This window comes from Vipera berus (assembly GCF_964194415.1).
Source record: "Vipera berus genome assembly, chromosome: 1".
Taxonomy (NCBI): domain Eukaryota; kingdom Metazoa; phylum Chordata; class Lepidosauria; order Squamata; family Viperidae; genus Vipera; species Vipera berus.
The window spans coordinates 146750784-146822872 of record NC_138202.1 but is presented as its reverse complement, the minus strand read 5'-3'; the positions used below and the strand labels follow the sequence as shown (position 1 = coordinate 146822872).

The window sequence follows — 72089 nt, the reverse complement described above, 5'->3', positions numbered from 1 at the left end:
GGGGGCGAGTTATTACCCCCCGTAGATAAGGCTCGCAATCTGGGTGTCCTCTTAGATTCACAACTCTCCTTAGAAGATCATATAGGAGCTGTGACTAGAGGAGCCTTCGCCCAGGTTTGTCTGGTGCGCCAGTTGCGACCCTATCTGGACCTGGATGCCTTGCGTACAGTCACCCATGCACTTGTGACCTCTCGTCTAGACTACTGCAATGCTCTTTACATGGGGCTGCCCTTGAGAACCACTCGGAAGCTTCAGCTGGTACAGAGTGCAGCTGCACGAGTTCTTTTGGGGGTCTCCCGATACTCCCATATTACACCTCTGCTCCGTGAGCTGCACTGGCTTCCAGTTGCCTTCCGAGTGAAATTCAAGGTGCTGGCGATGACATACAAAGCCCTACATGGCATGGGTCCGGATTACCTACGGGAGCACCTACTGCCGGCGTCAACGTCCCTCCGTCCTGTACGTTCCCACAGAGAGGGCCTCCTCAGGGTATCACCGGTCAGAGAATGTCGGCTGGTAACCCCCAGGGGGAGAGCATTCTCGGTGGGTGCACCAATCCTTTGGAACCACTTACCAGCTGAACTCCGGATGGCCCCCGACCTTCGCTCCTTCCGGCGTGATCTAAAAACTTATCTATTCGAACAAGCCGGCCTGGCCTGATGGATTTGGGTTTTAAAATTATTTAACTAATGTATTCTTATTTTATTGCCCTGTACACGGCCCTGAGTCCTTCAGGAGAAGGGCAGTATATAAATCAAATAAATAAATAAATAAATAAATAAATAAATAAATAAATAAATAAATAAATAAATAAATAAATAAATAAATAAATAAATAAATAAATTTCTGCTCAGTACTTAGTCCTCACTGAACCATATTGAATTTTTTTTCCCAGTGGGGTGAATGCATGTGCCTTCTATACAATAATGAGACAGTTCCTTTTACAACATGCAACATATGATACTATGTCATCACTTCCTGGTTTCTGAAGGATTCTGAGAGGGAAGTAGCTGACTAGCGGCTGTGAAAGAACTATGGCTCATTTTTTCCTAAATCTCCTCCTCTTTGCAATCCAATTGGTTTTAAAGAACTATTGCCTGGTTACCAACCTTCCCTTTTGAGGAAAGGTTACTGAGATAGTTGTGGAAGGTCAGCTATGGAACATCATGGAAGAAACTGATAATCTGGACCTTTTTCAGACAGAAAAAGGGCACAGGATGGAGAAAACGTTGCTCAGTCTAGTAAATATTGGAGACCCGGATGGTGGGACCATATACTTCTTGGTCCTATTAGATATTTTAATAGCCTCCAGAACCATCAAACATGTTATCCTTTTAAACTGCCTGAAAGAGTGCAAAGTTCAAGGCACTGCTCTGTGGTAGTTTTGCTGCTTCTTTAGTAAGAGATTCCCGTTCCTGTTTGTAAGGTAGGAAAGGCTGGATCAGTAGCTGCTCTCTTGTATAATGCCTCAGAGTTTAGTCTTTTCCATCCCTCTCTACTATTTATCATTTACATGAAGCTGTTGGGATCATCCATCAATTCTGGGTAATCATCAATATGTTAATAATACCCGACTTTATATTACTTTATGTTAACCAACTGTGCCAGTTGGAGATAATGTATCTCAGGTGAACAGGTGGAGACTATTGGCAAGGGATCTTCACTCATATTCAGCCTATTGTGGTCCTACCTCCATACTGTTGAAAGATAAATTTGCTGTGAAAGAACCAGATTGTATTATTCCTGTTCACAGCCCAAATCTCCATAGGCTTGCAAAGGAAATCTGTTCGTATCTCAGATCAATTCTGAAAAGTGATGGCTCTGCCTCTTCAATTTCTAAATACCAGTTTAGCAACTTATTAGATCTGAATTGCAGATGTGCAACAGTTTCCCATCTGCAGATCAACACCAGATTAAAAGGAAGTCAGAAGATCTTTGTAAGGGAAGATGTTCCAGAATCTTGGTACCCTGACTGAAAAAAAGTTTACTTCTTATGCTACTTAAACTTACTAGCTTACTTTGTAAAGACAAACAGTTCAAAAAGGATTTAGTGTATTTAGAAGGTTTTTTTTAATCTGTATGATTTTACCTGAATCTTAAAGTTGTAACTTTTGTTGGCAGTTTGTAGAGGTGAATTTCAGCATTTAGATTATGAAGTGTAATTTGCATTCAAAAGTTAGGATTTGATGTGATTTTTTGGGAAGAGATGTGTCTGCCAGAAATAGTTAAATACTAAACTAAAATTGCTCCTAGCTGGACTCTCCGATGTTCACCTTTGGAGACTGTTAGAATTTATAACCACTTCAGGGAAAGACAGTCAATCATGTTTTTATAATGATGGAATATATCTCTACTGTTGTAGCTATTGTGAAAGGCTATTGCCCTTTCCACAATTTTAAATCTCCAGCATTGACACTAATAAGAAACAATCCCAAATACTTTTGATATATTTTAAATCCCCAAAGGTTTTGTTTGGCATCCTTCAGTACGATTAAATATTTCAGGACATCTTTTTCAGAGCAAGCGATGTATGAATCCACCATCAGCATTAGGCAAGAGATACTGTACATTAGAGTTACCTTTTCACATAAATAATGTGAAGCAAAACCACTGAGGGTTCATTTCCGCCAACAGCATTGCTACTGGTCTATTTCTTTCCCTCTATGCTACACAGATTCCCTTTGAATTACTTTTTTGGGGCTATTCTTCAGAAGGCTTAAATCAGAATTGCTCATATGAAGTAGGAATGTGCAATTCTATTTTGGGAACAAGAGCCACACCTGATCTTGGCTGCAATTCAGCAAGTGAATGAGACTGAGATCAAGACCAAGAAACAAGTCCAAAAGGAACAAATTAACTTCAAATGTTTATATTAACATAACAATTAGTATTTGGAGAATTCCGGGAAGGTTCATTATGTCTAATATTTAAAACCACGAGGACAATGACAATTTATATACTTACAAAATCTACATTTGTTTTAAAAAAAAAGGTCTGTGGGATCATCTAAGATCAGGCCATAAACCCCAAAGAGAATTTGCTTACTTTAAAAAGAAATCAATTACCAAGCAAATACTGTGATATTTTGAATCTGTTATATGCCTCTACAAAAAGAGAATCTTGGATTTCATATTTGGTGTAATATAGTCAAAAGCTGATTTATTTATTTTATTTTATTTATTTTAATTCCATTTATATCCCGCCCTTCTCCAAAGACTCAGGGCGGCTTACAAACTTAGCAGTAGCCTTCATTCTATGTATATGCCTGCTTATTAGGGCTTTCACACACACACCACAAGCAGCATTATTACAAAGTCAGCTTAATTGCCCCCAACAATCTGGGTCCTCATTTTACCTACCTTGGAAGGATGGAAGGCTGAGTCAACCTTGAGCCTGGTGGGATGCGAACCTGCACTAATTGCAGGCAGCTGGTGTTACTTAAGGAGGCATTAGCCCACTGCTCCACCAAGGCTCATGCCCATCATATGATGCCCATCATATTTCAGCATTTCCATTTTTAAAGTGCCATTATATTAATATAGTTTTGAAAGCATCAGACTTTTGGCCTTTGCAATTAAAAAAAACCCCAACCCTGTCAATATTACATACTTAAGCACAAATAGACAGGTATCATCCTTTTAACCCAATGCAGACAGCAGGCACATACCGCTACGGGACTTAAGGAAATTTTATTAAATAAAATTTTAAAAAATCAGTAGCTATTATACATGTGATCCTTTGAAGCAAAGACAGACAATTCAAGAATGAAATTTCAGACTTGGAGTTTTATGTCATGCAACCTGGCACCAGACAGAAATTTCTCCAAAACAAGGCACGTAAATCATTCATAATACCCTTCCGAAAGAAAGAAAATAACAATCAGTCTTAATTACTGAACCTAACAATAGCAAAACACCTGATCAACTCATTTAAAGCGCCACCAGAGCTTCTGTTGTATTACCCGTTTCCCAACAGGTCTTTTGAAATGCCGTAGGGCACGGATAGAAGATGAGATCACTTAACGGGGAATTTACATTCTGTCAAACCTGTTCTAAAACACAGCTTTGCGATGGAATTGCATTCTTTCTCTGGTTCTAAGAATAGATTTCTCCGGTAATGTGGTTCAAATAAATTGCTACATATCTCAATCTTATTATTTGCCTTGGGACGAAATTACGTTAACACAATTAACAGTTTTTCTCCTGTGGCAGATGGTTGTGAGGGTGGAGAGAGATTTTCTTCAAGGCCACAGAAATAAAGGGAAAAAAAGACACTAATACCACATCCCATTCAGCATTATGATTTCACATTAGTGGAGCATTTCATAATGCTCCTTGAACTACAATATTTGAAGGCTGCTGAGTGTCCTTCAGTTAGGTTATCTCTGCCTTAAAAACGCTGAAGGTGGAAAACTACACATTTTTAATTATGATAAAACTGTTGTAATTTTGCAGGCTCCGTGATTTCTAGGAAATCTATCATCTTGTCTATATCAACACTGAAATTGAGAGTCAAGATCAAGCATCTCTCAGTGCCCAAAGAATGCAAAACTGATGATTAGGCATTCCTAGAAGAACACATCTGTTCCAAAGTTTTAAAAATTGGCTTAGCAAAGTTTGCTTCGGTACAAAGCTTTTGAACTGGCTTTATACTGAAGCAGGGGCAAGATCAGACAATCTGATTTTGTATAGTCTAGGTTCAATTCACTGCTTAAAAACTTAGTGGTAATTATTTTTATCAGTTTAAATTTAAGAGTTTGAAATTGTAGAATGAGAGAGAAAATTGAAATTTAAATAGGATATTTTCATTATTTTTCCTATTATTATTATTATTATCCGCCCAGTACGCTCCCACAGAGAGGGCCTCCTCAGGGTGCCACCGGTCAAAGAATGCCGACTGGTGGCCCCCAGGGGGAGGGCGTTCTCTGTGGGTGCACCGGATTTATGGAACCATCTTCCGGTCGAGCTCCGGATGGCGCCCGATCTCCGCTCCTTCCGGCGCGATCTTAAAACCCATCTCTTTAAACAAGCTGGCCTGGCCTGATGGGACGAGGTGGGATTTTTATAAATGAACTTCAATTTTAATCTGTATTAATTTATTATGGGCATTGTTTAATCACGTTTTAATAATTTTTAATTTTTGTATCTAGTTTTTATGTATTGCCCTGTTCACCGCCCTGAGTCCTCCGGGAGAAGGGCGGTATATAAATTAAATAAATAAATAAATAAATTATTATTATTATTATTATTATTATTATTATTATTATTATTATTATTATTATTATTATTATTATTATTATTATCTTTTTATCTTGCCTTTTTTGCTTTTGTTTTATTTTTTATTTTTATTTGTTTAAGGTCGATGCCTATCTTTTCAGCCTTTATTCATAAATAATTCATATTTTTTGTTATATTTCTGTTTTTAATTCTATCATGTAAAGTGTGCTAGAGTTACTTTGTTACTTGAAGGGACTTGCAAATTTATAGAAAAATAAACAAACAAAAAGATAAATAAAATAGAACAGTTGCCAACATTACGCAACTATGTCTTCTACAGGGATGCACTAGAGATTTTTTTTTTTTTAGTAATTCTGCTTTCAGATTTCTGCCCTCTTTTACATAATATGATCCCAATATATTGGAAAGAATAAAACAAAAATGAAGCACGGGGGAAAAGAAACCCCCACCCCAAAGCAAGAATTAAAACACGATAGCACACACAAATTACATAGACACATTATATATAATAAGTAACACCAGCTGCCTGCAATTAGTGCAGGTTCGCATCCCACCAGGCTCAAGGTTGACTCAGCCTTCCATCCTTCCGAGGTAGGTAAAATGAGGACCCAGATTGTTGGGGGCAATTAAGCTGACTTTGTAATAATGCCGCTTGGGGGGTGTATGAAAGCCCTAATAAGCAGGCATATACATAGAATGAAGGCTACTGCTAAGCTTGTAAGCCGCCCTGAGTCTTCGGAGAAGGGTGGGATATAAATGGAATTAAAATAAAATAAATAAAAATAAATAATATATCCATAAATAAGCATACCTCATACATTTGGATATTTCAACCCAAATATGGAGAGAGAGAGAGATGAATGTATAGGGATCAAAAGAAGAAATACAAATATTTTAAAATTCCATATTATAACTTTTATCCAGACTGACATTTGTACGGAAAATTATTATATATTTAAAACCGTGGAGAAATCTTTTCAGATATTTATGAGGCTGATGAACCAATGCTGTAGTTCCTTATAAGCAGTTTCCAAAGTTCTTCTCACGCATAAGTGTTTGAGCACCCAGGACTAAATAACAGGGCGAATTAAACATGTAGCACAAAGCTGTCCTTTCATTTTGATTTCTCTTTTACAATAGGCTACATGCTTCAGGGCTTGCATTTCTCATCCTCCAGATACTTGCCATATTTGGATGAGATATCCAAATAAAATTTAGTCCGTGCTCTCATTATAACTATGTGCCTTGGCTGTTCATTGCTAAACAGATCATATGTAAAATAACTCTGTTTGCAATGAAAACAAAAAAAAGGTAGGCCTGACTTCCACATTATCAAGGCTACATATCAACCTAATAGGTTCAGTCCATTTTAAATCACAAATTAAAACTATATTAGTAGCTAGTTGGTTATGTGAACCACCAAAGTCTACATCATTTATTCCAGTGAGTGAGAATAAGCATCCACTGCTTCCATGTTGTTTGTCTTAAAAACATCATTATGAAGTCAGCCAGACTCAAGAAAAAACCTTATAATTTTTTATCATAATGTATGAATCGTACAGAGATAAACACTTACAGATGGATGGAGATATGAGGAGAGACAGAAAAAGGGTATATACCTCAAATTTTTTTCAAGTGCTAGTCATCTGTAACTGTATCTAATGTCAATAAAAAAAATGGAATTAAGCTCAGATTTATTTAGTTTTGTTTCCAGACGAGTGGGAGATGAGGGTTTTTTTTGGTTTTTTTTAAAAAAAAAACATTTTATCAAGAGTGTTTCTAATTTATAGAAATAGCCATTAGAATTTCCCCCAATTATCAGATGATTCCAAGGCTTGTAGAGAAGCTGTTTTAAATATTCAGTAATTGGCAAAAGCACATGTTTGTCATCAAGGATATTTTTTAAAATTCCATCAACAGAGCAGGTAGTTAAATGAGAAGTTAAAGTATGATTCATTTTAGAAGTATCAGGATAGCACATAGTACACAAAGTGGTGATTAATTGCTTCTTTGTTGTTGTACTGTCTCATGCATCATTTCTGAAGACAACATAAACAACATAAACCCACCCCCCTCCCACCTCGAACAATCCTATTTATGATGACTTCTACTGTTAGTATGAAATGTCTTCATGGTTCAAAACCCATTCCTGTTCTTGTAAGGTTTTATGCACTTTGACAGGAATTCAAAGGCCCTTGTGACTTGAAGCTTGATTCAGAAGGTCAAGCATGGGTCTGCCAGTTCTGTTTTTGTTTTTGTTTTAAATACACAGTAAACCAAATTATGGTATCTAGGTGGAGGTCTGTGAGTCAGGAAACAGAATTCAAAGCAAATGTAGCACTGAGTCAAGAAGATATGGCCAGCAAATTTTGCAAAATCTTAAATTGCTCCAGCAGCTTTAACAAAAGCAACGAATGGATGGATTTCCTCCCCACAGATTATATGACAGCTCACGTCCAAACTTTGTTTATATCTCTCCAGATGGTTTAGAAGACCATTCTTGTTTTCTGCAGAACATGTAACACAGAGCAGTAGAACTCTTGATACCAGTTGCGAAGAATGAGTTGAAGAGAGCTATCTTGTCTTTCCTTTTGGCCTTCCTAGACAACTGGTGGCCTTGGTAGGACAGAAGACTAAAGAACCTAATCGCTAATCTGATCTAGCAGGCCTTTTCTTACATATTTATCCTTCTAGGATTTTTAGCTTTCTTGTAGCTGGGTATGAATTCCAACAATGCTAGTACACTGATAAGTTATATTAGTTGACTTATTTGTTTGTTTGATTATTTGATGTTATTTTATTTTATTATATGATTGATTACTCTCCCATCTTTATTTTGTACAACTCAAGGCAATTGCACAATGCTTCCTCCTGCTATTTTCCCCACAATAAAACTCTGCTAAATTGATCAGGGAATGACTGGCTCAAAATCACCCAGTCAATTTCTGTGCCTAAGGGATTTATGAATTCCAAAGTTTTAGACCAGCACTTTAACTCTTACGCCAGAGTAGATCTCTGTAATGATGATGATCATGATGGTAATGACAACAACGAGGATGATGATGATGATTTAGTACAGTGTAACCACCCATTCCAAGGATTTTGGATGGCCTACAGCATAACAAATATATAATTAACATAGTTGAAACATAATAGGGAAATATAACAGCCATTGCAGTCAAAACAACAGGACAGCCCCCCCCCCGTACCCTCAACCTCTCAGACCCAACTGCCAACACATCATCTCCAGGCCTGGGAACAGAGCCAGATCCTAACACCTTCTGCAACCCTAGGAGAGTGGGCACCATTTGTATCTTTGGGCAGATGCTGTTCAGAGCCAACATTCACTTTATTTCTCTTCCTTAGAAATTTCCTAGAAGAGATTGGTAAACATGTGTGGTTTATGAGAATTAGTACCAAACTTCACATTACAGAATTTCATAGCACTGATTCTTTGTTTTATCCATATTTCTTGACCTTAATATATAAGCATGTAGCTGTTTCTTAAGCCAACTTCAAAAATTCCAGTCCAGATTGCAGTGAGTTTATAACAGAACAGGGCTGGTCTCAGTCCAGATTTGGACTGATTGGTCTTTCCTCTACTTCTTGTTGTCATGGCCCCATCAGACCCTGATTTGGAGAAGGAGGTGGAGGAGGAGGAACTGGGACCATTGGTGGGGATGCCGCATCTCCCTTGGACTGTTTGGAGAGGCCAGGGGCTCAGGCATTGGGGGAAGTGGTCGATGGGACAGAGAGCTGTCTGCCCTCACAGACACTGGGGAGGATCAGCTGCTGACAGGCAGTGGTGCTGATCCTTTCCGATGAGGAACAGCTGCCTCCCCCACTCAATCCAAGGGCATGGAGAGCAGAGCATAAGCAAGCTCAGAGAAGGGCAGTGAGGCTACTTGGGAGGTCAACCCCCTCCTCACAAGGAACACCTGGAATGGATTAACTAAAGGAGAAGTCGTGGGGAGTTAGTCTTTGGCTTAAACTCCCCCGACTTTTTGCCTTTTGCCTTGCCTTGCCTTGAGAACAGCATTCTGCCTTTTGCCTTGCCTTGAGAACTGACTTTTGCCTTATGCCTTGCCTTGCCTTGCCTTGAGGACTATCATTTGCCTTTTGCCTTGCCTTGCCTTGAGAACTGCTTTTTGCCTTGTGCCTTGACTTTGTTCTGAGGACTGCCTTTTGCTTTGTGCCTTGACTTTGTTTTGTGAACTACAGTTGGCCTCGTGGACTTGCTTAGCCGGGTGGACTGCACTTGAGACCTTGGACGTTGCCCTGGGTAGCGTGTTCCTATTCTGCGGACTTGTTATATAAGGGCTGTTGTTTGGGAGACTGAGGGGTGGCTGCTTTCAGAGTAGGGTGGAGTGGAGCCTTTACCAGTCATTGGAAGGCTGTTTGTTGGAATATTTACTTAGGGCAATAAAGGACTCTCTGGAAGCCTGTCTTGCCTTGACGACCTAAGTCACAACACTTGTCCTTCCCATCTGCAGAAAGAAGGCAGGGCTCACTGGCCAGCTGGACAACTCTACCAGTGCCTGCTCTTTCCTTTCAGGATTTATTCCCTTCTCACTATCCCCTGTACCTCTTATTGGCTTTCCCAGAGGCCTGCACACAAGACATACCTGCCTTCAAAAAAAAAAATTATTAATTAAGGAAATTTATTTGGCCACTCAACTCATTCATGGTGACTCCGGGCGGCTTACAGTAATAAAATCCCAATATATAACCCAAGAACCCTAATTCCCCAGCGATAACAATCAAGCCAATCACTTTATGGGCTCCATATCACCTTGGGAACCTCAGGCCTGTTGGCAGAACCAGAGCCTTTCAAAGAGTGCCAAAGTGGGGACAAATCTTATTTCTGTAGGGACGATTTTCCACAGGGAGGGAATCACCATGAAGAAGGCCCTGTTTCTTAGTCCCACTCCTTAGGAGAGGGGACTCTTAACATACTCTGTCTCCCCACTCTGGTGAATCAGGTACATATAACTGGGGAAAAACGGTTCTCAAATAATATTCCATCCTTTGCACTCTATCTCCTTTGACACTAAATCAGACTTTGGGGTGGTGTTTTTTTTTTGCCTTACGGTACCATCATCATTTTGATACTATAATTAAAACAATAGGGGAAAGTATTCTCTTTCACTCTTACTTCCTTTCTAGCTTCAGGGAAACTTGTGCAAGGAAGAACTGATAGGTCAGCTTTATAGAAACAACACAGCAATGCTTCTAGCTTGCAACTTAAATATCTTTTCAAAAAAATAAATGAAAAGAAGGGAAAGAAAGCTTTGCAGTACTATGAGCAGGGAATGGAAAGCAAAGAAAGCATATTTCATCCAACCTGGCCTGGGCAGAAAGTAAAAGGGTGTCCACAGGGAAATGTGAGCATTGAACAGAACATGAGCTTGTAACATTAAGGATCATCCATTGACATTTTTTTTACATTCGTATTGGAGGCACTAAGATGCTTCCAGGTTGAAAGGATTAGCTGGTGACTTCACCAGCCAGTGTCAACTAGGAGATGCCCAACTGGGGGCTCCTTTCATGTCCCTGGCAGGAGCTGGAGCAAAGAATGGGAGCTCACCCTGCCCATGGCAGTACTTGGGTCTCAAACGCAAGCTTGCTGCTTGTCAAGTCAGCATCCTAACCATGTGAGCCACCATTCTCCTTGAAGGTTGACATATGGGGCCATCCCTGGATCAATTCAATATTATTATTTTTTAAAAGAGCAACTGAGGGTCAGCAGAAACAACCTATTGGAGGGCAGGGCTGGGCCAGGCACTGCAGCCAATCAGAGCTGGGCGGCTCCTGAAGTGGATGAAGCTCTGAAACCATCTGCTCTCAAGGACCTCAGAAGGCTTTGAATCAAAGCTGGGAAACGGAGGTGCAGGGGGCATTTGCAGAGGGCCGAGAGTGGGAGGAGGAAGATGTCACCGGTTCTTGCACTCAGGGAGCAATGAGTGGCCTGTACAGTATCACTTTAGTTTAAGAAACTAATTATGCGCCATCAAGTCATTGTTGAACCTTAGCAACCAAAGAGACAGATTAGGTTTTCCAATGAAGTACCATTATAACTGGTTATTTATTTAATTCATTTGTCAAATTTATTTGCTCCCTATCTCACCATGGGGCTACTCTAGGCTATCCTGTCTGTCTGTCTGTCTGTCTGTCTGTCTGTCTGTCTGTCTGTCTGTCTATCTATCTATCTATCTATCTATCTATCTATCTATCTATCTATCTATCCATCCATCCATCCATCCATCCATCTATCTATCCATCCTAGGTTATTCTCCTTTCTGCTAGTCATCCTCTTCCTCCTTCTTTTCCAGGTTTCAAGACTTCTTTAAGGAGCAACATCTTCCCATAATGTGTCTGAAGTAAGATAGTTTGAGCCTGGTTATTTGTGCCTCAAGTGAGGTTGAGTGAACCCAGGTACCTCTGAATTGATTTGTTTAATTATCCATTGGTTAGCTTTCTTGGTGATGGGCCAAAAGCATAATGTGGCTCTGCCCTTATAAAGCTCTACTATGTTTTAACACATGTCTGCAGATCAGCATTTACGCCATACAAACACATACAGTACATATGAAGGATCTGTAGAATGCATGTAATTGGATCAAACCTAAGCACCGCACAGACAGTATGAATGAATAAATGGAAATGTACAGAGTTACTCAACCACAAAACTATGTTCCGTACTTTCTAGTTGACTGCTATTAGAAAATGGGCAGAATGATGTCATAAGACTCTGTTGCAAAAATATTGTGATCTGTCAGCTATATGATTCAGCTTTAATGTATTAGTATAAGATATTCTAAATCAAACCCTCTATGTCAACAGCCTTGTATCGTCATATAATACATTTTCAACAAGGTATTTTAAAAAGTTGTCCCATGATTTTCTAATTAGCAAATGCAATCAAACTTCATCAACAGAAGCATAGTTTCTAAATCACAGAACATAATTCTGGTTTAGTTTAGTTTAGTCATCCACCCCACACACACACCTCCTTAGGTTCATAAAAGGACAGTAAAGAGAATTCAGGGACCAAAACCAGTCAAGAGAGACTGAGAGAATTGAGATTGTCTATCCCTTAAAGACCAAATGTCTTCAAAAGCTGAAAAGACACCCTACAACAGATAGCAAAGAACATTAACTCCTTCATTGCATGCAGATGATGGACATGCAATAATGGGCATGCAATAATGAATAAACATGAGAGGAAGACAGTTTACTGTTAAATATTAGGAAAAAGCTTCCTGAGAATGAGAGTAATTTAACAATGGAGCCAGCTTCCCGCAAAAGGTGGTGAGCTCTCCTCATTTGTGGATGCATTGTATTAATGCACAGAACAGGAGATTGATTTCATATCTTAAATCAGAGGTGGGGAACTATGGCCCCTTTATGACTTGTGGACTTCAACTCCCAGAATTCCTGGATCAGCCAAGCTGAGTTGAAATCCACAGTTCATAAAAGGGTCACAGTTCCTCACCTCTGCCTTAAGCGCTCCCCTTCAACTCTATTATTTTATTAAATCTATTGACATACGATACCCTCAAATGATCTTTTATAGCAGGGGTGTCAAACTGCCGGCCCATGGGCCGGTTGCATCATAGGGAGGCCGTGCCCACCCCAGCTCCGACAATGCAAAAAATGTTGTGATACATCGCAACACGTCACGTGACGTGGCGAGTTTGACTCCTATGTTTTGTAGAATCAAGGCATCACTTCCTGACAGAATCATACTGTAACAAATCCTCCTCCTAGCCCTTCGAAGTATTACTTTCCTGGGTTCGTAAAGAAGGGGGAAATCAAGCCATGGGTAACACTAGAATCTCAAAAAGACAACAAATCAAGAATCATCATGTTTGCTCAGCAGGAGGATCTGTTTCTCTTTTTTGACAGTCAAAACAAAACAAAACCAAAACCCAAGCTCCTTCTAAAGCTCCATGGCAAGGGGCATTGTGTGTTGGTATATATTAACTTGAAGGTCAGGCAGGCAATCTTCTTGTAACCAAGTGCTGCATTGATTTTTTAGCTACCAAGGTCACAGGAGATATGGTGCTGAGTGCCATTGCTGGAGGATGGCAGGACTGGAATTTTAAAAGCCTTTTTATTTCTTTGGTAAAATAGAAGCATTATGTTTTGGGATATTTAATGCATTTGCCTGTTTATTTTCCTTTCAGAAAGCAGGGATGGATGGTGCTGGGGAAGGTTCAGTGCAATACATTGGTTGATGACCCCGGGGAGCCTGTGGTAGTGTGCATGCTCTGAATTTCATGCTCCTACTTTAAGTCAGCCCCAGTGAGTTCAGTTAGGTTTCTCCCTGAAATATCCCTACCAATAAATATAGCCATTTCTGAAACAGTCTGATTTTATCCATTGATTGTAACTGGGTTTATCCCCAAGAAACTGTACTTCAGAATTCTTGCAGTATGATGCCTTGAAAGCTTCAGCTTAAACTCTGTATCTGCTAGGTCTGTGACTTCCAAGTCTACTCCACCCCAGGAATGTCCACGGGGAGTGACCAAACAAGCCAAGATGGTAGGCACAACTGAGCAATCAAACCCCTATCCACTTTCACACCAATATGACTCATGAAAGAGGGCCAGGACTTTAAATTAATGGTCATGCTAACAATTTTGACTACTTTGATCCCTTATAAACAAACCAATCCATCCTTTAACAAACTGAGATTAAGAGTACCTAGCCAAACATTCAGCTTACTTACTGAAAGACTGACTTCAAAATTAAGTTCTTCAAAAAAAACAACTTTATTTCTATTTCACCATCTTTAATGCGGTTTAACTCCCATGGAAGTTTGCCATAGTGCTGCTTTTCCTCCATTTCTAAGCTTTTTTTCTGTTTTGTGCAAAACAAAAAATTCCAAATGTTGGCTCATTTGACTTGTAAACTTAGAATAAATCCCATTTGATTTTTAATAGCTCCTTCAGGTCTTAAAAAAAGCTTAGATACATTTCAGTAGTTGTGCAACACACCATCTCAGGTATATTTTGAGGAATTGGTAGGTAGTTGGCAGAGCACACCATCCTATGAATCCTGTTCACAGGGAAATTCATATCAAAGCTTAAAAGAAAATTCAGGTTTACACTTCCTTATTGGTTATTTACGTAAGGCTTATGGTCCCCATGGTTACCTAAAAGGAGATACACTCTCTCACCTAGGCAGTATAGAGACGAAAAGCACATTTGAAAAGCAATCTAAAACATAATCTCATCCTACACTACTCTTATGCATTTAATGATGCATCATTAAATACGCTAGTTTGCAAAGTACTATTTTAAATTGTAGAAATATACAATGTTTGATTTGGGGAAGGCATTACACCTTTGTCAAAATGTTGAAGAGAGAGAGAGAGAGAGAGAGACAGACAGACAGATAAAGAGAAAGAGAAAAAGAGGGAGAGAGAGAAAAAAGAGGGAGACAAGGAGAGGGAAAGGAAGTGCAAGATGGAAGGAGAGAAAGAGAAAGAGAGATGAGGAGGGAGAGAGGGAGAGGGAAGGAGAAAGCAAAAAAGAGAAGGAAAAAGAGGGAGGAAGAAAGGGAGAGAGAGAGAGAAAGAGAGAGAAAGAGGAAGAGAGAAAGAAAAGGGGGGAGGGAGAGGGGGAAGGAGGGAGAGAGAAAGAGGGCAAGGGAGAGAAAAAGAGAAAGAGAAGGAGAGGGAAACAGTGTTCGAGTGATCTATAATAAACTATCAGCAGTACAAATACCTACATTTGATTTGGTAAATGTGGCAAATATATAAACGGGGAATTGAGAGCTTCAATCCAGAGAAAAAGCAAGCTACATAAATTAATTACTCACCTTGTTAAAAGAAAGTGGGGGTGCCTTTAGGGAAAATGGATTCAGCAATAAAGCCCAGCCTTTTTTGGGTAAGACCTGACTTTCCCTCATAAGGCTAGGCCAGAGGTAGGCAACCTTGGCTCTTTTATGACTCATGGACTTCAACTCCCAGAATTCCTGAGCCAGCTAGGCTATTGACATTCCAGCTCACAGCCAAAGACGAGGGATGCTGGGAGTTCAGCAAAATGTAGAGAATCCCAGATTCTCCATCTCTGGAATTGGCTTTCGATCAGACAACTTCCTAGTTAATTCAAGGCAGGCTTGGTCCGGTTTGTGCAGCTTGCATGCTAATATTTGCATTCAGAGATGTTGAGGTGGAATAATCGGGACCAATTGCAAAACAATCGTGCCAAGTTTCTCCATGTGTTATAACATGAGCAACATTGAGGTTGGCATGCTTTAAAGTCAGTGCCTCCCAGATAGTCTCTCAATATAACAAATGAAGCCGATCTAGAAAGGTATTTCCCTTATAACGCCAGAGACGGGTTTTAGTCATGGGGTTCAGCCTGGCAGAATGATTCAAACAAGAATATGGAGTTCCTTGTCACAGGGAGATCATAATTGGCTTGGGAACTAGGCCCTTGCAGGGTGCATGATAGGCTTTCATTCCAAAATGATTAATTGCAAGGTCATGTCCGGAATTCCTTCAGACAAGCCAGACAAAAGGAGAAAGTAGTGACAAGGTCCATGATAGAACACAACAGTGAATGTGGGAGGAAGTAACATTCCTTCCTGTGCCACAGGGTGATATCGCAAAGCACTTCAGCTTGAAAGGCTTTCTTCCTATTCTTTATGAATTAATTCTTCTCTCTCTCTCTCTCTCTCTCTCTCTCTCTCTCTCTCTCTCTCTCTCTCTCTCTCTCTCTCTCTCTCTCTCTCTCTCTCTCTCTCTTTCCAAATTCTATATCTGATACCTAATCAATGTCAAAAGGCCATACTCCAAAAGGCCTTTGTCACAATGCATCAACTACTTCTGCATGCTAGAGAACTAGAATAGGCCTGCCTGTGCATTGCACCCCCAACTCCTGTGAAGCTCCTGTGAAGTTTATTATTATGCTCAATTGCACAATCATTCAGATGTTTAGACTGGATTTTGCATTTTTATCCATCTATCGAGTCCTTCTCAAAGACCTGGAATAGGTAGATGTTGTTTGCTGGTTTAAAGTTCTCGTCTCAGGATGTAAGTTGTTCCAAGTAAAGCTGCCTTTTGCAATTGACTGATTTTGTTAATGCCGATGATGTTCAAGTGATGCTCCATTTGTTTTGGGATTGCACCCAAGGCACCTATGACTATTGGTTCTATCTTTGTTTTCGCTTGCCACATTCAGCTTCTATTTGCAGGTCCTTATGTTTTGTGATTTTCTCCAGTCCTTTCTCTTCTCTTCTGCTGTCTCCAGGAACTGCAACAATCCAGACTTCTTTATCTTTTCTTATCAACATTTGTTAAGTCTAGTAAGTTATCTGGCATACTTCCTTGCTTGAATTCTAAAGTGCCAGAGGATTTTAGCTTCTTCATTTTCTATTATGACATTTTTAATCCCGTGTTATTTTGTTTATAACTCAAGGCTGGGGGCATGCCTTGTATTCCTGCCTGCACAAGAACAACCTTGTAAGGTGGGTTGGATTGAGAAAGAACAACTGGGTCAAAGTCACCCAGGCAGTGTTGTGATTCAGCGTCAGCCTGTGGTTTCGGCAGCTGAATCGGACAATTCTGAGGAGGAGGAGGAGGAGGAGCGGTTTGGAGAGCCTTTGGTTGCAGATGCATTGCAGAGCTCTCAGCCAGGCCCCTCCCATCTTGTTCCTCCTCAGACCCAGCTGTGTGAGCCTGAAAGATTAGATGAAGACGATCCACAGCTGGCTTTGTTCAAGGACGCTCGAAGCAGGAGGCAGACAAGCAAAAGTGAACAAAGAAAAGCAATGAGGCACCTCGGGAGGAGGCAAAGAGAAGCCATGCCCTGAGACTGTTGTTTAAAAGGGGAATGTGTGGGAGGTGCTGGTTGCTGAAGGCAACCATTTGCAGAGCTTCTGATATAGTCTCGGTCTGTATTTGTTTTACTCTGTTTTGAACTGTTTCGTTTAGTTTTTGTAAATAAATTTGGTTGGCTTAATTCCAGCCTCTTGAATATAACAAAGGGGTTGTCCCTGACATTTCTGCAGGGCCGGTTGTAGGCTGGAACAGAACAGGCGGCTTTCATGCTCAAGAAACTTATAGAACTTAAGAGTTTCCTGCTTTCCAGTCCTACACCGTCACTGCTGCACCAAACTGGCACTCATAATGGGCAAAAATTAAACCCAGAACACAGCAAAGAATCTTCCTTAAATAATGATTCAGGGAGACATTTGTAAGCCATTGACCTTGCTCAAAGCAGAAGTTCCAAGGGTGAAATCCTGAAACACATGCTGGATACATCCCCTCTATTTCTCTTTGGCAAGGGCTCTAATGTTGTTCTGTGCAGTTATCTCTGAATGTAAACCTCGTGAGGAGTTCTTTTAAAGTAAGCTCCATCAAACACATATAAGCCATGGGCTCAAACCTGGGTGAAGAACAGTAAGGTGGAGAAAGGCCAGCGTAGAGGGAACGTGACCTCTTTCTCAACTTCTCCCTTCCAGTCGCCTCTAAAGTGGGAAAGGCCATGCGTATATTGGTGTGGGATTAGTTTGAAGCACAAGGCTTCGAGTTCAGAAACTGATATGTGGTATCAAACTTTGCTGATTAATACAGTATATTGTGCATTATTTTGTTGTTTTACTTTCTGGAAGTACTTGTGATTTTTGTTGTAGCATTTTCACTAAAAGAAGTCAAAAACGGGCTTTGCTCTCTAATGAACTCTCATTTTTTTTTGTTTCCTGTAGCTGAGCATTAACATAAACTGAAGCAAGTAGAAATAAAAGGCCATCAGGTCCCATGCAAAGCTTCGGCCTGAAGCATCGTGTTTGCTGTAGGGACTTGCTTTTAGAAATCTCCGATCTTCAGGAATCACATCCAGTGGGGAACTGAGAAAAACAGATTGGTAGATCATAAAATAGGCTGAACAATAGGCTTGCAGAATAAGGGCACAGGATCTCAGAAGTATCTTTTCTAGCCTTGTTAGTATCAAAGGAGCAACCTGCTTCCACCCATGGCCACCTACCAATAGTGTGTTTAGTTTCTAGGGGATGCGAAACTGAAGTGAAATTTTCAAATTGAAGAGACCTTGTTAATCTATAGCTCAATTGTATGTATGTATGTATTATCTATGTGTTTACACACACACACACACACACACACACACTGCTAAGCTCAGAGAGTGTCTCCAACAGATCCCAGGAACAACATCAGAGTTCTCTGTCCAGAAGAATGCAGTGCTAGGAAGAACTAGGACCTTGTTCAGAAGCTTCAAGCTCCCAGATCTCTTGTAGAGGACCCAAGATTGAGGCAGTCACAGAGCACCCATAGGGGTGAGAAGGGAATTTTTTTATATATACCACTGATATATAAAAACAGTCATTAGTCATCTGAGTTAATTATAAAATTCATAATGCAGTATTTTCTTTATATATAGCTCATGTGAACTGCCCACATAATGGCAAATGAATATGATAGAGAATCTGAACAAAGTTATTGGTTTTTGTTTTATAAACATTTTGCAGGGCCAAACCCTTAGTGCTTGTAAGCAGTGGCATCTGCAGGAAGGGTCAAAACTGGCATGATGGCCCTTACAGCATCATGATCCGGGCCCAGCTTCTTCTCTACATGCGTTGACATCAGATCCATGTTCAAAAGGGTAGGGCTGTGATTGGGAAGCTCTGCCTGCCATCTTGTCTGTTTTGACATCACCCCTTCTAGACATCACTGCTTATACAACAGTTTAAATTTTTGTGGATTAATATCTTAGATGTTGTTATGCATTTTTGCCTAGTTACGCCTTTACACATTAATTTCGTGGTAATCATAAATATTACAATAAGATATTATCATTAGCTTCATGCAGAGACATATGGAATCCAAAAAAGGAAATCATTTGTCCAATAACTTGCAAAATTCTTCACGTTTAGATGGACAATTCATTGCAGATGCTATGATGCTGCAATGAAGAAGCTAAGTATCAAAGCTTATGTAGTTTTTTCCAAGATGCCAATGGATTCTTAGCAAGTTCTCCACCTGATCCACTATTTTAACTTGCACAAAGTCCTATCTCTGATATCTGATTTAGATAAGCTCTTGTTTTAATTCCACCATAACACGCTCACCTTTTTCCTAGCACAACTGATATTCACTATAATGTTCAAAAGGTAGGTCATTAAGAGAAAGGGACAATAATTCAAATTAGTTGCATTTTTTTTCTTTTCATTTTGGAACCCCGAAATACAAAGGGATCTGTTTCCCACTGCAATCTGTTACCTAATTAGTTAATTATTTGTAGGGTGTAGGTCATCAGAAAAGGAAAATACAAGTCAAATTATTTTCCTTTTTTATATAAGGTAAAGGTAAAGGTAAAGGTTCCCCCGCACATGCGTGCTAGTCGTTTCCGACTCTAGGGGCCGGTGCTCATCTCCGTTTCAAAGCCGAAGAGCCAGCGCTTGTCCGAGGACGTCTCCGTGGTCATGTGGCCGGCATGACTGGACGCCAAAGGCGCACGGAACGCTGTTACCTTCCCACCGTAGTGGTCCCTATTTTTCTACTTGCATTTTTACATGCTTTCGAACTGCTAGGTTGGCAGAAGCTGGGACGAGTAGCAGGCGCTCACTCTGCTACGCGGCACTCGGGATTCGACCCGCCAAACTGCCGACCTTCTGATCGACAAGCTCAGCGTCTTAACCCACTGAGCCACCGCGTCCTTTTTTTATATAACTCCCAGTTATACTGTATATATAAAATATTTGCTGCCTGATGAAGCTGATGGCATCCTTGGTTAACCAGCTGTGATCATATTCAGACAGCGTGCCATCTACAACTCTTCCTTTTCCCCACCTTCTTTAAAATCCAATTTTGAAACTGATGATGTGGGACAGAAGCTGGCATAGGAAATGCCACCTCCTTTTTCTTACTTCCTTTTGAAGAGCTGGATTGCTATGACAACCACTTGAGTCTGAAGGCTTTACAACATAAATACATTTATCTTAAAGAGTTTCCTGGGAGGATGCTTAAGATAATGCAAAAAAAATCATTTTTATTATATAACATCTTTGTTCAAGGTCTTGATTTCAATCAGAAAGATTTAATCAAGGGCTCCCAATGAGTAAGAAATAAGTCCCAGAAGTAAGACGAGGGCTACAAGAGACAAGGTTTAGATCTAGGTGAAAATTTATAAAATACAACGGAGAAGAACCAAAAGTTCAAGATTCCCTTGTCTAGACTTGCCTAGGAAATCATGACAGGATGTATCTAGGATCTGGCTGTGTACAAAATGCTAGGGATGTTCTCTCCAGCTAAACTCGTTCAGGAATTTCTGAATTCCTTATCTTCTCTTATCAATTGCAGGACCATCCATATTCTCTAAATTGGTGCTATGACATTATTTTTTATTACTGGTAGTGACTGGGCTGGCTCTCCTGCCCTTCTCAGCAACTCACCTGACTATTCCTCTAGGCAGGCATCTCAAGCAGAAATAGTTGGGTTTTGGCACCTCCACAACCAGTATTTCCCACCACCACCCCACCACCACCTCCACTTCTTTCTCCTAAATAGAAAAAGCTTTTAAAAAAAATCAAGCCAGAAGGGGCCGATGAGCTGGTCACCAGTAGGCTTTTTCAACTCAACCTCCAATTTAAGCTGGATTTTTGTGGAAAGCAGGATTTTCCAGGCAGTAAAATTGGCACAAGGTACATCTGTTTCAAGGGCCATCTATTCTCTAAAGAAGCAAGGAGAAATTAACTAAGAACTGCCCTAAGCTTAATTTCTTTTCTGTCTCTGCTAGTTAAAGCTTAATGGTCTCTGATATTTTAGAGTTCTGTGTACGTGTTGGGGAAAAAAGTGTGGTTTTATGCAAGTTAGAACCTCTTTACAACTGGATTTCTCTAGATTCTAGGACTTTACTTTGAGTTTACCCAGAAACTTAATTGTAGTTTTCTTAGTTTTCTAACAGAAATCTTTTTATGCCACAATCTGTGCTCTGAACAGTCCTGTAGTTTTTCACCTTTGCTACTGAATGATTGATTTATGGCTATTGAAAGGAAGATAAAGGAATTTTGTGCATTCTCCTTTTTAATGGTAATCTTATTTTTTTGGTCATGAGACTGATCTTCCTCCAAAAGTAAAGTCAACTTCAGAGTCAAATAACTTTAAATCAATTCAATAATTTTACTTCAAACTATATGCATATAAATTATGATAAAAGCTTGATTTCATTGTGATCCTCCTGTATAACAACTGTCAAGGTCATCTCCCACAACAATGTAATAGCCAATATTATTCTATAAAATATAGGTAATTTATATACTTAAACAAGAATATAGTCTCTCTCCGGCTACAATGTGGGTCATATTCTTCATTGTCCCAAAGGGATTTGTAGAGGGGCCCGAAATGCTTCTCAAAGTTGCGCAATAATTTTAACAGTAATTGACAAAAGAAGAAATGAAATAGAAATTGTATATGGACTTCACTAAAAATAATCCCTTGAACTTTGGAATATTGCATTGCGCTTAGGATCGTTCTATTATTTCTGCAACATTTTGAATATACCATCATAATTTTGTACTTCATCCCATTCATCTTCTTTTTTTAGCAGATACTACTTAAGATAAGCATTTTAATTATTTTTCCTCCAGCAATTCTTGGTAGATTGTTCCATTACCTTTATAAATGCATCATTTTTTTAAAAAAAACAAAACTGCAAATTTCCACTGAATGAAAATTAGGCTTGTGACGCCTGCAGAATACCACAGTATTTTTTCTTATTAACTAGCAACAGTTCCTTCATTATTTAGCTTAAACCATAAAGACAGAAAAAGTCTAATAATAAAGAAATGAAGTATTTTTCTTTAAAATAATTGTTTCCATGTGAATGCTTTTGCAAGTGTACAGGATGAATACAGGAAGATTGACTATACTGATTTTGGATGCAAACTTAGAGGTAGTTAATCTTTTACTACCAGCATTGTATCGATGCGTAGAATTTCCAAGGAAAATTTTGCAGGAGCCATGTAAATTTGGGCATGTCATGGGTACTAAGCCTTACAATTATTGTCCAAAGAAGCAATCATCATTATTCATCCAAGTAAGCATGACCCTTAAGGAGAACTACCTACAGGTAGCTTTAGACTTATGGAATCAGTCCATAAGTTCCACATTTCTGAACACCCACCAAATTTGCTTAACAACTGCAATAATTTGCTTAACAAACACGACAAAAATAGTTGTAAAATTAAGCATGACTCACTTAATTTGCTTTGCTTAACAAGAAAAATTCAGGTGCCAATTGCCAGGTCATAAGTCAAGGACTACCTGTATTATTGGATTGAGTGCTGAGATCAAGACTTCACACAGTATTAGGGCCAAAATAGGCCCTGTGTCCTTCTGAGGACAACATCAAATTGTGGTGTGTTGCAACTGATGAAAATTAACAAGAAACATAGGACAACTGTTGGCTGAGCGCCATAGTACATTTAACCTAGTTAAAAAGCAAACAATTCTTTCTAAGTTTTGCCTGCCCAGAAAAATCTCAATTGGGTCTGCTGCTTTACATCATCATCCCTACCCACTTTATATTTTAGCTCTCCCAAATATTAAATCAGCTCCCAGCTGCCAGCTGTCTGCTCCTCTCAGGTGTAGAGGAATGAATCTGAGTTGTGACTTTATTTAAAAGGAAGGAAGTTTCTGAAAAATTCTACAAACCCTTTGCATTCTCTGGAATTCTCCAACAGTGCCTCATGTGAGAATTTCTCAAGGATGACCTTTGGTGAACGTTTCATTACTTTTTCCAAACACTCTGAAGATAAACATGCTTCTCTCTGAATGTGCCTTTGTTTCTTCCAGAAGTGTTCTGTATCATCAATCGACTCAGAAGGGAAGGAGCAGACAGGGAAGGATTACTGTTGATGCACATCTAAGAGCAGATGACCAGGAATAGGAAAGGCTCTGCTTAGGGCAACTGACATTAAGAACCCCGCCTATTGTGTAGTGGGTCCGACGCAAGAGAGACAACAGCCGGTGTGTGAGTTCAGCTCTTTATTGGAAGGGGAAGTGAACTGGGGAATGAGGGCTACCTGGCCTCCTTATATACCTGGCCAGGTAAGCTAACAGCCAATGGGGTTGGCCCTAGGTTTCCCGCCGAAACTGTCCAGGCCAACGCCCCCTGGTGGCTGTTGCTATGCAGGTGCCTGCATACATAACACCGCCCCTCTCCATTTCAATCCTTCAGATCCCTTGAATTTCCTCAAAAAAATCCAGGCCCATTTTCCCTCCTTTTAGAGGGGTTTTATAGGATAACACAGAACATTTGGGGAGGAAGAAAACAAAGACCAGTTTTAGGAAGCTAAGAGGATCTAGAACCAGGTTTTTTTTTCTCATAGAATGCTCAGAACGGAGTTCCGGCACCTTTTCTTCTGATGGATTTTTTCAACTTTTCACAAGCTGTGCTACTCCCTCTATTGGCTTTCGAAAGCCAGTAAGAATTGCTGCAGAGCGCGCCAAAAGACCCGGCCGGCAAACATTGCACATACAAGTTGTCTGCAACAAAGGCCAGTTGGCAGGAACTTTGCAAACCTCCCTGCTGCCCAACTACACCATCTCCTAGTTGTAAGAGAGGACCAGGAGTGGGAGGTGGGGAGCAGCACTTAATTCTGCCCTGCGGAAAAAGCGGAGTCCATGTTCACTTCTGCCTCGTGCTCACCCATGTCAGCCAGGCTCTTTATGCTGCGCTGCAGCATAGAGAGCTTGGCACTGAAGCACGGAAAACATGTGCACACCTGCCTCGTGCTCACCTCGTGTCAGCCAGGTTGACCACAAGTCAGAAGGAGAAAAGGCAGTGGCAAAGAAACCCCCTCCTCAAATAACTTGCATTTGTCAAGTCCACCCTGCCCTCTGCAAGACCCTTAGCCTAATGGGGAGGCGAGGCCTGGTGGACATGATTTCCCTCTCCACCTCTTTTTAACGGTAGTCCTGAAGATACCTGGAGACAGGAGCGGCAATGCCACGGTGCTGTGGGAACCACGGGGCCTGCTCTACATGGCGGGGCTGCGCGGGGCAGGCAACGGGGCAGAGGCGGCGCGGCTGTGGGCACTGGGTACACAGTCGACACACCTGGGGTGCAGTGGGTGGCTGACCTTCCTTGGGCCGGGCCAGCTGGTGGCCTACCCGGTGTTGGACCTGTGCCGCTGCCTCCTTGCCCTGTGTGCCTACGTGGCCACCCTGGAGTGCCTGGCCCACGATGCCTGCCACGGCCTCGGCCTGCCCACCGCCCTCGCCCTCCCGCTGCCCCGCACTGTTGTCTGGCTCGGTGACTGCAAGCTCTGCGCCATCGGTGTGCACTGCGGGAGACACATCACCTTGCACGGATTGGCCCTGAACTGCTGCACTGACTTAACCTGGTTTGACCACATCGTCCCGTGTGGCCTGGAGGGGCTGGGGGTGACCTCCCTCAGTCAGGAACTGTGTCTCATGGCTACTATTTTAGTGGTTATCTGGATTCTTGTATATTTTGTATGTCTATCTGAAGTGGTAATCTTAAGCATTTTTTGATAAATTACTTAAGGATATACATCTATATTTTTTCATATTTATCTAATATTACTTTTGCATATATTTTTTTCAATCCATTTTCTTTCTGTCATTCCCCAAGAATAAGAAATGTAAATTGTAAGGTCCTCATAGCACAGTTCTATATCACTGTTAAAATACACTGGCCAATTATGGACATATTCATCCATATTCATAAATAGATTGAATTTTAACACCTACACTTGTTGTCTTGTGTATATAATTTGAACATAGCCAGGCCATATTTTATCAGCAGTTGTAAAGAAATAGAAACAAAATGTTTAACTTATGTTTTAATAACAATTTCTTTGCAATTCATTATCTTGTCAGTAACATGACTCCATCAATTAAACATATGTTGAAGGCAGGATATGCACTTGTATTAGACATCTATTATTTCCCACTGCTAGTCCTTCCAAAAGGAACTCAATATATGTCATAGTATATATGCAAAAGTTGTCTCCTCCTCTATTAAATATTAGAGTGCAACACATTATTTTCCAAGTATACAAAAAATAATAATATTTCATCTTTACTATACCCACCTGCAGTATATAAACATGGGGGAGCTATCCCACAATTTTTCACCCCTATGGTAGCCTACTATGCTGTCTTCATGATAAATTTGGTAAAACAGAACTTAGTGTTCTAAGTTCATCATGAACTAAGTCTGATGAAAATGACTATTTGGGAAGGGATGAATTAATAGCATGCATTTTGGGTTATAGGAGCATCTCATTCACTTGAACCAATGTGATCATATCTTTAAAATGGTATGTACAAGCCATCAATAATGTGGTTGCTAATATAGGTAGGTCTGGCCTATGAGCTGTTTGTATTTAAGGAGATGCTCACAAGAAATTCTAGTTTATTTGGTGAATGCCTGAAAGATGCATTACTTCCTCTAAGCCAGACATGTCAAACACAAGGCCCGGGGGCCGGATCCGGACCTCAAAGTGGTTTCATGTGGCCCATGAAGCCATCCTGGAAACAGTGAGGGAACGGCCCCCACTGCCCTGGCCCTGGCCCAAAGACCCTCCTCCTGCCAGAGACCCTCAGATCTGTCCCACTCCTGCCCAGGCCCCCCTTGATGCGAACGATGTAGAGCTGGCCATGCCCACCCAGTAGGCCATATGCACTCTAGCCACGCCCACCCAGTAGGCCACGCCCACCCTGGCCACACCCATCAGGCCCCTTGAGGGCAACCGCAATGCTGATGCGGCCCTCAATGAAATTGAGTTTGACACCCCTGCTCTAAGCCAAAAACAGATGAAAAAACTAAAGGCAATTATGAATTAAACGGCTCAAATCTCAAAGATTTGCTGGATGAGAATTGGACAAAACTTTGGAATTTACTATGAACATTTGCCTTAAATACAATAAATTGAATTTATGTTAAGAATTGAATATACATTTTTTTAAATTACATAAATAAATATATAAATAAAATTATAATAAATAAAAGTTTAACAAGATGAGATTTCCAGCACCTTTTTTAAAAAAGAAAAAAGCACTGTCTAGAACTACTTCTTGCCAAAGTCTTATAATGATTCAATTTCTAAAGTTTGATATGTTATTTCTTTATGTCATGAATGGCTCCATTCAGGACTCCATTCAGTTATTGGGTGGAAGTGGGAGATAGAGCCAGAACGGAAGTGTTCAAAATCATTCATTTATCAATAGCTTCCCTTTTCCGACATACTTTTCCTTTTTCACAAATGAAGGAGAATATACCTGTCCCAGGAATATGTTGCAGGATGCAATCTGGGTCAGTCACTGGGACCAGAGCTTTTAGTCTTCTGAGTTTTTGGACTCATGCTGGAGACCATCTTCCTGGTTGTTCCCCCCTCCCCTTCAGAGACTTTTCCTCCTTCCTTCTCCATTTGCTTGTTTATTTAGGGTAGAGATTTGCTGTTCTTGCCAGAAATCTTAACTACCCTTTTGGCAGAGGGAGCTTTAAATGAGTCGTGTTAAAATAATATGCATATCAGAGGGGCTTTAGGAGAGCAGCCTGTGAACCCCAACTTTATGCTCAGCTTCTCTAAAGTGAGCCCCAACAATTGTGAATATTCTTCTGGTTTTCTGCCCGGGCCTTCTGTCAAGATCAACAGATGTATGTTGCAATAGACATGGAAATATACTGTTTCACCGTTGACAGAGTGACCATTGCACCAATGTGTACAAATTGAGATAACTAGACAATGCACACTGTCTTCAAAAAATAGGTCCATTTCTAGTGTCCCTAGAAACCATACCATGGCTTAGCTTTCCAGTTACAGACTGTACAAGTGATGACACCATATACAAACTCAAGAGGCAATCAAAGGCACATTCTCCTGCCTCTGCCACACAGCAAACACACCTTGTTATCACATATTATCAAGATGGTTGCTGTGTAGCAGCTGTAAACCTGCTACATCTTTCTGGTATCCTTCTGGGTTGTTTCCTGCAGGCCCTGATGAAGAACCAAAAGCTTCCCTGATGTTACTGAGTTAAAATCATGATTCATGAGGAGCTGCTGTCCACCAATATCATTGTGTGCTTCCCCAGCATGATTCAGGCAGAGGGACTTCAGCAATGAGATTGTCCATACTAAAATTTGATGCTGTACACACATATGGGTGTATATGAATATGCAAAATGAAATGTGTAAAGGAAAATATTCGCCTATTTATGACTGCAAAAAATACACTTCTGGAGAAAGCCAAAAGGTTTTCCCTTGCCAAACAATGGAAAAGGACTAGAAAAAAAATATGTAATTATGCTTAAGGAGCCATTCCTCTTAATGTACTTTATAGGACTATTTCCTTGAAATACACTCTAGACAATAATTACCATATCTACATATCATATCATTTTCACATTCCTTAGCCTAATCCAGTCCCAAGGTTTTTGGCTTGTAATTTACATAACTCAGAAAATCACAGGATGGATATAATAAAGTCTTTCTTTCACAGGTCAGACTTGTCTGTGCTCTCAGTGTGGAAAAGATTTGAGGAATGGAGTCCTCCTTCTCCCTTTTCCTCTCCCCCCCTTGCTCCGCCTTCCGTTCCCAACACCTGCTCTTGAGATATTCTAAACATGAATTTTGGACACCTACAATTGATAAAATTCACCGAGATCCAAAAGACCAAGGAAAATTCTTGTTAGCCTTTTGTTTGCTCAAGAAAGGTCTTCTTCTTTTCTTCTTCTTCTTCTTCTTCTTCTTCTTCTTCTTCTTCTTCTTCTTCTTCTTCTTCTTCTTCTTCTTCTTCTTCTTCTTCTTCTTCTTCTTCTTCTTCTTCTTCTTCTTCTTCTTCTTCTGCTTCTTCTTCTTCTTCTTCTTCTTCTCCTCCTTCTCCTTCTTCTGGCAAACTTTCCAGAAAGTTTCTAAACATTTGTTCAGGGAAGCTACAGCTCCTATTATCGCCATCTAATACTTTTATTGTTCAAGGTTCCCATGGAGGATGGGACTTGTAATCTAATCTAATCTGAACGCAGAAAGCATCTGGTTAGAATAGTATGGCTTCTGCGGCAGCCTTAAAATTGCTACCTGTCTAAGACACCCTGGTTATTTATTGCGTTGACTGAGGCTTGCATGCAGCTTCAGTTGAAAGTAACTCTGAGAAGCTTACAAGTTCAGATATAGCAAAAAAAGGTTTAAAATGAAGACTATAATGCAATGATAAATGCAACAATCACACACTCAGCAGTAGGCAATACACAATTTTTTCTTGAAGGGAACAAAGACTCAAATCACATGCACATACAGGCATGCTTTTGGAAGAGTCAGATCTTTCTTGGCTTTCCAAAATGATAATCAGGTTGGGTCATTCTGATTCTTCAGCAAGTCCTTTTGTGGCATCAGTTAAGAAGGCCCAGTCCTGGGACCCACAGCCAGCCCTCCGTTTTAGTTAGATTCTTAAAAAAGGAAAAGAAAAACAAATATTACCAAATCAACAAACTTCCAGAATAACTGGTATTCTATAAATGAATCACAGTCAAAGCATATGGTGACTTTATTGTTGCAGAATGTAATAACTAAAGGCTGACAGCATGACAGCAGAGTGTCTATAGGATGTGGTTAAAAAAAATCAAGACTGGCAACCACAACAGTGACAATCAAATCTGTGTTTGCTTTTCACATGTGCACACATAGCATTGAGCCATAAACCACGACTTACAAACAAGCCACATTATCCTTTAGAGTTCTCCATTCACTCATTATATATCTTACAGAACTGAAGGTAATGTATGCGCTTGTTCAACAAACCATGATTGAAATAAATCATGTGTGAATTTTCTGGCAGCTGACCCTAAGCAGTTTACCTTATCTCATCTGAACCAATGTTTGGTGAAATTTCTTTTTATTTTTTTCTAAGTAAAGAAGGATAATATTAAAAGAGTTGTCAATTTTTTAAAACATTGTCTAGGGCTATTTAAAGATCTGAGCAGAGGTCAAAAACTTGGTAATGTTCTCTGGACTCGGAAGGAAGCAGGGTTAACCCTGGTTTACTATTTAGCTAGGAAACCCCCAGAGAATATTATATTTTGCAGCTGTTTATGAAGCTGAAAAAAGGCCATGGCAAACAACTTCTAGAACATTGGCAAGAAAACTCTGTGTATTTGCAGGAGGCAAATGATCACAGGTATGAAAATATGTTATCACGCAACTGCTGCAACTTACATACAGGATTTGTATGACATGGTGGGACTCAAATATATAGTCCTGGCATGGATATGATACCATATTTAGCATCTTGCAGTTAGTTATAAATGCCATGGATATGTCTATGTCCATGAGGTCACTAAGTGACAGGTCTGAATTAAGGAAAACTTTACTTTTAAACTACTTAAAACATTCACATCAAATGAATACCAATGAGTATATTTTAAAAACCCCAAACATAGATTTTCTTTATCATGAATTATTCGGTGACTGATTTATTGTTTACCCTTTCTGAAGACAATTGCTACACAAGAATGCAGTCTGTATTTTTGAAGTGACTAAAGAAACAGATTGCACATCACATATGTGAAAAACAAAGCACTGGCATGTTTTTGTTCAAATGGTGACTGGTTCTGTTACCGGTTTATTTATCTTAGAAATGTTTCATTAACACCAAGCCAGAAATGACTGGAAAAAAATGTATTCAGGATGATGTAAATGACCTGTGTTGTCATACAAAGAAAATACAGAATATGTTGCGGTATGTACTGGCAGCCACATGTTATTAACCTAATTAGTGGCATTTCTCTTGATTAAATTAGCATTATATATGCTGAAATAAGAACTGGGGAATTTGTGCAAGAAGACCTGTAGTTATAGAATAAGATGATTCAAGGATTGGATCCTATGCCATCCTAAAGAGGAACTTGCACCTCAGAGGTAGTGTTGAATATCACAGAAAACACCAGCTGTTTGGTGGATGCCAAACTTGGACTGACCTGAAGCAATAAACCTCATGGCCAAGTGGGCCAGCCTGGTGTAGTAGTTAAACTGCTGGCTCTAGAAACCAGGAGACGTGAGTTCTAGCCCAGCCTTAGGCATGTAAGCCCAACTGGGTGACTTTGAGCTAGTCACTCCCTCTCAGGCCAGCATACCTCACAGTGTTTTGTTGTGGGGAAAACAGGAAGAAGTGGATTATTTATTTAATTTATATGCCACTCGATCTTTCAGTGGGAGGTGACTCTGAGCAGCTTACAACACAATACAGGTAGTCCTCAACTTACAACAGTTCATTTAGTGACCATTCAAAGTTACAACGGCACTGAAAAAGTGACTTATGACCGTTTTTCATAGTTATGATCTTTGCAGCATCCCCATGGTCATGTGATCAAAATTCAGATGCCTGGCAACTGCTTCATACTTATGACCGTTGCTGTGTCCCAGGGTCATGTGATCACCTCTTGCGACCTTCTGACAAGCAAAGTCAATGGGGAAGCCAGATTCACTTAACAGCCGGATTACTAACTCGTCAACTGCAGTGATTCCCTTAACAACTATGGCAGGGAAGGTCATAAAATGGGGCAAAACTCACTTAACAAATGTCTCACTTAAGAAATTTTTGGGCTCATTTGCAGTCATAAGTCAAGGACTACCTGTATGCATTATGCATGTTCACTGCCTTGAGTTAGTGGTGAAGTAATAAAAGTGGGATAAAAAGCTAATCAATAAATAACAGAGGAAGATACTATAACAACTTAGATAATGCTTACAGCTCTCCTTCTATGGGAAAGTTTAAGATTAAGGACCCCATGAATCATGCTGTCATCTGGTGAAGTGGGGGGACCCCCCCTCCCAATATGAACACAAACACATATCATTGCTTTAAAGCAGGGATGGGCAACTAGACCCCCTTTATGACCTCTGGACATCAACTCCCAGAATTCCTGAGTCAACATGGTTGGCTCAGGAATTCTGGGAATTGGAGTCCACAGGTCGTAAAGGGATCATAGTGGCCCACACCTGCTTTAAACAGGCCTCATTCTCATCTGTGAGGCCACTTGTGTGCATGTGTAAATACACCTATATCCGTTCGGCAATTCAAACCAGAGTACTAAGATATCAGCATTTATCCAGCGAATCTGTAATTGGCCTCTTGTGAAACATCCTTCAGGAACAAGTTGACAGAACGGAACTCCAGCTTGTCTTTTGATCTGTAGTAGTCAGAGGTGATCTAAAGACACTTCCTGGATGGGGTGAGGCCAACCGATTTTTTTCCTTATCTTCAGCAAGGTTTATTCCTTTCATTCATCTTGGCAGCATTTCTTATATGCATTGTCATGCCAACGAGATTGTTTTTTTTTCCTCTCCTCCTCCTCCAAATACTATAAACCAAAAAGCAAATAGTTCTTGGAAATGAAGCAGTGTGGTTTCTCTTCTTTACTCCACCCCACCCCACTCCAAGTTGTTACTTTGGGAGAAGAAAGACATTCTGTCTTCAGCTTCCGTATAAGATTTCTCTTTGCATTTCAGAGCATTTCTCACACTTTTGACCATAATCAAACTTTAATTCTTTTCGATACGGGAACTCGATTCAACACTAACAGTGCAATCTTATGCTTTCAGAAACATTCCCACTGAATTCAACTTATAGGGGCAGAGAATGGCAACTTTCAATTGCTAGAGTCCCTCTAGCATAAATGACAACAGACCTCACCTTTCCCTTTGACCACAGTTTCTGTCTTAATTTGTTTATGATATGGAAACAGAGGGAAAAGAAAGAGAAATCCATAAAAGCAAGATCTCTCCCCCCAACTCCCATGTGTTTGTGTGTGTATGTGTGTGTTATATCAGTTATCTTAAAAATAGTGAAAAAGAAAAAAAAAACAAATCTACAGATATGTTGCCTTAATTTCCTCCAAATGGGATTCCGAGCCATAGAATTCTTGTTTAAATATGTGGAGGTGAGCTTGATAGAAAACAGACAACTTTTCATTCTATTCATATATGTAATATTTACTGCAATCATAAAAGCATCCGATATGTATTTACGTTATCTCCTATTTCATTTTTCAACTTTTGGCATGTTCACTATAAGTATATAAGCATATCGTAAAAACCAATATTACATTTCCAGTAAGGAGCTAAATCTACCAATTTCTTCCTAAAGTCTCCAATATACCCCAATTAATTTTGGGTTGAATTGTACTTTTAAACTTTTAGTAATGTGGCTATAGGAGATGACCAGGCTGAAGCTGGGGGAGGAGTCAAGGAGATTATCAGTTTGGAATCTCTTTGCACCTGCAAGAGATCTAAGTACAGCCCTCCTTGAATTCCACTGACTCTTATCTACCGCCAATTTGCTTTGACAGTTAGTAGTTCAGACTCTTATAGTGAGCTAGTATGAATTAAATTTCTACTCACTTGAACGGCTTTGGCTCCTGATTTCTCGCACCTGATATTGGCCTATTAATGCTAAATGTTAATCCATTCATTGTAATTCTGTTCTTCTCTCTCCTTCAATATCTATATTAATTTAATGCATTACATATCACATATAAACAGTAGAGCTCTGCAGCTCTCTGAAGGACATTTTGTTACATCTCTGTAGATACAGCATCTAAACCAACCATATCTGGACTCTGAAGTTAAGCAGGGTTGGGCCTGGTTGGTATTTGGATGAGGCACCTCTTAGAAATGCCTGGGCCTAGATTGGGAAGTCCAAAAGACATCGCAGGAAAAGTGAAGAACAAACTTATTTTGTAATTCTGCCAACAAAAACAACATAGATATGAAGTCACCGGAACTGTTTGACCTGAAGGAGTTTTTACTTCCTTTTTTTTTTTTTGTTTCATGAAGCAACACATGGTGCACTTCTGGTATGAATCTGGTCTTGAAATGGTCACGTAGTTCTCATTTCCCTGTTCTATTTCCTCCAGTAAATCCAATAACTGGAAGAGACTTTGTATACATATTCCCAATTCCTCTCACAGGTCTTTAGTTATTTTCCAATCCAGAATGGATCCTGAAACAGAGCTACCTGCCCATATATATATACCTGATTAGCTTCCCTTAAAGTAATAATCACATACTCCAGTTTCTCTTTTTAAAATCTAATATTGTAGCAGCTTCCCGGCTTTATAATCTTGCTATATCCAACAACTCTAAGCTTTGGCAAAAGTCTGCATCAGAAACATTTCTCTTCCATCCTATGCAGACACATACACAAGGTTTCCACATCACACTAAGAATATGATTTAATTTATTCTGGAAACCTAGTCATTGTGGTTTCTAAATCATGTTTGATGGCTTTAGTCCAAAGTGTGCGTCTAGCTATTGTGGTTAAGTCAATGAACCACAGGGAGAATTATCAATGGCTTTATATTATGTGTAATGCAAACTGTTTTTTCCTTCCAGTCTCAATGAATCAGCTATAGTTTGACATTTAACCTATGTCCAGAATTTGATCTGCACACTTCACATAGGAGCCATGAACAAAATATTGAAAAGTCTCTGCCATAGAAACAGAGGCAGTAAATTGAATTCTAAAGGGGGAAACAATCCAGTTGCTGACATTTCTATAACCTACCCTCTTTCAATAAATTTTGGTAAAAAAATTCTAGAAAAAAAATCTTGTTTTTATGGAGGGTGGGACGACAAATAATTTGACAAGTAGTTTGTAACCCAATGTGATAATACCCCAGAAGGTCCAGAGCAGATTGAATGGCACTATTTCAGAGTAGGATCAAAGGACAGAAAGGAGAATCAAGAACACCTGCCTGGAGACTATTGCAGTAGATTACAGTAATCTGATTTAGACTGCAGTAATATATGTAAAGGATGATGCAGTCAAGGCATGATCAAATAAAAAAACATATTCCTCTCTCAAAACTCTTTGCATCCTATGAATTACTCATCAAATGAAAATTAATGATCAATAAATAGGTGCAAAGTGAATTGATTACCAATCCAGCCCTGAGATTATGGGTAGATAAAATTGGTGTGTGGGGGGGGGGAATCTGGAAATCTTAAGAGACAAAGAATATGAAGGACAGTCAAGTCAAAAGAGAACATTATCTACTTTATCCATCTTCAATTTTCAGCATCGTACTATCATTGTCAAAGAATGTCGACTGGTGGCCCCCAGGGGGAGGGCGTTCTCTGTGGGCGCGCCGGATTTATGGAACCATCTTCCGGTTGAGCTCCGGATGGCGCCCGACCTCCGCTCCTTCCGGCGCGATCTAAAGACTTACCTCTTCGAACAAGCTGGCCTGGCCTGATGGGATGGGGTTGGGTTTTATTAATGTGTTTTAACTTATTTTTAATGTGTTTTAACTTATTGTAAGAGTTGTGGGCATTTTGTTTAATCTCTTTTAATTTTTGTATTTTGTCTTTTAACATGTACTGCCCTGTTCACCGCCCTGAGTCCTTCGGGAGAAGGGTGGTATACAAATAATAATAATAATAATAATAATAATAATAATAATAATAATAATAATAATAATAATAATAATAATAATAATAATAATAATAATAATAAAAAATTGTAACTTCAAACAGTCACTTAATGAATGGTTGTAAGTCAAGGACCATCTCTACTTTCATCCCTATGTAACTGCCTGTAAATAGACATGTACATTCAAGACGAAGCTCCTTCCTCAGAGTCCACCTCAGTCTCTAAATTAACACTGATAGGGGAAGAGCAAAAAACACACTCTGCAAGGAAGACAATCATTCCTTGCTGACACTGCAACGTTTAAATGGCAATTCCAACCAGATTCCGTTTTGTTTTGTTTTTTTGTCAGAAAATACTTTCTGGAACCTCAAGAGGTGACCCCTCTTGAATGTACTTCGAGTTAATGCCACTGAAACCACTACCACTTTTTTATAAAGGAAAGTACAGATGGCCCTCAACTTACAACAGTTCATTTAGTGACCGTCCAAAGTTACGACGACCCTGAAAAAAATTGTCTTACGACCATTTTTCACACGATCCTTGCAGCATCCCCATGGTCATGTGATCAAAATTCAGATGTTTGGTAACGGATTCGTCTTTATGACGCTTGCAGTGTCCCGGTGTCATGTGACACCCCCCCCCTTTTGTGACCTTCTGACAAGCAAAGTCAATGGGGAAGCCATAATTCACTTAACAACCCTGTTCCTCAATTAACAAAGCGAAGTGGTTCACTTAAGCCGCCGTGACAAGAAAGGTCGTAAAACGGGGCAACACTCACTTAACAAATGATTCACTTAGCAACAGAAATGTTGGGCTCAATTGTGCTCGGAAGTCGAGGACTACCTGTATCGAGCGAGGTCCTTCGTCAAATATTATCGGGTCGCCGCTTTCTAGCGGGCCGAGCCGATTCTCCCTTCCCGCGATCGCCGCGTTACTCCCGGTGGTTTCTCCCCTAGAGGGCGCGTCGCGGCCGATTGCCGTCGGTGCCTGGCCGGCTTATAGTAACCATAAAAGGGCAGGAGGCGGATCGCTGCTTTCTTTTTCTTGAGCATCGGATTGGAAGGCGGCAGGGCGTATAAATTCCGGCGGGGCGGAGTGAAACAAAGCAGTTTGCTCTAGGATCCGGCGCGGAGAGGTGGGAGCCGAACTGCTATTTCAAAGGATCAAACGAGCTGAGCCTTCCGTTTGGCAGTGATCCGGAAGATTCCTTTTTGCGCTTTGGATCGTTCCCTTTTTCCCCCCCTCCCCCGCCCCCTTCCTCGAAACCGGTAACTCGCGTGGTTGTTGTTGTTGTTTTTTTTAATCAGAGAGAGAGAGCGAGGGGAAATCAAAAGATTACGGACATCTCAATGAAGGAAAGAAGAGCTAGCCAGAAATTATCCAGCAAATCGATCATGGACCCTAATCAGAACGTGAAGTGCAAAATAGTGGTGGTGGGAGATACGCAGTGTGGGAAGACGGCGTTGCTTCACGTCTTCGCCAAGGACTGCTTTCCCGAGGTAAGTTTCCACCCGCCAGCCTCGGGGAATCTCTCGGAAGTTTGTTAAGCTTCGTCCCGGCTGCAGGCGAGACGGATTTTCCCAGGGAATAGCCTCTCGTGGCTCTCGGTTAATGCGGAATGCCAAAGAAATGCGACCTGATCCGGATCCCACAGTTTAGAAATTAGCTTGTCCCGGACCCGGGTTTGGGGGTGGTAATGGGGGGGGGGGAAGAGAGAGACTGTGATCATCAGGATCTCAGCTCTCCAAGCCTTTCCTCTGAGAGACTTTAGTGTAGCTCTGGATCCCGATTGTGCTGTCGGAATTAAAGCCGCTTCCTCGCTCGTGATTGATAGTGTCACCTAGCCACCCCGCTGGTGACATAAAGCCTTGTCTCCTTGGCTGATATATTAGCCCGGGACTTGGTTCATTGCCTTATAAATCACTAGTGAGGAAATGGACTGGATGCCTTCAACTTCTAGTTGCTGTCCTTTATCCCTCCACTCTTCAGAAACCACGCTTGGGTAAAGCTTTGCTGAACTTAACGAATAACAATTCGAGTTAAATGTAATGGAAATTTTGTAAATTTAACTTGTTTAAGTGAGGGGCGGGGATGAAGCCCTAAGAATCTGTTTAAAGCATACTTGTGCACGCAGATAAAACTCCAGCAGGACTTTGTCAAGCTGCACTGTAAAAAATATTTTTGTGAGGGTTGGGGAAGGAAAGAACAATCATGGGTTGGGGGGTTATCCAGACCTCCGCCCCCTTGATTGAGTACCGCAAAGGAGGCAAGATTCCTCGTCAGGGAACAGAATCCATTTTAATTTGTCCTTCTCCATCTACCCTGACCTTTGAACCGAGTGTGAACAACCGAGAGGCTAGGTTGACTTTCAAGACCTGAGAAGGATAAACTTGGTTGGAGGAGGGTGAACAGAGCCTGATGCCGCAGTGTGCACACGTTCCAAAGCAATAAAGGAAAGTGGTATAGGGATGACCCATGACTGCGCAGTCCCGGGGAAAGATTTGTGCTCCCTTCTGAGTCTTTGAATCTTCAAGAAGGAGGAACAAAAAAATGTTAAAAGTGATGTGATGTTAACTTTCAAGCGACCGTAACACTGTGCTTCTCTCTTTTGTTGCCTAGAATTATGTGCCCACCGTGTTTGAGAATTACACCGCCAGTTTTGAAATAGACACACAGAGGATAGAGCTCAGTCTTTGGGACACTTCGGGTAAGAGCTTGGCTGTGTAGCAGGAATTCTCCTTCTATTTCCATGCCATTCCAATGACTCATGGCTGCCTTGCTTCGTAATTATAAGGCTTCACTCAGACCTCTGTTAACACCCTAGTGATGAAGTAATTACTTGCCATCTAGAAGGCTGCCTTTTTTAGAGGGATATGTGCATGTCTTGTGTGTATATGTCAGATTTTTGACAGAACGCATTGTGTCCCCTCCTCCGTCCTTTCTTTGTTTTTAATTGTAACACTTTCTGCAGTGTGGTTAATGCTTTCATCGTGTTTACCTGATTCCCCCCCCTTTCCCTCTTATTTTTAATTCTCTCAAGGGTCTTAGGGTAATTAGCTGAACAGATGGGAGAAGGTTATACTGGCCTATGGTGAGCCATTCTTTTTAATATTTGCCTCCACTGCTGGGGGAAGCCGGCATGTGTTCTCCTTCTGGTAATGTGTGATTATATAGCCGCAAGAAAATGAGTAAATAAACATATGCCAGCATAGATTGGGGGGGTGTATGTGTTTCTCAGTGGGTTTTTTTCCTGCCATTTCGACATGCATTTCCCACATATTTTCTCCCCCCAAATATTCTCCACCGCAAAATATGTAGGAAGTCCTCCACTTAGTGGGTATGAGGTGATTTTGGCTTGGGGGTGTAATCCCTGGAGGATTTGACAATACATCCAGCAGGGGGTGGAAAAGCTTTTGAAATGGAATTTGACAAAAAGCTGAAAGAAGTTTAAAGGCAAACTTGAGTTTTGTGCCTGAGCATAGTTCAAAGTACAGTTAGGTAATTCTAGAAAAGGGGTGGTGACAAGGTAGATAATTGAGTGGGTTGCAGAATTTCAGCAGCTGAACAAACTTTATACCTTCCAATTGTTTAACCAGCAGCAAGAAAAGGGCTCTTTGTGCTGTAACATTTGTCTTGGGATCTCTAGTAATTTGGATGTAGACTTGAAATTGTCATATTCAGGTCACCTCTGTATGTAAGGTTAACTGAGGAAAATAAATGGCAGGAGTTCCTCTCATCTGAGCCATTATTGTTGTGTGTGTGATATAATTTGGTCACTTTTAGTTGCTGCTTAAAGTAGCCTTGCTTGCTAAATCTCGGAACCGTTGTTTTGTAGCAAGAAAAATCAACATAGTTTGAACTGACTAGCAATCATCCTTTGGCTTTCAAACAAGAATCATTCCCACCCTTACATGGGGATATCAGAGCCTGAACCATGGACCTCCTGAGTGATGGCCCTTCTCTTCCCCTGCCCTCCATCTTGCTAAATTACAACACTGGGAACCATTGCTGTCTCCCCCCCCCCCCCATGCTGTGCACCAGATTGTCTCACAGTCTTCCAGATGAATTTTCTGCCCCATAAATCATCCTCTTGAATCTTTTTTTTTTTTACCTTTCCACTAGGCCGGTGATTTAATGCTAGGTTTATAAATACTGTAATCTCAGCCCATGTTCTACCCTAAGGCAATAACATTGAGATGATGGGAGAAATTAAAGAAAAAAATGTAACCTGGATCATTTCTGAGAGACCGAGACAATAGTTGTATAAAGAGAATAATCTGTGTTTTCTGGTGGCGATAGACAGAGACAGATCCTTGCACAGTTCATTGCAAAGCTCTTTACAGATTTGGTATATATATTTATAACTTCTTTGAGACCTTCAGGCCAAATGTGTAAAGAGCTTTGCAATGAACTGTGCTAGGGGATGCTAGAAGCAATGTACACAGATACACTAATGCCCCTCAGGACTTTCATGAGGCTGAATTCTCTTCTAAAAGAAGTGGCTGGATCTTGTCTTCTCAAGAACCACTAGAGTCCTAGAGTCTGTCGTGGCCTAATAAAATCAGTCCCGTTTAGCAATGAAATACATTCATTCAAGCACAGCATTCCATAAAGAGCAAAACCAGGAAATGCTGGTTTTATTTATTAAATTTATATACAGGTAGCACATTAGCAGAGTATCTTAGAAGTCTCTGCTACGGGCATAAGGAATTTCACTTCTCTCTCACACCTTCTCTTCTGACTGATTTTATATATAAAATCCAACAGTGGAGATGAGAGCTATAAAATTCTTAATGCAGAACAAATACAACCTTCCTGGTTCACTGTCATTTATGATTATTTTTTTTAAAAAACCATGCTACTGAAGAAGACAAGGAGTGGGAGGCAAAGAAGGGTACAGGATGATCAGAACGAATGGCAAGACTATCTGAACTCTTGCATGTATTGCCTTAAGCTTGGTGTGTGTAAGACCACCCAGTGGGTTAGCATTCTTCCAAGGCAAAAAACCCAAAGAGGGACTGAAGAGGACGCCTGTTTACAGCCTAACACAAAGTACAAAGCTCTTGCTGGTTTTAAAAACACTTCTAAGTATGAGAGCAAACGTTTGTCTGCAGATTGCAGGAAGCAAAATTATGAAATCACATTGTGGCACAAAGGAATTGTCTGATGGGGAAGGGATGTTAATAAAAGTCCCAAATGGCAAGTCTGCTTGTCTTGCACATTGGGCAACATTTCTGCACCTCTTTTGAAGGCACCACAGTTAAGTTCTTTCTGCTTTAGCAATCTTCCCCATATATTACGGCTGTTGGCATCATTGGAATGCAAGCTTCCAGATGTGGATGACAGCTGGGAGGCCCACAGCTCTGATTTTCTTTCCTTTTCCCTCCTCCTCCTCCCTCCCCTACAGAGGAATGTGTGCTGCTTTTCTCGCTCTACTGTGATGGAACAAAATTAAAATTGCTTCTGCTACCCCATAGCATGCGAACAAGCATAAAATGGAAAAGTGCAGTGAAGGAAAATTAACATAAAAATCTCAGAATCTATGCTTGTATTCAAAGCTGGAGGTCTCCTAAAGTATGGTGCATATTTAGGGTAGTCTGTAGAAACATTTTGTTTTTAAACTTAATGAGTAAGAATTAAATTCCATTAAACCCAATGGGCCTTACTCTAAATTTAAGTCAACCACTTCAGATTAGGATCCTACTGACATATGTTAGTTATTCTTAGTGTTATAGTTGGTTGTCTAGTGTCACCTGCCCAGATATTTTGGGCTGTGGTTCCCACTGTTTTTGGCCTGATGCTCTGTTAGCTGGAGGTGAAGAGAATTAACAAACAGTTAAAAAAAATCTGGCATTTACTGGGTTAATTTTCCCAGCATTTTTGTGTTGCTAAACAAAATAGAACAATTTCTTCCTGGCATGAATCAAAAATAACCTTCCATTTCCAACAGGATATGATGAAACAGACTTCAAAAACTTTCAGGAGATTGCCTTGATTCTTAATTATGATTCTGTATCTGATTTTTTTTTGCTCATCTGTATCACTGATCTCTTCTACACTGCCCTCTGATATTTTTTAGGTGCTCAATAAATGGCCTGTAACTCTAAGACAAAAAGTAATCCTCATTTGTATTACTCACACTTGTGAATTACTGGGAAGAGAAACCTCAGTTTGATATTATCCTTCTCATCTTCGTTAAAGATTAGCATATCTTTTGCAAGCCTACTGTAAAGAAAGGACTTTTCTGTTTGCTAGACTTATTCTCATCTAGAGATTATAGGATTGCAGCATGTCTCTAAATCAAAATCTAGGCCTAGTGTGAACTGCATAAACTTTGCATTAAAGTCTGACTGCTCAAGTAGGACCAATATCAGAGTAGCAATAAATACCAGTAATGGTCTAAAATAGTCAACCTGTGATCTTCATAGTATGAATCCAACTTTCATTGTCATCTTTATCATTGGTTATGCTGGCTAGGAAATTGCGATTCAGCACACACAGGGCTGCATTGTCAACCCTGTTAACCACATAGGGGAAATTCTTCCTTGATTATGGAAGATAATTGGGGCAAAAGAATAGCAAAACAGAATAAAAAGAACAAAAGGATATTTTCCCACTGGGAAATCCCAAAATTGGTATAAGTTTACGTATGGGGGAAAAAAGTGATGTTCCATTATGTACTTTATTTAGAGTATACAACTAAATAAATGGCTAAAACAGTGAATTTTTATAGCTTCTTGTCTACCAGAGCTAGTCTACTGTATAAATGAACACAATTCAAGAAAATGATGCCTCACTTTTAATGATACCACTTGGGTAGTGCTCATTCTTCAAATGTTGGTTGAGGCTCCCAAAATATTTCAACATGACTCTTAGTCATTGAACGAATGGGTCTACTTTATTTCACTGTACATTTGGGATGAACATTCCTGAATGAGTAGTGTCCTCAGTTAACAGCAGTTAATTGCTGTTTGACCAAGTCTATCAATTTGGGGTTAAATTTTGTGCAAAGGTTTAGAAATCAACAAGGACAATAAATATCTGAATGTTTTATGCTTTAATGAGGACCCAGATTGTTGGGGGCAATTAAGCTGACTTTGTAATAATGCCGCTTGGGTGTGTGTGAAAGCCCTAATAAGCAGGCATATACATAGAATGAAGGCTACTGCTAAGCTTGTAAGCTGCCCTGAGTCTTTGGAGAAGGGCGGGATATAAATGGAATTAAAATAAATAAATAAATAATATCTATCCCTAGTCCTGCTGAGATTGCAAACACTCAAATGGCAACCAATAGAGTTATTTTAGAGCCATTTTCATGAAAGCCAAGAACTCATTTTTTAAAATGTGAGAGAGTAAAGTCCAGCGTTCACAGTGCTTTTGTGTCATAAATCTAGTAAATTAGGGAACAGGCAGCAAAGGCATTCTGACATGCTTAAAGCATCTATATTATGGGCAGACAGCCCAGCAACTCTCTCTTCCATCAAGGTGGAATCCAGCTTCTGATTATGTACTCCTGATTCAGGCTGACCTCTTATGACAGGGCCAGGCAATTTTTTAGAGACCAAGTGTGATATATATGACAATTGTGGAGTGACCAAAAATAGCAAAGTTGATGAGGCCACTTTATTCATATGAGTGACCTTGGTTTTTGATGGGAATGCTATTAAACAATCTTCTGCCTCTTTTATATCTAAAGTTCTCATTTCCCACCTCAAAATTGTGCAGGATTGTGCTACCTTGCTCCCCACAACCTGGGAGTTGTATACAACCCTGAGGTTGAAAGTTGCCAGTCTTGCTGTAAGAGGAAAGCCAGTTTTGGTGTAATGGTTAAGGCATCAGGCTAGAAACCAGAAGGTTTTGCCCAGGCAGTTATGGGTTCTAGTCCCACCTGAGGCACAAAGCAAGTTGGGTGACCTTGAGTGCATCAATCTTTTTCTCAACCCTAGCAAGATCATGAGGGCAAACCACTTCCAAACTCTTGCCAAAAAACTAGAAGGTTTTGCCCAGGCAGTTATGAGGAGTCAACATAATACAAAGGCACCAAAAAGGGAGGAAAAAACCCTATAAGTCAGGGGTGTCAAACTGCAGGCCGGACGCATCATCCGGAAGCAGCACCCACCCCATTGGCGGCATTGGCAATGGCAAATGACGTCACGTTGTGCGACATCAAGTGACGTCGCGAGTTTGACATGTCTGCTGTAAGTCATAACCTGTAAAATGCATTAAAATGCATTAACAATATTAATTTTATGCTCCACAGACAAAAGTACCCTCCCAAGGAGAGTGTTCTAATATTGTCTCATTAATCTAAATTGCACATGAAGTGTACCAGCCAGATTGGACAAATGACTCTCTTCCCTGTTGCAGTTACTAGAAAATAATTTGCTGTAAATTATTTATTCTTTTACAATCTTATTATACAGCTTGTTGCCACAGAAAATCAACTAATTTTAGCAGCTTTATTTTGCTATATTTTATTAAGAACTCAAAGCATCTGAAAGGTGTATCCAGTGAAAACTGTATGTGTGTTTATTTGTTTTTTTCTCATCTTAAATACTATCTATCGCATCTAGCAAATGAGTTTTATATTCTGTTATTCAAATTGTTTTCAGGCATTCAGATTTCAGTTATATGGTAACCCAGTGCTAAATCATAGGACATTGAAGGTGGCTAATATATGAATTTTGATTAAGTTTAATTACAAGAAAAACACAGTGGCATACCAAGAGACCTTGATGACTTTCAAATTAATTGATTTTGATATTAATCTATTAGAGCAGACATGTCAAATGTATTGGGACTATCTTGCCATTGCCGGCAATGGAGTGGGCATGACAGTCTGACACCCCTGTATTATGGTAATCCAAGCATAGTTTTCCTAGATAGGTTGGACTTCATTTCCCATAAATCCTCAAAGAATGTTACCATAGATCAAAGTAATTTGTCTCCTGAAGCATTCTGTGGCCTTTTGGAATGTTGGAGTGTCCTGCAAATGTATAATTTCATGGGACATTTCATCATCTTGATCAGTTTAGCAATTAGCCACTAGTTTCCCAGATAAAATATTAATCACTGTGGATTGTCAGTCTTCCAAAATGTTATCACATTGTCTTGGAGAAAGGGCTTAATAAACTCAAACTGGGTAAAACTTCCTGTCTTCTGAAAAAGAATATGGTAAACACTGATTCCTTTGCAATCATCAGGATTGTTATACATGCTAGAATTGATTTTAAAAGCCATCCATGATAACTTAATTGGGTTTAAGAAAGCTTTTCATGTGTGACATCTGGGAGGTAAGCATTATAAACTGACAACCATTCAGCTTAGGGAACTGTTTACTGGAGGCAATGGGTCAGCCTTTCATTCCTAGATCAGTGGCAGATCCCTGATCAAAATAGAGATAAACAGTTACTACAAGTTATTGTTATACGTTCAGCTTCTACTTCTACAGCAGTGGCATTTTCTGCTGCTCTTATATTTTACATTTTGTGTTTAAAATTAGCCGTGATGGCGCAGTGGTTAGAATGCAGTATTGCAGGCTGACTGCCCATTGCCAACAGTTCGATTCTGACTGGCTCAAGGTTGACTCAGCCTTTCATCTTTCCGAGGTCAGTAAAATCAGGACCCAGATTGTTGGGGGGCAATATGCTGACTCTGTAAAACCGCTTAGAGAGGACTGTAAAGTACTGTGAGGCTACATATAAATCTGAGGGCTCTTGCTATTGTGCTTATTAGACCAACTTTTCAATGATCCTAAAATGATAGACAAGCTTTTGTAAGTTTATCTGAAAAATCTTGATCAGGCAGCAAGAGGGAAAATCTGGGAGAGAAATGGTTAAAATGAAGCTAGAGAACCTGCATTTAGCTATGTCAAGTTGACAAATGGGATCAAGATCTTTCCTAATAACAAAGATACCAACATATGGAATGTGTGTTGTGATGTTGTGACACAAGATCTGCTCTGGCATTTGTGTTGCAACTTGGCATGCAAATACATAAAGGAACAGAGTTTGTGCTGCGATAATACCAAGACACATTTCTTTATCTCCCTCCCCTTTATGGAGAACTTCATTATCCAAAATTGTTCAAGTAATAACTTTATTTATGACCAAAAAGATCCAAGCAGTAAAGTACAAATGCAATCTGAAATTTAGCATTAGATAAAACAGTTTAACAGATAAAATAATTGATAAATATTACAGAATACATTGAAAATTCCAGCTTGTTGATGTATTCACGAAGTCTTTGTTTTATAGCCATAGTTAAAATTTTGGCTATTGTCAAATATTCTTTCAAAAGCAACTGGGAAGAAGACCCCCCCCCCAAGATTGACTTTCACCCTTTCCCTCTTGGAAAACCTAGCTTTTACTTGGAACTGTCACCAAATGTACCAATTTTTAATAGGTAGAAAACAAATAGAATCTGGACAGTTATTATATGAATAAAACCTTATCTAATGCTAGTTATTTTTTTTAAACTACCCTCACATTTTCTACTTTGTTTTCTACTTTGTTTGAAAATTTCTGAAACATTCCTGTGTTATTTTATGGGTTGAATTCAAAAATTACTACTTTGTAAAGCAAAATGCTACTTCTTGAATAGCCAAGATGTAAGCTTTATTTTCTGGCTATTATTGAAGCCCTGTTGTGTGCCATTCTCTGTCAAAAACCCAGCATCTGGGACAGGGGTGTCAAACTCAATTTCACTGAGGGCCGCATCAGCATTGTGGTTGCCCTCAAGGGGCCGGGTGGGTGTGGCCTGGGTGGGCGTGGCCTACTGCGTGGGCGTGGCTAGAGTGCGTATGGCCTACTGGGTGGACATGGCCAGCTCTACATCGTTCACATCAAGGGTGCCTATGGGGGCCTGGGCAGGAGTGGGACAGATCTGAGGGTCTCTGGCAGAAGGAGGGTCTCTGGGCCAGGGCCAAGGCAGTGGGGGCCGTTCCCTCACTGTTCCCAGGATGGCTTCGCGGGCCGCATCCGGCCCCCGGGCCTTGTGTTTGACATGTCTGATCTGGGAGAAAAAGTAGTTCTTCTTTTGCTTTGCCTTTATATAAGTAGGCATGACCCAATTATATAACCAAATGCATCTCAGACCATGATTTGCTTAAAGCCCATTTATTTTAATACATACAAAGTTTTGGCATGCGTTCTTGATCTCATCAAAACAGAATAACAGACCAAACAAGATTTTAGAAAATACTTCCACTTACAAGCAGAGGCTCCTTGTAATTGTAGTTTACCTTTCATACCCTCATGAAACTAGCTAGCTTTAGGCCGGAAGAAGAAAGTGGTCATGTCAAATGTTGCTGAACTACAACTTCCACTGCTCCCAAAACACATGGACAGTGGTGAGAAATGCTTATAGTTTCATGTTATCTGCAAGGCCAGAGATTTCCTACCCCTACTTTATGACCTTTGGTTTTGTTGTAATACGTAGCCTACATTTGTATGGTATAGATTGGATAGAGAATTATTTTTGCCTAGAGCAACCCCCCACCCCACACTTCCCCAAATGGTTATTGAGACAAGCTAATGTGTTGTTGGAGAGACAAGCTTGACATGGAATGTTAGCTTCACAGCAGTAAACTTTGACATCAGAACACAATGTCAACACTGAACGCAGATTCCTGATCTCTGTGAACTTCATTGATATAATAAATTCTGAATCCAAATATTCATTGGATGTACAGTGATCAACTCAATATGTGCCATTTCAGTGTTTTGGGTAAGGTTTCAGGGTTTTTTTTTTAATCATCTTGGGGAAAGATTGAACAGACTGCTATTGAGCTGTCTTGAAAAGAGTCTCTTTAGATTTAGCACACATTCTCAAGATTCTTCAGCTCTGAGGATTTGGTTCTAAGTAAAAAGGTTGGGAGGATAAAATGCCCTATTGAATTCCATCTTGATGCTTTTGTTCCTAAACTGCTGTCTTACTTGGGCAGAGATAAAGGATGGCTTTTGAAAGAAACCAGAAAATTTCTTGGGAAACATTCTGTAACTATATATTCTTGAAGGATGCATCGTACAGCAACATTCTTCCCTCGTTCCCTCACATTTTTTTCCCCCAGATAAGAATGCCAGATAGTTTTCCTCCTATCCTTGGATTCAGCAAATTTATAATTAAATAAGGTGACTCTGGCATATCAGTATATCATTCATATACATGTACATATATGGTGTGTAAATCTCCTGGGAGATGACTGAACAGTTAGGTATGTGTCTAAAGAATTGTTATTATATTTTTGGGGTGAGGCTCCTCATTCTTCTCTTATGCAAGCAATATCTCTGTCCAAACCTTAGAAGTTAAGGGTTCGTCATGCCTGGACTTGTCTCAAGAATCTTCAAATGAGAAGAGAAGGTGGCACCCATGCTAAGAGCTATACAATAGCTGTAGGTCGGAAATTAAAATATTATGCATTTCCCCAAAATTAGTTAAGGTTGTATATATGCACAATGATAGAGCATAATATCTGGCTATCAGTGATTGCACTTGAGAGAACAGTGGTGTTGGAATAGCAGCTTAAAAGTATGTGATCATTGTTACATTCTTTAGTTGACTGTAGGTGTGCCATAAAAGGGATAACTTAAGAATTTGGGCAGCTAATTACTTGTTGCCAGCAAACAAAAATAGATCTAATATTGAGTTTTAGATAGGTTTCTTAAAGGCTACCTATTCTTTTATCAGGAGAGGGCAGGTGGGACCAATGACTTTGTCCTTTAAAGATATGCAAAGCAGATTGTAATGGCCAAATCCAGCAGTTTGTGCCTTTTTCTTGAGGGAAAGCCCAAGTTGGAACAAAAGTGATCATCTGACTTTCTGGTTGTGGCTTGGGAAAGGTCAGCAGAAACCTCTTGCAACTACAACTACCAAAAAAAAACCCCAACCAGACAGGAGGGACCATTTGGATACTGAGCTCATCACAAGAAACCGTGGTTTGATATTGCATCTGAATACACTATAAACATCTGTAGCACATCAGTTGCAGGTACCTGATGATTAAGGGTTAGAGAGATCAGAAGGGGTCAATACTGTATTAACTTAATTGCAAAAGATTTCAGCTTTCATATCCCAGGGAAAAGAGACTGGTGGCATATTATGGGAAAGAACCTGGCAAGATGTCCTTGGTAAATTTGTGTTAGGCAAGGTTAGTTATGTTTGTTTAAATCAGGGGTGGGGAACTATGGCTCTTTTACGATCTGTGAACTTCAACTCCCAGAATTCCTGGCCATAGTTCCCCACCCCTGGTTTAGATGGACAAATAATCTCACTTGATTTAAGACTATCTGTATCCTCCAAGAGTAAGTCACTTTTTAGGGGTGAGGGTTATGTTTTAACTCTGAATGACCTGCCACAGAATAAGTCTCACTGTTTACATTTAAGCTCAGATAAATACATTGTTCCACAAATGTTTAATGTCTATTAAACATTTCTATCACATTAAGAATTGTATTGTGGTAGGCTTCTTTGGAGTTATTTTAGCATAGGCTTTCTTCTCCAGATGTGAATTCTTTGGCCAGCTTGATCATTCCTGAGTATTCTGGGAATTGTGTACACATTTGGACAACAGTCCTTCGGGAATAGGGCGGTATAGAAATTTAATTAAATAAATAAATAAATAAACATCCCTATTTGGGATAAGTCATTCTAGAAGTTACTTTAGCTTTGAGGAAGGTACACACTTTTCTCTCCAGCAACCCTATTGCAGTAGTAACTGTTCTGCCTATGAAGTGTTTGGCCATGTTGCCGGGTTCATGCAGGAGTCAGTGAAGCAGTAGTGAGATACTCCAGCTTTATTGTTCCTGTATAAAAAGTTAGCTCTGGTGTTGACACTATTAACACACATTGTGTAGAAGACCATTTGAGATGCCCGGCATCGTCTTTTTCTCAGTTCCTGATCCAAAACCTACAGAAACGATGAGAAAATTATGCCATCAGTTATGTCCTCATTGTATGCACTGTTTGAAAGAGGGCTAATGGAACTGGGTCATGTGCAAAAAAACTCAGGAAATTCGTTCTTCCTCTAGAACTTTATTTTTATTTATTTATTTATTTATTTTATTAAATTTATATACCGCCCTTTCCCGAAGGACTCAGGGCGGTTTACAGGGCATTTAAAACAACCAATACAAAAGTTAAAAACAAATTAAAAAAGATTAAATCATCCCTAGAATTAAAAACCCCAGTTAAAAATTCTCAGCCTGGGCCGGAGAGCATTTGATTCTTAGAATGGGAGAGGTGCCTTATATTAATTAGCCTATGTCCAGGAGCAACCTTCTCCAATCTACACATAGGCCTGAAATTAAACTTGAAAGGAAGTTGCAGATCAGCTTTTCCTGGCCGAGGCTTTGCTCCATATGTTCCTGTTTCTTTCAAAAGCAGCATTCCTCAAATTCCTTCCATCTGGTCCAGCTGTCCCTTCCCCCCCCCAGATGAGTTCCTTTTGCTGTTTACCTTAAACACCCTGAAACAGCAGAAGGTGTTTTATGGGGTGGGGTGGGGGCATTTTGCAGAGTGCTCTCTATCCTGCTAAATTATAATTTTATACAACCCCTAACTCATCTGTAGCATGCTGCAGATTTAAAATATGACTAGTTCCCCAAAGCCAAATGTGATCTGATCACCAAATGTTTGCGTGTCATCTTCCAGCAAAACAGTATGCAGCTAACTATTACCCAGTGCATTAACGGAGAATGTCTGCCAAGAGAAGCCCCCTTGGTGGTTAGCACGGCACCATCCCTGCTAAGATTTGGCTGGCTCTCAAGAGCCTTAGGGTGTGCTATACAAAAAAAAGGATCAGGAAAAATAAGGATCCTCTTCTTGACCAACCAGGAAATAAAATCTAGCCCAGCGAGGACTGAGCATATATGCAGTAGTCACCATGTGCTGTTTGTCATTTTTTTTAAAAAAAGAAAAAAGGATCTAAAAAGAAGTATGGAATAGATTGTCCTACTGGTTGATTGAGTTTCTTCAAAAGGATTGTTTTTTTTTCTGCACCATTTTGTGGCAGGTCAATGATAAGTAGGAGTAAATGTGTTTTTAAGGATGCAGACTTAATTCTTCAGATTCCTGGGAGAGAGACCAGTCAACCATTTAAAAATACTTAAGCCACTGACTTCTTCAAGAAACAGCCTGTTCTAGCAGGCTTTTTAGTTTCATGGGAACTGCTTGCAAAGACAGTGTGGCTGGAGGCGATGTGGAATTCTGCATTCCAGAAGACCAATTCCCTCTAATGACCTATCATAGATTTGAGCAGGTAATTAAACTGCGGGTACTCCAAAGGATTCTTTTAACTGATATATGATCGAAGTGACACTAGAGATGGGACGGAGAAAATTAAGAGTTACATGTAAAGGCAGGCCAGACTTATGGTGGCTGTGGCCAAATAACTGCTTAGTGTAGGGACTTAGTTATACCCTTGCTGCATATCTGGTGACCCACAGAGCTGTGGCTAGCCTGATAATTCTATCAGTGTTATCATAATGACTGTATAGAGTCAACTATACAGAGAGAAGCAACCAGGAATTAAGGAGAAACTTCCTAACAGTGAGGACAATTAACCAGTGGAACAGCTTTGCCTTCAGAAGTTGTAGGTGCTTCATCACTGGAGTTTTGTTTTTGTTTTTTTAAAAAGCAACCATTAGACAACCACCTATCTGAAATAGGTACAGGGTCTCCTGCTTGAGCAGGGGGTTGGACTAGAAGACCTCCAAGGGCCGTTCCAGCTGTATTCCGATTGTCTAACTACCAAGCTTCAGCAGAAAAGTCCTATTGTCTTTGTGACCTCATTGTGGCCAAATACATAGCTTCTTGTTGCCCACTCTGTAGAGATGGGATGCTAAGCTAAGTGAATGATGGCTTTGATCGTAGAGATTTTTCTCTTTTTGTAGATGTTGTTTCTGGCTAGATGATACCAGTTATAGGCAGGGAACATAAATGAGATGTGTGTTGAGTTTCTGGTGGTTGCATTATTGGGTCACAAGTTGGGACAAGCTAAAGGTGTAAGTGCATAGAGTTTTACAATTAAAATTCTTTGCTTACTGATGGTAACTGGTAGCAGCAACTCCATTACTTAAGCAAGGCAGTTGTAAAGTGCAGTGTCACACGTCGGCACCAACTTGTGATGACAGTTGTGGCAGTCCTAGTTGCTGTATTCAGTGAGTCCCATGTGGCTGCAGCCTCTCGTGGTCACATGATTGCCATTTGTGACCTCCTACCAGCTTCCCTATTGACTTTGTTGGAAGCTGGCAATGAAGGTTGCCAATGGCATTCATATGAATGTGGGCTGCTGCAGCAGGACCCATCATAGTCCCCATCATTCAGGGCTGTCGAATAGTCACTGAGTGAACAGTCATTCAACATGAAAACAGGATAATAATAATCAACCAGCTGATCTCCAGCACTCTTCTTTGTAGCAGCAAAGCTCTGCAGAGTTATAGTAGTTGGATATATAATAGGGAGATTAATGCTTGGGAAGGATCAGCAGCTTTATGGGAATAGGCTAAAGTATTATATATATTTTCCCTTTTTGGAACTGGGTATTGCAAAAGTAATGCTGAGAGTATATTTCTCTAGGGTTCGGGCTTGAAGTGAACCTAATATAGTGTTGAGATCTAAAATTCAATCAGGTTCTGAAAAACGCTGAGATAACAATAACTGAACCTAACTACATTAGTCATGCAACCAGAAACTTAGAGGTGTGTGTGTCATTTAACTACAGCTGTAGACCTTTTAAAGGAAGGCAGACAGCTCCTGGGCTCTGGGCATAAATGCAAGAGATTTTAGTGAGCTTAATCATGTTTTAATTCTCTGGGGAGACGAGAACAATTTCAAATTGTTGTTTCCCGTCCAAACTGTATGTGAGAGCTGTTTCTGGGCAGCAATGTTGCACATGCTTCATTTATGGCTAGGTGACTTATCCATAAGACTTACCCATGTGGGATGAAGAGGATCTGCTTGCCCATTGGTTGCCCTATGTGGTTATGCCTTCTCTGTTAGTAAATGTAAAACATGTTCAAAAGATGGTGACCATTTCATCTAAATGATACAACCTTTAATTGAGAATATGGAGTTCTGCTAATTCTGATGGATGATAGAAACTTCAGGGTGAGGATCAGGAAGTCATGGTACATGTGACACATGACAGTTCTCTCATCTAGTATTTTCCAGATTGGATTGGGTTGCAATTGTCATCAAGAGCTGAAGTCTAGTGCATTTGGGGAGCACACGATTAGAAATGATTTGTCATGTGCCATGATTAAAACTCTTGGGGCACATAATTTTGTGATATGTATGTGTGTGTGTTTTTCTATTGTATAACCCTAATTTAATTTATTCTTACAGGGTCTCCTTATTATGATAATGTCCGCCCACTTTCCTATCCAGATTCTGATGCCGTCTTAATTTGCTTTGACATTAGCCGTCCAGAAACTCTTGACAGCGTATTGAAAAAGGTAGGTGTTTTAGAAATGTGCATATCTATGAAACACTACTGTTTTCATTTTTATATATTTAAATACGTGCTCTAGGCTGATGATTGCAAAAATTCAGCTACTATGTAGACTACTATGAAAATATAATAAAAGAATAGTTCATCATTTTCCCAAGCATATTTAGCTCTTGATGATAAGCATTGGGCATCCACTTTTGTTTCTCTACTTGGGGGTTTGAGTTCAAACATTTAGCTTAATGCTGGGAGGGATCAAGGATGTATCTCTGGGTCTATATATTGGCCAGGAATCGTAGCTCAGTAGAAGAACATATAATCTGAATCCTGGAAAACTAGATTGTCAGTCTAGGAATCATAGCTCAGTAGAAGAACATATAATCTGAATCTTGGAAAACTAGATTGTCAAAATCCCAGCATCTTCACCATTGGCCAAGCTGACAGGAACTGCTATAGACTATAGCTGAAGAAGAACAGGTTCCCCATTGGTTCAAATTTAGTGTAAGGCAATGTTATTATTAAACTATTTATTGACAACAGAAAGAGCCATTGCCCTCAAAAGGAGGAGAACACTGAAATTAATATCTGATCATTAGTCAAATTACAAACTCTTTTTTTAAATTGACTAATATGATGAATTTCTTACAGCTGCTTACTTCTTAAAGGCATGAAGCATTGCTTCTTCAACTTTCCCTCTTAAATATAACATTTGTTTTTAATTGTTTTTATATTTTATGATGTATGCCACCCAGAGTCATTGGTTAAAATGGAGGGGGGGGGGCTGTACAGAAATCAAATAAATAACCCATGAATTAAGTACTCAGAAGCTGAAATAATTTGGTTGACTCAAAGAAGGTGTTCAGCCTAGGCCGCAAATTAATCACTGTTAGATTTGAGTAGAATTTTATTTTTATTAATTGCAATATGATCTGACATCTTTCTTATCTCATACATTATGAATAATTGACTATTCTCTCATTGATAATTTTCTATATTTTGATGTTTAATCCTAACATTGTATTAAAATTTCATAAAATGTTAGGAAGAACTGGAGATACGTCAATAAATAAAACATACTGAGGAATATCTGCTTTTAGTAATTATTTAAAACTATTGAAGATTAATGAAGAAATGACATATGTAAAGCAGCCAGAAATGTAATTGCAAGGGACTAAAATTAGAAGGATCCATCTTTATTTCTTTGAATTATGGAGGGACCAAAAACATTATTTGAAGAACCAGTCTTAAAAAAAAAGGAACATTCTCCTCTCCTGTGATACTTATAAGGAGAAGGAGGATGTCTAAGCAAGCATTTGTAAAACTGCACGAAGGTGGGATCTCAAGACAATGAGATACATGAAACATTATTTTCTAGTTTTCTTAGATGCTTTTGCACAAGAATACTGTTCCCCTGTATTTTTTCAATGCAACAGGATAATGGTTAAGAACCCGTGTCCTTCCAGATGATATGTCTGTGGAGATTCTCGGTCATGGTTGTATCAAAAGTGTTTTTTTTTTCTTTAAAAGACAACTGGATTGTTTTTTCCTTGGGGAAGAAAAAGAAAATGTTTCGCTTTTCATCCAAGAAGCTTCATCAGTTCCATCCCCCCCCCCCCGCCATCAGAACTGATGAAGCTTCTTGGCTGAGAAGTGAAACGTTTTCTTTTTCCTCAAGGAAAAAACCAGTTCCGTTGCCTTTTGAAGAAAAAAAAAGCACTTCCAGAAGACACTTTTTTATTGAAAAGTTTTAAGATACATTTTAGAATACAACCCCCCCTCCCCCATCCCCCTCCCCTCAACCCTCCCCTCCCCCCTCCCCAACTTCCCAGAGCTAAATACAGGGTATAAAAATACAAACAAACATAATCTAAAATATGCAAACAACAATAAAATATTAAATTCTATCGCACTTTAACTCTTAGTAAAATAACTACAAGCTAATTATACATCATATAAATCCGTTACTTATTCAAATGCTAAATGAAACTTTTTAGTCCAGAAGACACTTAATTTCAGCTTCCCAAAACACTAGAAGCAAGCTAGAATCTGCCATTTAACATAAATGATGAAGGCCTTGTTAGAATCCTTTTCTTCCCCTTTTGCCCTAAGGAATAGAGTGGGGAGATTAATATTTCTCCCTTCCAATATTTTTTTTTAAGTAGGGCCCTTTCATATTTACTTCCAATTACAGAGGTGAATGGTGTTAAAATAAGAAAAGTTCAGGTTCCAAAGTGACATTGTGACTTACAGAGAAACCTGACAGATTTCTGTATCTTGGCTTCTGTTTTTTACCTTCAGCCTCTCTAGATCCCAAATAAACCTCTAACTCCAACCTGCGGCATAAAGGTTTCATCTTACAATTTAAAACCCATGGTTATTTATATCCACCTTCACATTAGTATTGCTGCAGTGGTTCACCTGTTAATCCTCCAAATATTGCTAAACCAAGCAGTATGGTGAGGAATGCCAGTTCAACAACATCCAAGTTTCTGTCCCCTGTTTTATTATATAGGAAGTAGATTTCTCATTACTTTCCAAACAAAAATATTTAGAGAAATGTTAGTGCTAACCATGATAATCAATTGAAGATAACTTTACTGGGAATGTAATCAAGCAAATTCAGTCTATTATGTTCAGTAGGTCTTAAAGATAAATAGATGGGAATTCCAGGAATTAAGGGATTTGAACAAGCAATATATTCATGTATATTAGGTGTGCTTTAGTTTTAACCAAACTTTCAGCCATAAGGAGAAGTAAGGGAAAGCACATGTGATCTTCTACATATATTAAAACAGGGGTCTTCAAACTTGGCCCTTTTATGACTTTGGACTTCAACTCCCAGAATTCCTCAGCCAGGCACGTTGGCTGAGGAATTCTGGGAGTTGAAGTCCACAAGTCATAAAAGGGCCAAGTTTGAAGATCCCTGAATTAAAAGAACAACTGCCCAGGCTTTGTATATCATTCAGTTACCGTGTTTTCTGTGGTTAATTGTGACTAAATTGGATTGCATTCTTTTTTTTTTCTTCTTTTCACTGCATTGCTGATAACACATTTTGTAACGTAGCCTGGTTCTAGAATTGCTGCTGATTTAACACATTCCATCTTCTGCAGTGGGAAGGAAATATATACCTAGATGCTTGCTGTTAAGCTGCTTTATATTAAAAAGCAAGTCAGTTTTCACACTGTACGGACTGGCATTTTGTGTGTGTATGCATGACACAGGTTAAGACCACAGTTTAATCTAATGATTACAGTACATGAAATTTAGGGAGCAGTTGAAACTTGTTCTCTCAGAAACTCCCATGATTACTGTAGATCTGTGCTGTCGGTTGATGCGATGACTCAAACGCAGGGCAGCTGGGCCACTATCTTTTGGGGATGCTGAGGCTCATCTTGCCAGCCTTTCTTCCTCAGCTCTACTGGAGTTGGATGGGTTTAAATTTAGCAGCACTACAGCAATTTAAGATTTGTCCTGACAGGCCAAAAACTCCCATTCTCCATAAGATGACTTCTGCTCTTTAGTGAACCATAAGAGACAACTCTGCATAGAAACAGAGTGGTGGTGATAGTGGTATATATGTAAAGATATATAGATATATAGTACCTGTAAATAGCATAGACCAGGGGTCTTCAAACCTGGCCCTTTTATGACTTGTGGACTTCAACTCTCAGAATTCCTCAGCCAGCCTGGGAGTTGAAGTCCACAAGTCATAAAAGGGCCAAGTTTGAAGACCCCTGCCACACACACACACATCTTTCTACTATGTTGGATGTGGAGTCCTTGGTGGTCTCTGAGCTTGGTTGTTTGCTTGTAGACATTTTATTACCCGACTAGATAACATTATCCGGTGTGGCATTTGCTCCCTCTTTATATACAGTAGCACCAAGGTAGCACTGGAGATTTTTAGATAGAGTGAGCACCAAGGACTTCGCGTTCAGTCCTGAGCCATATGTATATATTCTCTGCTATTGGGTATATGTATGTCTTAAGGGTAATTAAATAAACTGGAGAATATAATAGACTCGTTCTCTCACTTTCTCTCTAACACCCATGTATGTCTAACCTCCTGCTAATCTAAAGATTTTCATCAGCATCCTTCACTTTTCTTCTTAGAGTAAAGGTTAGGGAAATAAAATTCTCATTTCAGAATGGTGATTTGCTTGTTCCTCCAACATACAGCACAATCACACTCAGCCAAGATTGCACCCGGAGAGTGGGGGTGAGGAGCAAAAGAAGTAGATGTAATGACATCATCATACAGGGCTGTCTTGGAATCCTCAGTCCATGTCTCTCATTTTTAGGAAGTTTTTTTTTAAAAAAACAACGTTTCTAGACCTATGAGATCTATTTGCTTCAGAGCCATCTGCTGCTGTTATTTGGCACTGGGCACCACTGGGAGATTTTACATTGGGGGAAAAAAGGAGGGAAAGGAGGAAGAGGATGATAAGAGAAAGATATTAGGGTCAACATCTGTGGCCAGAGGTTAAAAAAAATGTTGAAATTGAGGTCTTGGCAAAGCAGTAGCCATTGTAAACCACCCAGAATCAGTCAAGATAATGAGATGGATGGCATACAAACTGAATAAAAAATAAAAGAAAAGAAAGCTCCAGCCTTTTTACATATATTTATCAAAGGGACAGGACTTTGTTCACCATGCTGTGATTACTTTTGATTTTTTTTAAACTCTGTCCACTCCTGTGGATGCTGGAGCTACTTACAGTCCATGGATTGTACTAATTCTGCACTCTTTGATGTAGTTGAGAACATTGGTCTGTTGGGGGGGAAAGCTATTGAAATCTAATCCATGCATACTTAAGGATTCATACAAATTTGACTGGAAGAAAAGAACTTAAATACTAGGCATCTGCAAATGCAGATGATGTAAATGATGCAAAAATTATTGAATGTCCATCCTGACACCACAAGGTAGATTTGAGTCCAGAATAGAGCAGAACCTTACAATCCTATGCATGTTTACTCAGAAAAATAGTGTTATTACCTGTGACTGATTTTACTCATAGATAAGGGTGTGTAGGATTACAATCCAACACTATTTAATACTTTAATTGGATGCTTTACTGTTACATAGCACTTCAGGTATACAGCTAATCATGATAGGGATTAGCACTTTAAACTTCTCAGTGAAGCAAGATGTTCTACTTTGTTCTTATGGCGTTGGTAAGATCAAGAATATCTTATTTTTACAGTGGAAAGGAGAAATTCAAGAATTTTGCCCCAACACCAAAATGCTTTTGGTTGGCTGCAAGTCTGATCTGCGCACAGATGTTAGTACGCTTGTAGAGTTGTCCAATCACAGACAGACACCAGTGTCATATGATCAGGTAAGTTCTGAAGGTTCCATATTTTGCTTGTTACTTGGGCAGACTTTTCTACTGATGCTTTCCATCACTATTTGTAGTACAGCATGGCAAAGACAGACATATAACATTTTCACCATTCATAATTGCTACAGCCACTGAGAACTTGTGTTGAATTTCTTGAAACCAGAGAATATGAATTATTGACTCGTGGTGCTCGTAAAGTCATTGCTTACTTGCAGAGCTCACCCTGCCTTAAGAGAGCCCAGGTTCAATTTGTAGTGTGTCCGGATAGGGCTACAGATAACTGAAGTCTGAATTATTAGTGCAATAGTGGTCAGTCTTTTTCATCTGGGCGCCTGCACATTTTTTTTGAGTTCTGTCTGGGGCAACAGACATGCATATGGACCCCTGTTTCCTTTAAAGGCTTCCCCTAAACACAAATGAAAGTCTACAATTTTGGTTCCATTCATTCTGGTGGGGGTTGCAAATAAAGTCCTGGAGGAGAATAAATTTGAGCGGCTGGTTCCCCAACCGTTCCTAATAAAATGTTCCTCAGTAAGTTAGCAAAATGGACTAATGGACTGACTCAGGGAAGGTAGTCCTATGGCACAGGCTCCACATTGGACCGGAAATCATAATAGAGAAAGTGGATATTTTGTAGGGAGGTTTTACTTGAACAATCCCAGTATTGCTACATAGATTGTGAAGCTCAAAAAAAGAAAAGAAAAGAAAAAAAGGAATGGTCTATGCATGAATGATTGCATGTTGCTATGACAACACTCATTAGCGTGTTAGGTAAAACCTAGTCATGGTGGTTTATATGAACCTACCCATTGCAGCTTATTCCATAAGTTGTGTTTAAAGCAAGCTGTGACTTCTGCAGTATATAAAGAAAGCACAACAGCAGAAACGTGTTTACACGTATCTTACCGGAATCCAATTGCTCAACAACCTCTGAGGACTTCATGCAAGAGCTTTTGTGTGAACAGAATCCTCTTCAAAAGGAAATGGGGTTTTCTCCCCTTGACAACTCAGAGTATAATCTGCAGAATATGTTATCAACAACTGCAGGCTTTGTGTCCCCCTCCCTCTTTTCTGCGTTGCTTGAGCTAGATTGCTAAACCGGGCAGGAGTCCATTTGGCTTCAAAATGTTCTCCCTTTTGTGGAAAGAGTGAGCTGAATGTGTATTTCCTTTTGTCACAAAAAGCAATAAGGCAAGAAACGGCTGTTTTTCTTTAAAGAAGCAAAAAAGTAGGGAGTCTGTCTAACAAATGTCTGGGAATTACCATCCTTCTCCCCCATGAAGATGGCAAAGGACTTGTTTATATTATCATAAAGCTGCATCATCCTAAATCTGATGTAACACAAGCATCAAATAATCCACTTCCAGAACATTTCCTGAGGCAAATGGATTCAAACTGCATTGAAAACACTAATTATACTTCTAAGAAAATTTGATTTCAGCTGGCATACAACTGGTTTACAATATGTGGACTTCTGTTGGTTGTTGAATACCAAATCACATCAACCCTAGCCAAATGGTTGATGGTGATGAGGTTAGGAGCTGCAGTCCAGCTATGTCTGGAAAACAACATAGTTCCCTTCCAGTCTTGAGGTTTCTTCAAATCCTACAGCTTCAGGATATTTGTCAACCTTTTTAGGTCTACCACATCTGATGAGATCTTGGCAATATTGTTACAAGAACTTGTTAGATAGTGCTGAATGTTCACAAAACTTCCCATGAAATTTTGGCATTCCCCCCCCCCCCAATGATTACATCTCAAAGGTGATATTTAGATATCTGCTAAAAGCAGAGAAGCAAAACAATGACATAGCTTATGTCATTAGTCCTCCCTATTTTTTAAAACAAGTTACAGATGAAACCATTTTTTGTCCTGAAGTCACGGGTATTAGTTCAATTTGAATTGTCAAGAAAATAATTAAGTTTTTATTTTCCACACAATGTTTGCTTTCTAAATTTTATCAAGCTGTGACTGAGTCTTATGAGCAAATTTATTCCTATACAGCAGGGGTGTCAAACTGCTGGCCCGCGGAACAGTTGCATCATACGGAGACCACACTTATCCCAGCTCTGGCAATGCAAAAAAAGTTGTGATACGTTGCAACACATCACGTGACGTGGCGAGTTTGACACCCCATGCTATAAAGAATCTATAGGAATAAATAGGAATAAATACCTACAGTTTACAACATAGATGAATACCGTGATCAAATGGGGAAAGAGTCTTTTTTGGTTCATAAAGGTGGGGTGATCTTGATAGTAGTTTCAAACTAGAATCATATGGCTTTAAATCGGGGCTTTATGGTATACAGCGTGACCACAATCTTATGCCTTTGAGGACTACATTTTTTGTGTGCACCAAATTGTAGCTTTGTAAAATAACATATGAAACAAATATGTCTCTGTGGCTTCCCATTAGTGCTGGTGAATTTAACTTTCTCACTGCAGATTGATTGTCATGGATAATCCAAAAGCTATCTGGTTGCCCCTTCACTTGTAATGAGACAAGCCATTTAATTATCTTGATTTATTTTTCTCCCGAAACATTTGAGTTTGCACAAAATTATCCAGCTTTGCTCTGAGAGTCAACTCAAAGTTCCAGCTCTTATTAGCTAAACAACCAACAACCTTTGGTTTCTGAATGCCTTCCAGATCATTTCCGTTAGGCATGAATTTCTCCAGTGACAAAGTACACGAAAGATTTCCTAATGTCAGTAGCGAGACTCGTATCTGTACAATTGGAATGTGCAAACTGTTCTAAGTTCTAGTTGAACAACATTTTTCCCCTGTCCTGGCTGAGCAAATAAGCATTAGAACCCCAGCAGGAAAGTCAAATATTTGTTTTTCTTCCAGTTTTACGTGGCCTGTATCCCTTCCGGATGCTTTAAGGCACTAAATGGCTCAGAGGAATAAAATTATAAATCTGATTGATAAACAACATATATCTTGTTTATTAATTGTTGGCTTAGTGAAAGTTGAGGGTTTCTAGAAAACACTGTTCTTTGCCTATATAGTATAACAGTAGACTTTTCTGTGTTGAAGCATATATGGGTGATTTTAGAGTCAATTACAGGTTTTACCAGTCTTGACTAGCAATGAAAAAAGGTGCCATCTGCTGTCCAGAATCTTATTTCAAGGAGCTCTACCCTGTTCCTTTAAGAGAACAGAGAAAGTGGATTAACTTCACCACATTTGGATGGCTTGCTTCATCTTTTGAACCCAGTTGGGTTTTTAAAGTCAACAACAATAGGTCATAATCTAAACTAGCTGAACTATTCAACCTTGTATTTAGGGGGAAAGATAGCAGACAGCCCAAACCCCAAAGACTACATTGGTTGCCCCATAAAGAGCGGTCTGTACCACAGTAGTTAAAGCAATTTGCTCAACTTGGAAGAAAAATGTGTCTTTGTCTGCTATATTGGATCCGTATATAAACCCATCATATAAAATTGTGCTAGGAATCTTTAGATCTTTTTCCCCTTGCTGTTACTTGTTACCAGTCATATCTAATCCATTTCATAAGGTCTGCTGATGAGCACACACAGACACTTCACTGTAGGATTGCTGATAGGAACATGAAATGTTCAGACCATTGAGCCAGAAATTAGGATCTGGTGATTGTTGCCTATCATCTGGCTCTGTTACTTCTCCATGAGTACTCTCTTGAAATAGGTGTGGTTCAGTAAGAGCTGTTTAAAAAAATGGGACTGTTGTTAGGCTATCAAACTACTTAAAAATTCTACTATCTAAATAGCTGTCAAAGATCATTTAAGGCCGTAATGTGGACAATAAGACCTAGGATCAGCCTTTATTGGTTGAGTGTCCTCCAAATTCATCAAGGTTAAAATACCTAGAATTGGCTGTGCTGGTTGGGATTCTGAGAATTGTAGTCCTAACACATCTGAATTATATCCAGGTGTAGAAGTCTGTTTTTATTTGCCTAATTGCTCTATATAAAAGCAGTATCCAAAAGCAAATATGACTTTGTTTAGATTTGAACTGATTTTTAATGAAGGCTAATATCTGCTTCTCCTTTGTCTTTCTTCCTAGGGTACAAACATGGCCAAACAGATTGGAGCAGCCACTTATATTGAATGCTCAGCCTTGCAGTCCGAAAACAGCGTACGAGACATTTTTCATGTGGCGACCCTAGCCTGTGTGAACAAAACTAATAAAAATGTTAAGCGGAACAAGTCTCAGAGGGCAACAAAACGAATTTCACACATGCCAGGCCGGCCAGAACTCACCACAGTCACCACAGATCTGCGGAAGGACAAAGCAAAGAGCTGTACAGTGATGTGAAAACTCAAGTTTCTCACTCAAGATGGCCAAGGACCATGTGTTTGGGGGGATAGATGACAACTCAACAAGAAGTGCCCAGTGAATATGGCCTATTGTGTGGGCATGCCAATGCTTAAAGGCCACAGTTTCCCCTTAGTAGACAAGAACTGTACTTGAGGGGTCAGTATGTAGGGAATCAGTGGGAAAAGATGGATTCTGAAGGGTTGTTGAAGCTACTTAAATGAAATACCAAATATGAACGAAGCTATTTGAATGTGCTAACATGGCTAAAGGATTAAGTAGCATCCAAGAAAATGATGTTCTGGAGGAAGCTTATTTTCAGTCTATTTTGAATACCAACTTTGATTCTGATTACGTTCTACATGATACTCTCAGATCTAAAGTCAAGATTTTCCTACTCCTTTCATTGTGAATTTTGGCCTTGTGATGCAGTTTTAGTTTTTTCCAAAGAATATATCTTTGCCTTTTAGTTGAACCTTAAAAATAGGAAGAGTTATTCTGGAGAAGAATGCTCTTAGACTTTAAAAATATGTGTTGTGTGAGAGGATTAAAGTGAAGGGAGAAATTAAACACTTTTTTCCGATTGTTCAGAAGCTATTATTGTGAAAACACGGATGGATGGATAAGGAAGAAAGGGTTTTAAGAATCTCTTTTTCAGAGCAGATCTTGGATACGATATCTTTCCCTTCATGTTGACCATCATTTTGAATAATGGGCTGAAAATTAAGTTGGATTTCAATGGCTTCCTCAGGAGTTGTACACAACAAGAATGGCATAGATGGGAAAGTAACCTCCAACAAATGGTGCTAAGAGTTAGTTATAAAGGAGCTTAGTCTTACTGCCCTCCTAACCAGCTCTTTTTGTGTGACACACTAAAGTCTTACACAGCACTGTGTGTAAGAGAGTAAGTGCTGTTTTGCTATATGACCTTTTCTACAGTTCTGTCCTGGGCATTTTCTGTTTCAACTAGCACATGAGCCAACCGTCTCCAATTAGCTCCATTAAAATGTATCTCAGAGAGAGAGAGAGAGAGAGAAATGGCTGCATATGGATGACCGTCTCTTATTACACATTTCTGTTTACTTGTAATGAGCACTCTGAGGAAATGGGGAGGAGGAGCCCAAAGAATGTTGGAGCCTTAACAGGTCCCATGTGGAAACAGGATATTGCATTAATCCTGAAGGTCTAATGCAAGCATATCCAGACAGTGATCATTAAACATTACTTGGGTGACCCAGATTCTGTCAAATTCCTTTTCCCTGACTGATGACTATTGTTACATCCACTACTAGGCCAATCTCAAAAATAGTTTGCAGATGTTGTTGCGCTTCGGAAGACACTGCAAATCTCTGCCAAGGATGTCTCTCTGGCTTGTCAAAAGCCAGCTTTTTCTCCAATGCTTCATTTTTGAAGTACTTCCACACAAAAGGTCCAGATGTATTGCCACCGTGATAATAACGCTTTTGATGCAATGGTATGCTTATGGCAGTATTCAAGCAAAAAAGCTGGCAAGTGCTTTCCGTATTTAAGTATTGTAAAATGAGAAATAAGTTAACTGTTTCAGCAGAACATCACTTTTTAACAAATGTTGGTCACTTTGTATGGTTGGTTATTGTTTCTGCAGTATTTATTTTTCTTTTAAATAAAAAAATGTTTAGTCGTTGATTACATCTGTGTTCCTGTGTTGTTTTACACTGTCCGCCACTGATATTTCTGAGGGGCAAAGAACAGAAAGACCCATCTGGATGACCCAAAGATAAAAATCTGGAATCAGTGATCAAAGGGGATCTTACAAACGTTTCAGTGTTTGGAGAGAGGTCAGGACGATGGGTGCAAACAGCTGCACCCTGGTTCTGTGTTACTTTATATAAGAACGTTTAGACGACACCAGAACATTTTAGTTAATTTCTGGTAAATGCCTGGCATTTTTGTGTGACTTGCTGCAGCTTAGTATAGGATTTTTATAGATGGTGTTGAAAAGACACTCGGAGAAAGAAAGAAAGGGAGGAAGGAGGGAGGGAAGAGAGAAGAAGGAAGGAAGGAAAACGATATTGGGAAAAGGTAGAGAACAAGCCTACAAGTGGATTCGGATCTTTTTTCAGTGAACATTAAAAGTTTTTGTTGGATCATAAATGATGATGTTGATAATCATGATAATGATAACAAGTGGGGATTTTGAGATTAGTTTTTTTTTTTACAATTCAGGTAATGTAGAGAAGGAGAATAAAGATTATTTTGCTACTGTGGGGTTTTTCCAATGCAGAAGACAGTGATAACTTACCATTATCCTAGCTCTACTAAGCTGAGCTGTGGAAGTTTAGAATGGGGAAGTTATGGCAGCAAACTCAATAGTGCTTTGGGAAGCTGTAATTTTCCTGAATAGTTGGTAGAAAAGAAAGAATTGCTGATCTGTTGCATATTATCAGTTTTGTTTACTTTGCTCATGACTTACTTCATCCGTGCAGGAAAAGTTACATATGGAAAAGATTAGAATGGCTGTTACAGATAGTTGACATTCTTAATTAAAATAATAATACTTATTATGCCTGAAATGTTAAGATCACCTCATCCAAACTGGCCCTTTCAGAGGTGTTCAATCACAGCTCCCACCTGCCATGGTCTTAAAGCAGGGGTCTTCAAACTTGGCTCTTTTATGACTTGTGGACTTCAACTCCCAGAACTCCTCAGCCAGCATGCCTGGCTGAGGAATTCTGGGAGTTGAAGTCCACAAGTCATAAAAGGGCCAAGTCTGAAGACCTCTGCCTTAAAGTCTCTGTGAACAGTTGCTGGTTGTAAATGGAACAGATAATTCCTCACTGGAAATCAGCTCCCTTAATTTGCAGTTTTAGATCAACTTGATGAAGTCAATGATTTTGAGCTGGGGAGGGGGGAAATAACCCACTGAGATTTGGTCTTCATCAATTTTCTTGCAAAGAAGGGTGTCAGGAACAAAGAATCAGGACCGTTTATAAGGTTGCAGCATAGAAGATTAGCCATGAAAGTCAGTTTGGTGATCTTGGGCCAGTCAATTCTCTCTCAGCCCCAGCCCACCTCATAGGGTGGTTCTTGTGGGGAAAAATGGAGGAGGAAAGTGTGTTGGATGTATTTCCCCCCTTCAGTTATTTGTATAAATAATAAAGGCAGGATACAAATAAATAAAAAATAAAATAGATCTGATCAGCTAAAGCTCAACACTAAATTGGTGCTAGATAAGGGTCAACAGAATTCAGGAAGGGTGGTGTTTGGAGTGCTTGTGGGAATGATGCACTTAACTCCGCCCCCCACCCTTCCCTCCCAACTCTGCCTGCTGTTCTCTTACAAAGGGGAAGAAATGACCTGCTGGGATTCCATTCCATCAATTTCCTTGCAAGGAAGTGGATTGCCACCCAGATTTTACAACCTAAATCTGTATCAAGCAAAAGGATATAAAAACGTTTTGCCAGGAAGCTAGCCAACCCTGGGGACTGGCACTATTACCATCATAACGGCTTCCATCGCCAGGTGCAGTAATAGGTAGAGCAGTTGTGTGTTGTCCAATAAATCATAATCTACAGTGTGATTGCATCTCGCAGGTAACCACAGAGGGCCAGAGGTTATTACTTTGCTTACTAACCAAGGGATGCTTCTGGCTATGTCAGAACAGACTCCATCAATACCACCTCTTTTGGAGGAAATGGAGGAAAATGTTTTTTCCCAAATCCTATTATGAGTTTTGAATCTGATTTAGTTACAGCCTGTTGATAAGACACTTTCTTGCCTGCTTATTGTTGTTGTTAGCTGCGAAGTCGTGTCTGACCCATTGCGACCCTATGGACAACATTCCTCCAGGCCTTCCTGTCCTCTACCATCTTCTGGAGTCCATTTAAGCTCACGCCTACTGCTTCAGTGACTCCATCCAGCCACCTCATGCTCTGTCGGCCCCTTCTTCTCTTGCCCTCAATCTTTCCCAGCATTAGACTCTTCTCCAGTGAGTCCTTCCTTCTCATTAGGTGGCCAAAGTATTTGAGTTTTAGCTGCAGGATCTGGCCTTCTAAAGAGCAGTCAGGGTTGATCTCCTCTAGGACTGACCGGTTTGATTGCCTTGCAGTCCAAGGGACTCGCAAGAGTCTTCTCCAGCACCATAGTTCAAAGGCCTCAATTCTTTGGTGCTCAGCCTTTTTTATGGTCCAGCTTTCACAGCCATACATTGCAACTGGGAAGACCATAGCCTTGACTATATGCACTTTTGTTGGCAGGGTGATGTCTCTGCTTTTTAGTGTGCTGTCTAGATTTGCCATGGCTTTCCTTCCCAGGAGCAAGCGTCTTTTAATTTCTTGGCTACAATCCCCATCTGTGGTGATCTTGGAGCCCAGGAAAATAAAATCTGTCACTACCTGCATTTCTTCCCCATCTATTTGCCAGGAATTGAGAGGGCCGGATGCCATGATCTTGGTTTTCTTAATGTTAAGTGCCTGCTACTTTACCCTTTTCCATGTGAGTCTTTTGGGACAAAATCTTAAGCCTGATCACAAGGCCAGAGACCATACTGAGTAAGGCTTGCAAGGAAATAGATTTATGGTGCTTTGTGAAACAAACAGCTATATCCCAGTTATGCCGCTGGCAGAGAGAATACAAATAAAACAAGAGGAAATAACATCTTCTTAACCTGAAGCTGTTTCCCCATTAAGGAGCCAATTCAGCCATAAAAAACAAGAAATGAGCAAAATGGTGAATAAAAGCTGAGGCCCTCAAGAGTCGATATGCAGCTTGAGGGAAAAGGAGTTTTAAAGCAGAGCGTGTCTGAAAACCAACTGGAGGAAGCAGAAAGCTTGGAAACTGGTTGCATTCGCAGGATGGATGTTGAGCAGAAAGAGGAAGAAGAGGGTTCAAGGTTGATTGGTCAGGAGAGGGCCTACCAACCAGCAAAATGTGGTGGAGTGATAGTGAAAGTGTTGAGAAATAAGAGTGTTGGGTTTTACTTTTCCTTCTTCAGGCTAGACCAAAGTCCTCAGGTGTGATGGTGAATGTTGTGCTGCCACCAATCTTGACATGGCATTCAGCTAGCAGTCTAGTTAGTTTCTATATATGGATTGGGATGAGTTGGTGCCACCTTGTCATTTGCCTCAGGCTCAAAAAGACCTCAGATTAATTATTATTATTATTATTATTATTATTATTATTATTATTATTATTATTAATAATAATAATAATAATAATAATAATAATAATAATAATAATAATAATAATAATAATAATAATAATAATAAGTTGGAAGGGACCTTGGGGGTCATCTAGTCCAACCCCCTGCTAAGGCAGGAAACCCTACACCATTTCAGACAAATGGCTGTCCAGTCTCTTCTTAAAAACTTCCAATGTTGGAGCATTCACCACTTCTGGAGGCAGGTTGTTCCACTGGTTAGTTGTTCTAACTGTCAGGAAGTTTCTCCTTAATTCTAGGTTCCTTCTCTCCTTGACTAGTTTCCATCCATTGCTTCTTGTCCTGCTTTCAGGTGCTTTGGAGAATAGCTTGACTCCCTCTTCTTTGTGGCAGCCCCTGAGATATTGGAACACTGCTATCATGTCACCCCTCACCCTTCTCTTCATTAAACTACACATACCCAATTCCAGCAACCATTCCCTATATGTTTTAGCCTCCAGTCCCCCAATCATCCTTGTTGCTCTTCTCTGTACTCTTTCTAGAGTCTCGACATCTTTTTTACATCGTGGTGACCAAAACTGGATGCAGTATTCCAGGTGTGGCCTTACCAAAGCATTGTAAAGTGGTATTAGTACTTCACGTGATCTTGATTCTATCCCTCTGTTAATGCAGCCTAGCACTGTGTTGGCTTTTTTGGCAGCTGCAGCACACTGCTTGCTCATATTTTATTTATTTATTTATTTATTTTATTATATTTATATACCGCCCTTTCCCGAAGGACTCAGGGCAGTTTACAGGGTGATTAAAATAAAAAATACAAAAGTTAAAAACAATTTAAAAAATTATATCAATCCCTGAACAAATAAAAACCCCAGTTAAAATTAAAATTAAAATTCTCAGCCTGCGCCAGAGAGCTCGAAGAGCCAGGTCTTCAAGTCCCGGCGGAATGAACGGAGGTCGGGGGCAGTCCTAAGCTCCACTGGCAGCTGGTTCCAAAGGGCAGGCGCACCCACTGAGAAGGTCCTCCCTCTGGGTGTGATCCACCAACAATCTTTTACCAGCGGCACCCTGAGAAGACCCTCCCTGTGGGAGCGCACTGGACGAAGGGAGCTTGATGCCGGCAGCAGGTGTTCCCTCAGATATCCCGGACCCTCGCCATTTAGGGCTTTATAGGTCATCACCAGCACCTTGAATCTCACCCGGAGGGCAACCGGGAGCCAATGCAGCTCGCGGAGTAGAGGTGTTACATGGGAGTATCGGGAAACCCCCATCACAACTCGCGCGGCCACATTCTGCACCAGCTGAAGCCTCCGAGTGGTCCTCAAGGGCAGCCCCATGTAGAGATCATTGCAGTAGTCTAAACGGGAGGTCACGAGCGCATGAGTGACTGTGCATAGGGTATCTCGGTCCAGATAGGGTCGCAACTGGCGCACCAGGCGAACCTGGGCAAAAGCCCCCCTGGTCACGGCTCCTATACGATCTTCAAAGTTGAGCCGGGAGTCAAGGAGGACGCCCAAGTTGTGAGCCCTATCAACGGGGGGTAACACCTCACCCCCCATCATTAAAGGTGGAATGGTCTGGTTAACCCAAGATGCCGATATGCACAGCCACTCAGTCTTGGCAGGATTGAGACGAAGCCTGTTTCTCCCCATCCAGACCTGGACCGCCTCCAGGCAACGGGACATCACGGCAAGGGCATCGCTGGGTTATTTAAGTGATTGTCCACTAGGACTCCGAGATCTCTCTCACAGTTACTACTATCGAGCAAGGAACCACCTATACTATACCTGTGCATTTGATTTTTCCTGCCTAAATGTAGAACCTTACTTTTTTCACAACTGAATTTCATTTTGTTAGATAGTGCCCAGTGTTCGAGTCTGTCCAGATCCTCCTGTATCTTAAGCCTATCTTCTGGAGTATTGGCTATTCCTGCCAGCTTGGTGTCATCTGCAAATTTGATGAGTTCCCCATCTATCCCCTCATCCAAGTCGTTAATGAAGATATTGAAGAGCACTGGGCCCAGAACAGAGCCCTGGGGCACCCCACTACACACTTCCTTCCATGTAGATGCAGTTCCATTGAGGACCACACGCTGAGTACGGCCTGTCAGCCAGCTACGAATCCATCTGGTGGTGATGCTATCTAACCCACATTTTTCTATCTTATCAAGTAGTAGGTTGTGATCTACTTTATCAAATGCCTTACTGAAGTCCAAGTAAATTATATCTACAGCATTCCTCTGGTCCACTAGTTTTGTCACTTGGTCAAAGAATGCAATAAGAATTGTCTGGCATGATTTGTTTTTGACAAACCCATGTTGGCTTTTAGTGATAACTTGTGCTTTGAATTGGAAGGACTTTTAAGATAAAGAATGTTTAGAAGAGTCACTGGGTGTGGCTTTTCTAGAAGTTTTAGATTTTGAGTTCTATATGTCTTATTTATTTATTTATTTATTTATTTATTTATTTATTTATTTATTTATTTATTTATCCCTCCATTATTATTTTTATAAGTAACTTAAGGCAGCAAACATATCTAGTATTCCTTCCTCTTCCTATTTTCCCCACAACGACAACCTTGTGATGGGGATTGGGCTGAGAGAGTGTGATTGGCCCAAAGTCACCCAATTGTCTTTCATACCTAAGGTGGGGCCAGAACACCCAGTCTCCCATTTTCTAGTCTGATGCCTTAATCACTAGACCAAACTGGCTCTCTTTTATCTTTCTCTTTATTTTTTATCTTTTATACTTGATTCAATCAACAAAGTGCCTCAATCTTGTAAAATAAAAACAAGCAAAGAGAGGAAGGCCTAAAGTGCAATCACTGTTTCACTCACTTTTCATAGAAAAACATACTTTTAATTTTTTTAAAAAAAGAAACATTTTAAAAATGCAATCCACAAGCACATTTATTTTTTTATTCTACATCCAGAAGAATTAATATAATGTAAACTTGGAAACTGACACTGGCAGTCATATGGTGAGGACATTTTTGTTCAACAAGTTTTTAAAATGTTTTGACCTGATTTCTAAAACATACTCTGCTTGCAAACAGAAGAAAGAGTTCAATGACAACAGTCACAATTACTCTAACACTAGAATTTTCTGAAACATCCAACTTTTAACGTTGCTAATTGTTTATAATTAGAAAATTAGAGAAGCAACATTTGAATTATGAGGTGCTTAAGTGGGTTCTTTGAAACAGAAATATTTTTGTCAAGTCAAGAAAAACTAAATATTTCAAACCTATTGTTTTGGTTCCGTGCTATCTGAAGAGGAAGCTATAATATTGACCATTCTTCTGTTTTTAAAGTTACAAAAAAAGTTTAATTTTCTTCTTCCAACTGAATGACCTGAGTCACTTTAAAAAACAACAACAACAACAACAACAACAACAACTATTTTTAGGAGAAGGAAAAGAAATGCAAGAAACACATTTTTATCTTTAACATGAGAAGCTAGACTGATTTCAGGATTCCCGTGCAAACTTGCAATTAAAGCATTGTATTTGCCTTTTCCTTTGTCAGGAATTGGAAAACGAGACCTCCAGAATTCCCAGTGCAATCTTTAGCCCTTGAGGGAACTGTTGCAATTTTGTTTTTCTGCTTGCTTTCCTAATGCTAAGGAACACATCCTTCTTACACACTCACATCTGATTCTTTTATTGTTTTACTGGATCAAACTGAAGGTACTTCGCCAACTCTTTATCTTCAATAAGTGGCCAGAGGTTGGTGGGAAGATCATAATCATGTGAAATGAATAGTCTTGCTTAATGTTTGTTCCTAGTGTCTTATCTGGAGTTAGAATTATAGGGGCCAGCAGTTGGAAGTCATCTGAGGACTAACATAACAATCCTAGCTGGTCCTCCAGCTGCCTGTCCGGCAAGATGCATTTTGGGTTGTTTGCTTGAGCCAGGAAAATTATGGTTGAATAAGCTTGATATATTTTCAAAGTGGTTTCCAATATAATTAATTAATTGCTGGCAAACGGCCAAAGTGCATTGAGTTTCTTTTCATAGTTACATTGAAGTCTTACAAGACAAACAACTTAGAAAGCTAAATATTTTCTTCCTGATAGGAATATAACAGGAACTTATTGCTTCCACATGATACATTTAGATCTAATATCAACTAGTGTACAAAATTGCACAGACCTTTTCTACACTTATGCTGTTATAGGTATATAGTATGTATTAGTGACTTGTGCATGTTTAATTGAATTCAGTAGTTTTTGCTCCTAACAAACTGCGTGGGATCGTATGATTTTTCCTGTACATTAATTTATCTAGTCTTCATTGTTTATAAATAGGCTCATTTTTTTAAAAAAAAATAAAGAAATACAGATTTAATGAGTCAGGAAATAACTGTACACTATCCTAGCTAGAGCTGATAGTCTAACTTTCAGAAGTATTTTGGGTCACTCTTCATCTCTTGAAGATAATTGATATCTGAAGACAGATGAAGAATCTCTGCTGATGTTTCTCTTTCAGGCTGAGGTTACCATCAATGTACTGTAAAACTATTCTAATTCAACTGTGGAAGAGATGTTTCTGAAGATGGCTTATTTGGATCTGGATGTCTCAGTTTGAAAATATATGAAGGCCAAAGGGTGGTGTCCTTGGTGCTCTCTGAGCTTGGCTGTCCCAAAGGTGCTTTTTCAAAAGGCAATTGAACTTTGTTTTTCCTTAAAGACGTTTCGCTTCTCATTCAAGAAGTTCTTCAGTTCTTGGAGAAGAAGCGAAACATCCAGTTGCCTTTTGAAAAAGCACCTTTGGGACAACCATGATCTGGATGACTGAGAATCTTCATAGACATCTGACCTTGGTTGTTTTCCTGTAGACATTTCATTACCCAAACTAGGTAACATCATCAGGAATAGCACTGATGATGTTTTTATTTTTTTATTTATTTATTTTTAATTCCATTTATATCCCGCCCTTCTCCGTAGACTCAGGGTGGCTTACAAGCTTAGCAGTAGCCTTCATTCTATGTATATGCCTGCTTATTAGGGCTTTCACACACACCCCAAGCGGCATTATTACAAAGTCAGCTTAATTGCCCCCAACAATCTGGGTCCTCATTTTACCTACCTCGGAAGGATGGAAGGCTGAGTCAACCTTGAGCCTGGTGGGACTCGAACCTGCACTAATTGCAGGCAGCTGGTGTTACTTAAGGAGGCATTAGCCCACTGCTCCACCAA

At 39.9% G+C, this 72089-nt stretch overlaps 1 protein-coding gene across 1 annotated transcript; it reads left to right on the top strand.

Moving 5' to 3' along the window:
* The first annotated feature begins 35793 nt into the window (after positions 1 to 35793).
* RND3 (Rho family GTPase 3) lies at positions 35794 to 63422 on the top strand. Its single transcript, XM_081313479.1, has 5 exons — positions 35794 to 36160; positions 37281 to 37368; positions 52005 to 52114; positions 57316 to 57450; positions 61503 to 63422. Exons 1-5 carry the CDS (start codon positions 36011 to 36013, stop codon positions 61752 to 61754), a joined length of 735 nt encoding a protein of 244 aa, XP_081169605.1. The 5' UTR covers positions 35794 to 36010; the 3' UTR covers positions 61755 to 63422.
* The last annotated feature ends 8667 nt before the right edge of the window (positions 63423 to 72089 follow it).

What these genes read in the sequence shown, in the direction of transcription:
- RND3 (XM_081313479.1), top strand. Translation starts at nt 36,011, where the DNA reads ATGAAGGAAAGAAGAGCTAGCCAGAAATTATCCAGCAAATCGATCATG. An exon ending in CCAAGGACTGCTTTCCCGAG is followed by an intron (nt 36,161 to 37,280) that starts GTAAGTTTCCAC and finishes TTTGTTGCCTAG; the next exon opens with AATTATGTGCCCACCGTGTT. An exon ending in CAGTCTTTGGGACACTTCGG is followed by an intron (nt 37,369 to 52,004) that starts GTAAGAGCTTGG and finishes TTATTCTTACAG; the next exon opens with GGTCTCCTTATTATGATAAT.